At 40.9% G+C, this 72,089-nt stretch overlaps 1 protein-coding gene across 3 annotated transcripts; it reads right to left on the reverse strand.

Annotated features, from left to right (window-relative positions):
- Positions 1-1,666: 1,666 nt before the first annotated feature.
- Positions 1,667-47,863, reverse strand: POC5 (POC5 centriolar protein). 3 transcript variants are annotated; one of them, XM_004613134.2, is made up of 12 exons: positions 47,736-47,844; positions 43,861-43,950; positions 37,739-37,886; positions 34,921-35,004; positions 32,300-32,505; positions 30,924-31,100; positions 28,059-28,163; positions 25,214-25,393; positions 23,402-23,555; positions 16,918-17,192; positions 8,253-8,429; positions 1,667-5,423 (listed from the first exon to the last, which is right to left on the reverse strand). In XM_004613134.2, the coding sequence occupies exons 2-12, from the start codon at positions 43,936-43,938 to the stop codon at positions 5,280-5,282; spliced, it is 1,728 nt and encodes a 575-aa protein (XP_004613191.2). In that variant the 5' UTR covers positions 43,939-43,950; positions 47,736-47,844; the 3' UTR covers positions 1,667-5,279. The 3 variants fall into 3 exon arrangements, with proteins under 3 accessions (XP_004613191.2, XP_054993263.1, XP_054993264.1); XM_055137288.1 differs by having other exon boundaries at positions 34,921-35,007; XM_055137289.1 differs by lacking the exon at positions 43,861-43,950 and having other exon boundaries at positions 34,921-35,007; positions 47,736-47,863.
- Between the last annotated feature and the right edge of the window lie 24,226 nt (positions 47,864-72,089).

Here is a 72,089-nt window from a genome sequence, read left to right on the forward strand (position 1 = left end):
GTTTGCCTTGCACGTGGCTGACTCGGGTTTGATTCCCAGCATCCCATATGGTCCCCCAAGCACTGTGCCAGGAGTAATTCCTGAGTGCATGAGCCAGGAATAACCCCTGTGCATCATCAAGTGTGACCCAAAGAGAAAAAAAAATGATGGCCCACAGAAATCATCATTACCCCAGAGAGCATTAGTTTTCCACTTGTTAGTTGAGGATTTGCACTTTTGTGTGTGTGTGTGTGTGTGTTTGTGTGTGTGACTCCATCAATATTGGACCTATTTTTAGACTGGCTGTTCTCAGGGTCATCTCTCTACTGAGGACTTGCAAAAATGTAGGAGTGTTTGATGTGTCTGTGTATGCAAGTAGGGTATGTGTGTGTGGGTGCAGGGAGTGTGAATGCTAAACCAGCTTGTTGGACAGTCTTCAACTAAGAACTGCCTTGCTCAAAATGTCACTTTGCCTGTTTGGAAACTTCACATTAATGTATTTGAAATGATGGTTTCCAGTTGAGAGAGAAGGACAGATAGGCAGTTATTCCTTTGCTTACTGAGGTTACTGTGAAGATCCACTCTGCTACCACATTGTCAAAGAGGCGGCTTTGAGAACATCAATAGATTAGGCAATGTTATAACTTATTTGCAGTGGAATAGGCATTTGGGCAAAAGGTGACATTATTGCCACCAAATCACTAAACATGAGAACATAAATGCTGTACCAGACACCTGATCCAATATTTACCTTCAAGCAGTGGTGCCAAGTATAGGCAACGGTGCCACGATGGTGCCAGCCTTCCACAACACGACCTTCATAGCACTGAGGTTGCTGCCTCAACATTGAATTCTGTCTTTCCTATAAAAGCATATCCGCAGGAACTCCAGGGAAAACTGAGGCAGTTCACTGCAGTTTTGAAAGACATGTGATTAGGAGCAAGTCTTCATGGGCTCACATTTGAATCCCAACACCAACAGGCAGTGTGATCTTAAGGGAAGCTCCATGACGTCACTGTGCCGGAGTTCCCCTTTATTAGCTAGCAAAGAGAGTGTTCGTGCTGAAGGGCTCCTGTGGGATTTATAGTAATGGCTACATAGCAAGTGCTTAATAAAATGTAGCTCTTATTAATAAATGTGACTCTATTTTTGTTACAGAGAAGATCTGCGGGTCAAAAATGAGAACAACTTTAGGGCTGTTCAGGGGACCATGTGGTGGCGGGAATCAAATCCCGGGCAGGCACAAGTGAGTCAAAGCGTTCTAACCTCTGTACTGTCTTCTGGCCCCACCATTGTTTGAATAACACATAGGCCAGAGACACATGAAAAATGCTCAACATCACTTACTTGGGAAATATAAACAAAACTGCAAAAAGACATCACACCTCATACCTCTAAGAATTGCCTTTATCAAAAAGATTGGAAAATGTTGACGATAATGTGGATAAAAATGAACTTTTTACACTGTTGGTAGGAATATAAATTTTTTTTTTTTTAATTTTTTTTTTTTTTAATTTTATTGAATCACCATGTGGAGGGTTACATAGTTCTCAGGATTATGTCGGTTATACAATTCTCAAACACCCTTCACTTCACCAGTGCCCATCTTCCATCACCAACCCCCCCAGTATACCTGCCGCCCCCTCCCACCTCCCCAGTCCCAACCCTTGCACATGGTATGTTTCACTTCGTTTACGCCTTATTTCGATTACATTCCATGTTTCGACACACAACTCACTACCGTTGTTGGGGTTTCCCCCAAAAAATAAAAGCAGTCCTATTGCCAAGGAGGCATTTGATAGTTCTCCATTGCTAAGAATATAGAGATATTAAGTCCCGCTGTTTGTTACATAGTTTTTCTTTTTCCCCCTTGCCCCGCGCCACCGAGTTCACGCCTGTTTTAGTAATCGCCACGCTGCCTGACAAGGGAAAAAAACCGAAAAGGATGGTTATTTCCCGTCATCAGCAGGCGTGGGGCTCTGGCTTAGTTGATAGACTAGTAGAGTGTCTCCAAGCAGTCTCTGGACCCGAAGGTCTTGCGCTGGTATCGGCTCCGGCTCGAGATTCCACCAGCGTCCCGCTGTTCCTTGTACATAATTTTTCCCCTTATATCCCATTCCCACGCCACCAGGTCTGCTTGCTTAATGGACATCACACTGTAGTTGATGACACACCGCATTTCTTCCCGAGAAAGAAGAAAATTTCTTCTCAACCGGCGTGGGGATATAGCTTAGTTCAGTCTAGTGAGATGGCTACCACTTTGATTGCCTTCAATATTTCAGCAACAGACTTACTAATTAGGATCTCCCACAAAAGTCCGCCCCATTAGAAAGGAACCATTACATATTGCTCATACTAATATGACATTAAGTCGCGCGGCCGCTGCCGCGGCCTCGCGGTTTTGGGTTTCTGTATAAAGTCCAGGGAAAGTACAACCAGAAATAACATCACTACAAACTTTTACCCTTTTATGGTGCTCATAAGATGGAGAAACCTAGAGAGAGGCTCGGCGTCTCCCTTTTGCGCTCAGGAAAACCGCGGCCCCTGCGCTGTGCTCAGGAGGGAGGAGTTGAGAGAGAGACAGGTTAAAAGAATTGGGGGATGCCCGGGTCCCACTGCTTCAGCACGCCGTGGGGTCTCTGGTCCCATGCCGGAATTAGTTCAGTGGGCTGCTTGGGGTCCGAGGGCGCTCCCTCGGGCCCCTCCATCATGCTCGCTCCACAGCCGGGTCCAAAAGCAGGAATATAAATTAATAAAAATGTTTCACCCAACAATACCACTCCAAGACATTTATTCAAAGAAGGTGGAATCACTAATTCATAGTATCTTCACCCCCATGTCATAGCCTTATCACAGTAGTCAAACCATGGAATTAATCTAAGTGTCCAGCCATGGGCAACCAGATAAATTTGCTGTGTGAATATATTTTATTATTTTGGTTTTTGAGCCACACTCGGTGGTGCTCAGGATTTACTCTTAGCTCGGAACTCAGAGATCACTCCTGGCGGGTCTCAGGGACCACAGGCGTTGCTGGTGATTGAACCCAGGTCAGCCACATGCAAAGCAAGTGCCCTACGTGCTGTACTATTTCTCCAGGCCTGTGCTGTATATATATATACTCAGCAGATCCTTTTATGTCATTTCAAGATGAATGTAATGACATTCTTTTAACATAGAATCATTGTGAGATATACAATTACAAAGTTGTTCATGTTTGGGTTTCAGTCATACAATGTTCCAACACTGGATCCTTCTAGACATCCTTCACATTTCCCACCACCAATGGAAATCCTGTCTGCTGGGACAAAATAGATGGAACTTGAGGTGGTTATGCTTAGCAAAATAAGTGAAAGACAATTGGATGGTTTATTACTGTATGATTTCATTCATATGTGGAATATAAATTACTAAAGCTAACAAACTAGCAAGTAGCAACAAAACAAACTCCTAAGATTCAAGTTAAAACTGTGGTGGTAATCACCAGAGGGAAAGTAGAGGGAAGAATGAGTAGAAGGTCTTTTTGGTGGTAAGATGTCATGGGAACTCCAGTTACACACATATCAGTATGAAGCTAACCCCTCTCTGAAATTCCTTCATATTATAAAATAGCAAGTCAACAAAAATTAAAAATGGAAATAAGTTAACACATGTATTACAAAAGACTAAAAATGTATCTATCAAGTGTTTTTCTAACCTCTTGATGGTATAATTACAGATAATTTTAATGTTGTATTTTTCTATACTTTACTATATTTTTCACCCTGAACATTATTTTTGTAATGGGAAACTATGAAATTTGGTATCAATTTATATTCCTTAGTCATTATAATTTAAGGTTTTCCATTCTCAAATCTGAATCAGAGATAAAATCATGAACAATTTCAAATTATTCTATAATCAACATACAATTATACATGTTTTTTATGCTGGATGTAAATGATGACCATTTATTAAAGCTATGGAAATTTAGGCTGAGGACAGATTCTTCTCAATGGACGCGTTTTTATGCAACATGTACTTTTATGCACTTTGTGAAATAGGTAGAGTAGGTAAATCTGTTTCATAAGTAAGGAGCCCGAGAGTCATATATATTACATGTCTGGTCCAAGATATCCCATGCAGCTTGCAGAGCCTGCAAACCATGAGAGGCTGACCTTGTTCTTTGAAGTAGTTTTATTATTTTTACTTTTATTTTTAATTTTTTCAGCACCAGCAACTTTATTGAAAAGGGGGGGCGGGCCCCATTCCCGCCCCTGCTCCGCAGCACTGGTGCCGGCTCTTGGGGTCCAACGGTTTGATGGTCCGAGCTCCCTGCAGCCCGAGAGTTTGATGTAGTTTTATAGCGATGGTTTCTTCCTACTGGCCACCACTGAGGTCTCCATCCAGGCTGAGAAGGTTGAGTCTGTTCAGGCTACCCAATAGTTTGACAATCTTTGGGTGTCTAGAGAGCATAATGCAGGTTTTAATGCTATAGATTTAAAAAAATCTGTTCTTACCTTATTTTTAATGTTTTTGGTTTTTAGGTCACACCTGGCTGTGTTAAGGGCTTACTCCTGGTTGGAGCTCCCATGTAAAGCAAGTGCCTTACTCACTAAAATGTCATTCCAGCCTCTCAAAATCTGCTTTTAATTGTTAAGTCTTAGAAAAATAAAGATGAGTACTCTAAAGTTACAAAAAAACTGTGAGAAGAATTATTAGTACTTTCGGCCTTTATCTTTTCAATATAAAAATAAAATTACCCTAGTTTCTATTAACCTTATTAACTTTTAGTAAATTTGTGGAGATCACAGTCAGAGGCATTCAGGGATCACCACTGCTGGTGGTGCTTGGGGAACTAAATGTGGTGCTATGGTCTGAACCAGGGTTGCCACATGCAAGGCAAATGCCTTACTCTGCCACGCTATTTCTCCAGTCCCTTAGACATCTTTTTTTTTAGGGATCTCTTTTAAGTTTAGTTGACAACACTGGGAATTAGTCTTTTGGAAATAACAGAGAAAAAACAAAGCAGGATTTATATACCTTAATGACATATTGTTACAGGCTGAACATATTAAGAAGAAAAAGAGTCCATGGTATTTTTAATTAAAAAAAACTTTTACTTAATTAGATAAAAATAATATTAAATTTATTCTACATATAATTACAAAGGACGGTATGGTTTTTAAAAGTCTCTTGTAATTTTGGGAAAATGAACATGATATATCCTTAATGTACTAAGAATATGGAAGAACGAAAAATTAAAGACCTCTAATTCTTTATAAACCAGAGGAATGAAAAGACTTCACCATAAACATGTTTGTTTAGTCAACCACTTTTATGGAATGAACGCTTGAGAGAGACTGGGTGTGAGCCGATCTGGTTCCCAGAGATCTGGAAGTTGAGGCGTTCGTTTCAGGATGAATAGTCCGGGGATATTTTGCTGCAGTAGCTTGAGGGATGGTTTGCTAAAAGATAAAGATCAGCTTTAGTTATTCCCTAAAATGACATTCTATGAAACAGCATTTCATCATCTACCATTCAATGGAGAACAGATTTGTTAAGCATCCAGAAGACGCAAGCCGTGACTGGGTCAAGCAGCGGTTACAAAGAGTAAGATTTGGCGTTTCCAGGAGGAGCCCCCTCACACCCAGCTACATGGATGTGCTCCCCACCCCCCAATTTTGACGGGAAAGATGGCCCAGAGGGTTTTCAAAGAACTACGGGAATTACTCCCCAGAAAGGACTCAAGGGGAATGGTGTAATGCTCCCGGAGGCTAAGTATAGGAAGGGGTGCTGGTGTCTGGAAGAGGGGTCAGCCCCAAACCCTTGCTGTCGTCCCACCTCCCCGGAGCTGACATGTAAAATACAGTCCCAGGGAACGTGCAGAATGTCCTGAGGAATTTAGTCTGGTCCCTGATTCCAAGCAAAGTAAAGCTGATCCCTCATATTTCACCTGGTTCATCGGGGCGCTGACTAAACCTTTTATGGGCACTCAAGAGGCCTTCCAGAGGCCTGCTGCCCCATTAAAGTGGACTAGAACTTCCTAAACAGGGAAATATCTAGACACTGAGGACACTTATGAGGGGAGGATAGACACATTACCTCAGAGCCCAGGGGAATAACTAGGGAGGCTTTCTACAAAAGCTCATCTTTTAAGTATTGCCAAGTAGGGGCTAGAGCAATAGCACAGCGAGTAGGGCGTTTGCCTTGTACGCGGCCGACCGGGTTCGATTCCCAGCATCCCATATGGTCCCCTGAGCACCGTCAGGAATGATTGCTGAGTGCAGAGCCAGGAGTAACCCCTGTGCATTGCCAGGTGTGACCCAAAAAAAACAAAAAACAACCCCCCCCAAAAAATATATTACCAAGTAAAATTATACATATTAAAACAGAACATCATGTATTTCTTTTCTGGGATACACCCACAAGTGCTCAGGCCTTACTCCTGGCTCTGTGCTCAAAGATCACATCTGAGCAACTTGGGAAACCATACGGGGTCCAGGGAAGGAACTGGGCTGGCCATGTGCAAGGTAAGCTCTCTGGTCCATCAGAGACTTAAAAAACCTCTATGATACAGGAGGCTGGAGTTAAAAAATGAAGAAATAACCTCCTTTTATATATTTTTTAAGCGTCTTACATAACTTTATCCCTTGTACATAAAATATAACTGCATAACCATTGCAAATAGGGTTCTTATGACAAGTATGACATTTTAGTTGCTAAACACCTAGTCTGACCTTATCAAAAGAGCTATTTCTCCTTGGGTAGGCAAGGGGAAGTGGGTGGGCAGGAACTGTAGGAAAACAGTTCATAGAAAACCTGATATCATGATGTAAAAAAGACGACAGAGAATAAAGTAATGCCAGGAGCAGGCAATTACCCAGCAGATGGGGCTAAAGTGTCAAATCTGATTATTGGTTAATCTGTAATAACTGTTCCTGGTAATTCTAAATCTTGGTTCCTGAGGGGGAAAAAATATAAAAAATAAGCACAGGAGACAGCCATTATGTCTGTTACATAACGCAAATTAGGTAGTAATGGAGGCAGGTCGTGGCTCTCTAATTCACGGCCAATTACTGGGAGAGGCACAGAACATACTGAACAAGCAAAGAGCAGTTTGAAAGGAAACCATCAGAAAGAGCAGAGCAGCTGTAAGCCTCACATTTCTTGATTTTTTTTCTGTGAAATCCTTCCGCCAGGATAAAAACAGAATGCTAAGTTCTGAAGAAAGCATAAACTCTTTATGCTTTCTTTATCTCACAAAAGCAGTCAATTTCCCTCTCTGCACACATGTGCTGATAAAAATAGATCCGACTTCACCTCTTCTCATTTTCAACAGCTGATCTCACATGTTAAAAAAAAAATAGAAAAAGTCATCTAAGGGCTTTCAGACATTGTCCATCTTCTGTATTGAAAAGAGGGGAAGAATTGGGGTTGGAATGACAGTACAGCCGGGTGGGGTGCTTGCCTTGCAGGCAGTGGACCTAGATTTGATCCCTGGTATCCTATATGGTCTCCTGAGCCCACTAGGTGTGATTCCCTGAGCTCAGTCAGAGCCAGGAGGAAGCCATGATCATAGCCAGGTGTGGCCTCAAATAAAAAACAGAAAGGAGGGAAGAAGATAGTATTAAAAAAGAAAAAAGTTATGTTAACAGTAGTAAAGTATTTCTTTTAATTATCTACCATATGAGCAGCTTGCTAACGAGCAAATACCTTGCCTTTATTTAAAATTAATAAATCATTTATATATTTTATCCTTGGGCTGGAATGATAGCGCAGCAGGTAGGGTGTTCACCTTGCACGCGGCCAACCCGTGTTTGATTCCTCCGTCCCTCTTGGAGAGCCCAGCAAGCTGGCAAGAGTATCTCGCCTGCACAGCAGAGCCTGGCAAGCTACCCGTGGCATATTTGATATGCCAAAAATAGTAACAAGTCTCACAATGGAGACATTACTGGTGCCCGCTCGAGCAAAACAATGAGCAACTGTATGAGTGATACACTGACAGTGATTTTATTCTTTGTCCACCAGCATACAGGATTACACTGAGTTGATAAATTTTTTTTATACTTTTGAGAAAAAAAAAAAGAACAATGTTTCTGAAACTGATTTTCTAAAAGAGCTGAAGCAGATACAGACCAGGTTTCATAACTGTAAGCCTGTAAATGCTCCTAAGAGTAAAAGGCGTCACTGTGGCAGGAGTCACGAGTTTTGAGGTCACCCTCAACATCTCAATTAAGTGTATTTATTAACCTTTAAACTCAGGAAAGAGATTTTGTGGCCCAAGGTGAACTTACCACTGTGACAGGATGATGTTTTTCAACAACAACTGAGCTCATGGGTGGAGAAACTCCCATAATTGCCAAACTGCTGTTAATTCTGTTTTTTGAAGCAAAATCACATCTTCCTGTGATTCGGGCTGTAATTGTTCTTCCTGCTTTCTGCTGTGCAGATGTTACAACTCTGGGAACATACTAAGAAAAAAATGGACACTAAGTTGGTTGAAAATCTGTGGCAAAATTCTCTAACTTATGAGGAAAATATTCAAGTTCTTAAGACAAATTTTACACAGAACAAATAAAACAGAATAAAGAGACAAACAGCCAATTTCAAAACCTAGCATCTCCCCCAATATTCCTTTTCCTATCAGCTACTTTATATTACATCAACTTTTAAAATTCTTCCTGTTTTGAAACAACCAGACACGTGGGAAGATACAAGAGGGGCAGAGGGAGGTCCTGAGTGTTACCCGCCCCCCTCCATTTCCTGCAAGTATATTTCACATGGTCATAGTTTAACAACAGTATCAAAACCAGGAAGTTGTCAGTGGCTTAATGCTTGCTCCAGAATTGTCTCTTTATCACAAATGCAGATTCCTGTAACTGGCACTGGGATGGAGAATCAACACTCTTCCATTTCCACAGAGATCTCTTTTGTGCGGAGGTTCCTTGGAGTTACACCAGTCTCCACCCCACCACTCCTTACTCCTGACTTGCATAATTAATATCACAATTAACATATGTGTTTGTGCTCTATCCTTTTTCTTACCACTTTGCTAATGTATTCCCTCCCCTGACATGCATTAACTTTTAATGATGTTTTTTAATACCAATGAAACAGCTTATTTAAATGTTTCAGTTCTGTTATTGCATAAAGCACATTTTTATTGCAAAAAAAAAAAGAAGGGCCTGAGGGGCTGGAGCGAGAGTATAGTGGGTAGGGCTTTTGCTTTGCACGTGGCTGAACTGGGTTTGATCCCTGGCATCCCATATGGTCAAAAAAAAAAAAAAAAGGACTATATCAAAAGGTAAAGTCAGCTTCTTTCTTACTGCTGGTTAATACTTTAGAAAGATTATTTTTGAATTAGGAGAAATGCATACCTATACTCAATGCCCCTTTCTCTATCAATTAATTACATTAAGTGCTCATTTAAGTTTAAAGTAATGCACTATTTAACTTGGTTTTTAAAACTGTCTTACATTTGCCATGTGTGTGTGTGCACATGTGGTGTCAGAGATGGAACCCAGGGCCTCACACATGCAAGGCTTATGTTTTAGTGTTGAGCTGGTGCCAATATTTCATACTTGCATTTGATTTTATCAACTGTCCATATTGTTTAAGTACTTTCCAGGCAAAGAATGACTCTTACCCAAAATAAAGAAACCTCTCCCCCTGCTTATAGTACTAAAAGTTTTAACAGCATTAGATAAATATTAAGCTCACCTTAGTTGTCTAATAGTTTAAACCTGTTTCCTTTTATATATGTATATATATATTTTGTGTTTGGGTCACACCTGGCTGTGCTCAGGGCTTACTCTGAGCTCTGTGCCCAGGGGTCAGTCCTGGCGGTGCTTGGGGCAGGGAGTACAAGGTAAGGGATGGGGCTGGCTGCATGCAAGGCAAATACTCAGCCCCTGTACTAACTCTATGCTACCCTTTAGTTTATGTATTTTAATGCACACAAATTGAAAAACTTACAATTAAACCTATCACAAATTTCTTTTCATAATTAAAAAAGAACTAACTTGATTTGGATAGTTAGATAACTATAGTCTTCCAGAAATCACTTCAGTTGATTTATTGTATTGAAACATCTAACTTTCACTTTGAATTACTCATATAAACTCATTTTTTTCTCCCTGCACATTTTACCATTATTTAGCATTATTAAATATGGATCTTTCCCCTGTGTTAATAGCCCAGCTGAGATCACTAGACTCTTCCTGTCTGCCTCTAGCCACAGACTGCTACAGAGAATATGGGAACAGGCTGACAGTGGCTCCATAAGCAAAGGCTCTGGGAAAATGAAAATGATCTAACATACAGGTGATGAGAGGACCCCATACAAATCACATTTGGTGGAGTTTGTAAGAAGAATTAGTTACGGTATAAGCTTTTAATTACAGAAAGCCAAGAGAAGACCAGTAAGAAGCAATTAATTCCAGGAAAAAGATTTACTAGAAAGGAAATAAAACATAGATTAATGGCTCAGTTATATTTATAGTCTTCAAAAATACTGAGTTGGATATCTATATCTAAATGTTTATAGATAAGGTAGATGGGGAGAGAAGAGAAGATATAAGCATTAGAAGGCTGTTTTGGGGCCAGAGAGACAAGGTAGAGATTAGGGTAGAGAATACAGTGTACAGGCATTGACCTTGCATGAGGCTAGCCTGGGTTCAATCCCCAGCACCCCTAAAAGTTCCCGAGCACCCCTAAAAACTCCCTAGCACTGCCAGGAATAAAATAATGACTTCTAAGTAAAGAACCACAAATAAGTCCTGAACACAGTAGGTTGTGGCCCAAAACAAGTTAAAAAAAAAAAAAGGAAATTTAAAAAGGCCATTGTTTTGGATGTAAAAAGAAATCAACAAATAATGCTTGAAATTAATACTGACATGAGCTTGTTATTAAGAGAAAAGTGGTAGAATCACTGACATGAGCTTGTTATTAAGAGAAAAGTGGTAGACAAAATTAAAAAAAATTAAGAGGAGGGATTTAAAAAACTATTTCTTCCTGTAATCCTTGTGGAAGCTACCTGAATGTTTGAACTTCTATGAATCGTAAGGATTTGAGAAACCAAAATGCAGATTCTAAAATATTTACCAAATTGTGGATAAAATTCATGGAGAGAAACATTATTCAATAAATTATAAAAAAGATTTTATAAATTGCTGAAAGCTATTTTAAAATATGTTTAATTTCTGGAAAGATTCTTGACAAGAAAATTGAAAACCTAGGTCTAACTGAACTCCTAACCTTACACTGCCTATTAGATGGAAGAGGCATAACCATGCTCGTGAGTTAACAGTTAACATTAACATTAACTGTTCTCATTGGGAGGGTGAAGACATGAAAAACCAGAGAAGTTTAGGCAGGAAGTTCCAACCACCTAGTGTGGTTGAAAAATGCTCACAGATCTTAAATCTCAGAATTGCTGTAGAATGCCTTAAATACAAGGAAAATAGGCCTCAATAATATCACAAAGGCTTTAAAAGAAACCTCTGCCCACACATTTGAATGAAACAGTAGTTTTTGATATCTATATTAACTAAGTGAGTTGCTTTCAAATGGCTGTCATTTTTACTTGTTAGTGATTTCTACTCGTTATGCAATTTAATTTAAATTGTATAAACTGATGAAAAGAAATGTGGACAATTTAAAAGGATTTTTATAAAAATACATTATTAGAGGGGGCCAGAGACATAGTATAACAGGTAGGGCACTTGCCTTCCATATGGTAGACCCAGATTCGATCCCTGGCACCCCATATGTCCCTAGAGAATTGCAAGGAGTGATTCCTAAGTGCAGAGCCAGGAGTAAGCCCTGAGCACTTCTAGGTGTGGATCCCAAACAAAACAACAACAACAAAGTTATTAGAAAAAATTACTGCTAAATCAGGTAAAGGAAAACAACTAAAAGAAATGTGAAACTGACTGCTTCTCAAACACTGAGAGGCTTTGCTTTATGAAAGTTAAAACTGGCTCATAATAGATAATATACTCTGGCTCACATAAAAAAGATGACGATTATATGTGGATCCATACTTTGACTCCACAGTGAAAACTGGCAAGTACATAGGTAGATTTTAGGTTAGAAAAAAGATCTACGGATCTAAATTTTTCTATTTGTATTTATATATACATAAATTAGGGGTATGTGCCAGGGCATTATACGTAAGGTCACATATATGCAAAACATTCACTCTGCCACTGAGCTATTTCCCTGGCCTCTATATGTATCATTTGAAAAAAATTCTGTTTCAGCTGACATTTCTAAATGATGATTTACTAATTCCAATCATGTTGGATCTCTTTAAAGTAATCAGCTTAGCTGACTTCAGATACTTACAATTTAAGCCATGTTAACATAATCAATAAAATCAAAAGGAATAAGGAAAAAGAAGGCACTAAAAAAAATTCAATGTCTGTACCTTCATATTTGACCTGGAGACAATACATTGGGTCAGAGAGCTGAACTCAGAAGGTCAAAGTATGAACTTCAGTCCAATTCCTGATTATGTCCACTAGGCAAATGCCTTGCCCTGAGCCTCCACTTCCTCATTTGTAAAAGGGGGAAAACACCACCAACCACCCAGTGATACCTTTTCACTTCCATTCACAGGAAGCAGATGCTTAGAAGAGGTTTATTAAATAGCTTAAAAATTTAACTAAAAACGCATCAATTATTCCAATTAGATTTTGAGAAAAGAGTCAAGTGCCATCTATTGTTCAACATGGTGAACTACAATATAGTTGTTATTTATTTTTATTTTAATTTTTTTTGCTTTTTGGGTCACACCTGGCAATGCACAGGGATCACCCCTGGCAGTGCTCAGAGGATGCTGAGAATCGAACCCGGGTCTGCTGCTTGCAAGGCAAACGCCCTACCTGCTGTGCTATTGCTCCAGCCCCAATACAGTTGTTTTTAACTGCCAAATTTGTTTTGAAAATGCCCATACTATAAAATTTTGGCATTTTATTTAACAAATTAAACCTATCTGCAGAAAGGAAACAATTTTACACATACAGATACTATTTTTTTTTCTGTGTCCTGATTCTCTGCCTCATCTACCCTCACCACTGATTGTATGGTATTATAAGGACCAGTATTGAGCACAGAAAAGAAAATTCAGAGACAAAAGTCCTTAGTGCCAAATCATGCTTGTTCTATTAGATGAAGATAAAAATATGCATGGCCACTGATGTTTCTGAGAGGCGACGGGAAGAGCATCAGTGTTGTTTAAGCACAGGAAAAGCAAGCTAGAATGGATAACTAATTTGACATAGACAAAGCTGATAAATTTACTATTTTTTTCTAGAAAGACAGACCTCTTTTCTCTAGCTGCTTGTGCCCCTATATTTGAAGTTTACTTCCAGTGCACCTCCTTTTACCAACTGGAAATATAAAGTAAGACTGAAACAACTTCAATGTTCAGACAGGAAGTCACTGATTAAAATGAAGAGAAGCCATAGGCTACAAATCTCTTATTTTCCTTTCATGTTTTTCATGTTAGCTAAGTTTTTCAACAAATATATTTTTTTCTACTTTTGTTACTGTGGGTTTTCCCATTTTGTTGTTGTTGTTGATTTTTGGCAGGGGTGGGGTTTGGGTCACACCCAGCTGTGCTCAGAAATTACCTTGCTCTGTGCTCAGGGGTCACTCCTGGCAGTGCTCTGGGAACCATATATAGTGTTGGAGATCAAATCAAGGCCGGATGCATAAAAGCAAGGGCTTCCCCTCCTGTGCTATCTCTCTGGCCCTGTTATCATGGTTCTAAAAAATATATGTATTTTTAATAGAAATCCTTATGGTTCTGGGCCACACTCAGCTGTGCTCAGGGCTAGTACTCCTGACTCTGTGCTCTGAGATCACTTCTGGTGGTGTCTGGGATCTAAGGGGGATCAGCTGTTGCAAGGCAAGTGCCTTGACCCTCAAAGTATCTCTCCTATCCAGAAATTAATCTTTATTGGGATTTTTAAAAAACAAAATAATTTTAAAAACAGAAGCCAATGGGGGGCGGTACATTAGTGGGCAGAGCATGTGCCTAGCATGCAGCTAGGCCAGGTTCGATTTGTGGCATCCTATGTCATCCCCAGAGCCACCAGGAGTGATCTCTGAGAGCAGAGCCAGGAATCAGCCCTGAGCACTGCTAGGTGTGCTGCCCCCTGCCCCCCCTGCAAATAAAAACCCCTAAAACACAAACTCCCAGAAGCCAATACACAGAAACAAGAAAGTAAATACAGACAGATTATGTATATCCAAATGTCAAAATATCTTTCAGGTTAACATTCCATCATCAGAAAAAATGTTTTGACATATCAATTCTGGAAATTCTATTTAATATTAACAATACAGAAACCTAATATTTGAATGTTATAAAATTCTTATGGCTTAGGCTAGAACGACAGTACAGGGGGTTGGTGCTTGCCTTGCATGTGGCTGACCCTGGCACCTCATATTGTCCCTGAGCCCAACCAGGAATGATCCTGAGTGCACAGCCAAGAGCAGCCCAGGTGGGTGTGTCCCCACCCAACCCTTATACCCCTCAAGTTTATGTCACATTAACTACATGGGCTAATATTTTATTCTTTCCATCAGCCCATATGTCACATGCATAATTAAATCGATCACAATTAGGTTATTTCTGGGCCCTCCCTGAGATTTTATGGTGGGATATGCTAGAAGCCACATATTATTCAATATGACCTTTGGAAAGGTTATTAACATATTATAATATTAATATATTAGCCTCTATACTATTACTTCTTCCTTTTCTCTTACTCTCTAAATGTATATTATTAATACAGCAAAACTTTATAGTATTTGCTCCTTTTTTGTGCAGGGGGGTTTGAGGTCACACCAAGTTATGCTCAGGGCTTACTCCTGTCTTGGCATTCAGAGGTCTATCCTGGTGGGCTCAGAGGACCATAGGGGGTGCTGGGGATCTAACCAGGTCAGCCACATGCAAGGCAAGCAACTCAAGCCTTGTACTATCCCTCTGGCTCTTTTATAATTCTTTTTAAAAATAAGACATGTTGAATTGACTCTGAGTATTATAACTGTAAAGCAAGAAAGAACATTAGAATTAAACTCAGATTTACTTGTGATTCTCATTCTCCCGAGTCCTGAACACTATCCTTATGTGGATGAAACTTAACGTGTATCTGGTCTGAGGAGAGGGGGAAGCTAGAGATTTGGGGGAAGAAGAGATGTGTATATAACACTGTGGGTTGAAATGTTAGTAACAGAAAGGGTGAAAAGCACAATCATTGGTATTTTCTATTTAGTTCCAGGGTTAAGTATAAATGTAGATGTACAAATGGTGTGTCCTATTTTAAGGAAATTTAAAAAAAATCTAGCTCTGCGTGTGTTATCTGAATATGCAAGACGAGTGACAAACTCAGTGACGGTTTATTTAAATGAGATCTTCTGTTCAGAATCACACTTCAAAATGTGTAATCCTGAAAAATAAACACAGCTGCACTTATGTCAGGATTGGATTTCTGTCTCTTATTTCTAAGGCGAAACTCCCTCATTCCTCCAAATTTCCTGACCTTTTATTTTTAGACTTCTATGAATCAAACATAATAGCAGATCTTAACATTTCTCCCTTCAAAGCAGCAACTACCCAAAGGCAGAAATCCAAGTCTGCAATTGTCATATTGAGGCTGGCCAACTGTCTGGTTGAAGTCATGTCCCTCTCACCTTCGCAGGGGTTGGTAAGAACAAAAACACTAATGACTCTGGCGATTTCCTTCCTCTCCTGGAAGTGGTAAGGCAAGGGAAGTAGAGATAAGGAAGATGGAGTCATCACGAGTGCTTTAAAAGAAGGTACCAGTATGACTGAAACTCAGTCGAACAACTTTGTGACGGTATCTCATGATGACTCAAAAATTTTTTTAAAAAAATAATAAAAATAAAAGACTTTACCAGCCTTTGTGGCAGAGCCAAGTCAGAGCAGGGAAGAGTGAAAACCCTGTGGAAGCTGAGGATCCAGCGCTTTGATCTGAATGTCACTGCCTCTTGTGACACAGCGAGGGGAGGACGGGCTCACAGCAGGAGGCTGAGAAGTAAGAGCCATGACGTGCTTTGTCTATAACTCTTGGCATATGATAACACGGGTAATCCCACTGTGGAATTTTCACACAAACACCCCATCCCCATTCAATACTCCTCCCCCTTGCCATATCTTTTTCAGTATTGAAAAAGTAACGAAACTGGGGTGGCGGGGAAATCTTTCCGATCTTCCTTCCAATTATAAATTTACAGTTAAAACCTAATTAAATCAAGATGGGATTGCTAGAGAGGAGTGTTAACCACAGCCATCTGTCTCCAGAAGGTAAAGCCAGAGTGAGCAGAAAACAAACTGAAGTGTCCTTGAAAATACCCATCCCGTTCCTTCAAAATTGGAAAGAATTACTATCAAATGGATTTTTTTTCCTTGATTAGTTCTAAAAAATGTAAAATGAGATTTTTTTTTTTTAAAGATGAAAAGAACTAGCAGCTAGAGTGACAGTACAGCAGGTAGGGTGCTTGCCTTACACGTGTTTGACCAGGTTCAATCTGCGAAGTCCCATATGGTCCCCTAAGCACTGCCAAGAGCGATCCCTCCCAGAGTGATCCCTGAGTGCGGAGCCCGAGTAAGCCCTGAGCATTGCTGGATGTGGTTCCAAAACAAAAAGATGAACAAAAATGAAGATGCTCACAGCTCCAACAAAACTCTGAAGTATTATTTTTATTATTCTCTCTCTCCTCTCCCTCCCCTCTCCTCTCTCTTTCTCCACCCCCACCCCCGCACTTACTCCTTAGGCTCTGTATGAAATATTTCATATGGCTTAGCCTAAGTATCACGTAGGTCCTTTTCTTTAGGGGCAAGCATGTTCGGCTCCCAAACACCCAGCAGAGGAGTAAGTGCGGACTCCTCTCCTCAAGGTGGACGCCTGCGTGAACAGTACTAACCATCTCTTCTGGTGCAGCAGCAACTGAAGATCCAGTACCAAGATGAGAAGACACGGGAAAGTGGAAGGACGCAGAAGCAGCGCCGGAGGTGGTGACAGACGCCCCGGAGGGGAAGACTGCGGTGCTGGATGCTCCTGCAGCCGCAGCCGGGGGCGTGGCGGCCCGCGTGCTGCACGACGGTGCAGAAGGAGCGGAAGGATCCAGAGGAACAGGATGCTCTTTTCCTTGAGTACCAGAGCCGTACTCATCCTTCTTAATGTTTGTCACGTCTATCCCTGTAAAACACAAGTTAATTTCATTAAAAATCCTTCCAGGGTAAGGCTACTCTTACTTCATACCAACAAAAATATCTGATTGCTAAAATTTGGTTCAAACTTTAGGTACAGCTTTGTCATAAGCTGAATACTGTATGCAGTTAATACAGTTTATCAGTGTTTGCTGGAAAATGTCAGCATTACTACTAAAGGCTGAAGACCATGTTCACTGACATGTTAAAGCTAATTAAAGATTTTTCCTCATTTATAAAAGAATCATGAAGCCACTGGACCTCCTTGAAGTGGAGGGCTCAGCCTTCACAGACATCAAATAATGTGGCAGCACCTAGCCGAAGGATTTAAGTGCTCTGTCTGTTATTGCACACAACTATTTTTTTTTTTCTTTTTGGGTCACACCCGGCGATGCACAGGGGTTACTCCTGGCTCATGCACTCAGGAATCACTCCTGGCGGTGCTCAGGGGACCATATGGGATGCTGGGAATCAAACCCGGGTCAGCCGCGTGCAAGGCAAACGCCCTAGCTGCTGTGCTATCGCTCCAGCCCCTGCACACAACTATTTTTATAAATCACCCAGTATTTAGGTCTTTAGCTTATTTTCTGATATCATCATGCCCTCTCATTGTGCACTGAATCTATCAAAAACTATATTTTTATTCTTGATATCTAAAACAATGAATCAGTAAGCAATACTGAAATCTTCATTTATGGCCATGTGTGAAAGAAGTAAGCTCTTGCAGGTAATCTTTTTAAAAGATGATCAGAACTAGGGGGCCAGATTGATAGTACAGCAGGTAGGGTGCTGCCTTATACATGTCTGACCCGGGTTCAATCCTCAGAAACTGTTATGGTCCCCCAAGCCCTGCCAAGAACGAACTCTGAATTCAGAGCCAAGAGTAAGCAAGGCAAGTGTCTGAACTCAAATACTCTCTCTCTGGCCCTAGAATATTATTTTGGCAGGGGTGTGGGGGTGGGGGTGTGTAGGTGGATAGGGGGTTCTCAGGAATTCTGACTCTATGCTTAGGAGACCATAAACAGTGTTAGGGAATGAACTGAAAATCAAAACATGCACAGCAAGTGCTCTAACCCCTCTTCTATCTCTCAGGCCTGGAATCTTTTTTTGAAATTCTTTGCTTTGTTTTGGGGCCATAACCAGTGGTGCTCAGGGGCTAAAATCTGCTTCAGTGCTTAGTGGTCACTCTCAGTGGTGCTCAGGGGACCATGTGATGCCAGGGATCAAACCTGGGCTCCTGCATGCAAGCACGTACACTGGCACTTTGAGCCAGCCGGCCCATAAAACTGTAATTTTTTGTTTTGGGGCCACACCTGATAGTGCTCAGAAATCCTCTGAATGGCGCTCGCTGACAATATAGGATGCTGGGCATGAAACCCAAGCCACTTGTATGCAAAGCTTGGGGGCTAGGCCACTGAACTATCTCTTCAGTCCCTCAAAACATAATCTTCACTCTATATTAAAGGAGTAAATGTCAATTTCCATAAACTAGGACAAAGGGTTTCTTTAAATTTCAGATCCCTCCCATTAGAATTCTATTAAAATGTCCACTTAAGAGATCTCAACAGCTGCTCCTCCAAGATGGGAGTATAAAATGAGGTCCCCACAGCCATGCCATGGACTCCGCACCAGGCTATTTCCACTCAGGGTGCCCCAGAGGGGTCGGGTGAGAACCCTTCCTGCCCCAAGGGACCCAGCCCTGGCAGCCAACCTCCACTACCCAACTGCCACCAGGCTCCAGGTCGCTTTCCGGAGACACATTATAAAACACTTAAAACACTTTCTACCATATATATATATATATATATATATATATATATATATATATATATATATATATATATCTTGGAGAGCCTTGCAAGCTACTGAGAGTATTCCACCCGCACAGACAGAGCCTGGAAAGCTACCCATGGCATATTTGATGTGCCAAAAACAGTAACAATAGGTCTCATTCCCCTGACCCTGAAAGAGCCTCCAATCATTGGGAATGATGAGTAAGGAGAGGCTGCTAAAATATCAGGGCTGGGAGGAATAGAGACTGGTGCCCGCTTGAGTAAACTGACAAACAAGGGGATGACAGTGATACAGTGATACAGTGTGATAGAGTCCACTTAAGACTATTGTTGTAGTACCTCACTGAGGACAAGGTTGGCAAAACCCTTCACGATATTGAAGCTAACGGTTTCTTCAAAGATGACACGCAACTGACCAACCAAGAGGAAACAGAAATAAACAAATGGGATTGCATTAAACTAAGAAGCTTCTGCACCACAAAAGATACAGTGACCAGAATACAAAGACAGTCTACAGAATGGGAAAGGATATTCATCCAATACCCATCTGATAAGGGGTTGATATCAAGGGTATATAAGGCACTGGTTGAACTCTACAAGAAGAAAATATCCAACCCCATCAGAAAATGGGGCGAAGAAATGAACAGAAACTTTTCCAAGGAAGAGATACGAATGGCCAAAGTACACATGAAAAAATGCTCTACATCACTAATCATCAGAGAGATGCAGATCAAAACAATTATGAGATACCACCTCACACCACAGAGACTAGCACACATCCAAAAGAACAAAAGCAACCGCTGTTGGAGAGGATGTGGGGAGAAAGGGACCCTTCTACACTGCTGGTGGGAATGCCGACTGGTTCAGCCCTTCTGGAAAACAATACGGACGTGTCTCAGAAAATTAGAAATTGAGCTCCCATTTGACCCAGCAATACCACTACAGGGAATATACCCCGGAGAAGCAAAAAAGTATAGTCGAAATGACATCTGCACTTATATGTTCATCGCAGCACTGTTTACAATAGCCAGAATCTGGAAAAAACCCGAGTGCCCGAGAACAGATGACTGGTTAAAGAAACTCTGTACATGTATACAATGGAATACTATGCAGCCGTTAGGAAAAAAATAAAGTCATGAACTTTGCATATAAGTGGATCAATATGGAAAATATCATGCTAAGTGAAATGAGTCAGAAAGAGAGAGAGACATAGAAAGATTGCACTCATCTGTGGAATATAAAATAAAAGAATAGGAGACTAATATCCAAGAATAGTAGAAATAAGTACCAGTAGCTTGGCTCCATGGCTTGAAAGCTGGTCTCACATGCTGGGGAAAAAGGCAGTTCAGATAAAGAAGGGAACACCAAGTAAAATGTGGTTGGAGATCCCGCCCGGGAAGGGAGATGTGTGCTGAAAGTAGACTAGAGACTGAACACAATGGCCACTCAATACCCCTATTGCAAACCACAACACCTAACTGGAGAGAGAAAAATCAAAAGGGAGTACCCTGCCACAGAGGCAGGGTGGGGTGGGGGGGAGATAGGATGGGGGGGGAGGGATACTGGGTTTATTGGTGATGGAGAACGGGCACTGGTGGAGGGATGTGTTTGTGAACATTGTATGAGGGAAAAACAAGTTCTAACGTGTGAATCTGTATCTGTACCCTCATGATGATTCACTAATTAAAGAATCACTAATAAAATGAAAAAAAAAAAGACTTGTTGTGGTACCAAACACCAGGGTGTGGCTGAGAAACCCAGTCACTGAGATGGTTTAGAATATCTGGATAGCGGGTATTATGTAGCTCTGTGTTTAGATGGTTTTTAGTGCCATTTTTCTACCCAGAAATGTCCTTTTGAATTATAAATCCTTTCATTAGATTATCTTTATATAAGTCAGAGTAACAGTTGCCTCATCAATAAAATTTAATGTGAATTACATAGGCCCTTTGCAATCTTTTGATAAAGGAAATGCAACAGATATTTTAATGTTTTGAAAACAAAGCTAAAGCTAAATACGCACACATCTACAGACTGATAAAAGTGATTCACTTTTTAGATAGGTAGCCAACTTAGAATCAGATACAGAAGCATTACGAACATCAGTCTGGCTAAGGATTTGCTGGAAAATAAGCGAATGTTTAACTCTAATCAATGTGGATTGATTTTTGCAATACCATATTTCACTTCAACTTGAGAATTTTTTTTTAAGTTGTAAAGTACTTTTTCTACTTTTCCTAAAATCGATTTTAAAATAATGGTATTTTAAAGGCCAGTTTTATTGTTAAAATTTGCCTTCCTCATAGCAATTCAAATTTACAATCTGTATGATTAGGGTTCTGTATGAAAAAGATGCCCACAGATTACAAAGAGCAGACATTCTTGGGGCCAGAGGATAGTACAGTGGGTAGGGTGTTTGCCCTACCCACTTGACTGAGCCAGGTTCAATCCCCAGCATCCCATATGGTCCCCCAAGCACTGCCAGGAGTAATTTCTGAGTACAGAGCCAGGAACAACCTCTAAGCACAGCTGGGTGTGACCCAAAAAGTGAAAAACAAAAAAACAAAGAGCAAACATTCAGGACAAATGAAAAAAAAAATCCAATATTCATTTTGCTCTAATAAGACAGGTAGACAGGCAGGTATGTTTAGGAATACTAAAATAAAAATTGCATTATTAGAAAATTGTTTTAAGGGAAGTCAGGGTCAGAAGTAATTTTTTTCTTCTGAGAATTCAAAAAATAAAGAAGAAAAAAAAGGAGAGTTGTTTTGAAATGCCACAAGACCTAAATATCACAGAGCACATCTTACTTTAGATTACATTGAACTTTTGTCCTTGGCAGCCTTGCTAACATTATTGCTGATAGATATCTTATGATTCCTGTCATCTTTATCCACCATTGTTCTGATAAACAAAGTACAAGGCTACTCAAAACAGTGGGGTTCCCAAAATGTGGGATTAACAGCAGATGTCAGCAGACATCAAAGTAACCGGAACAAACCATTTGTGTTGTGTAATTACCTGCACACATTTTCCCCATATCCTGTGATGGATATGTAGGAGACACAGCTGTATTTGCTGTAAGATGGCTAATGTGCTGAGGTTCGAAGCACCGCCCCAATTTAGGAGGGACAAGGTTTCTAATCATTGAAGGCAGGAACTTCTAATGATTATACATTGTCACTTGGGAAATCTACCAGTATCATCTGTTATTTGTTACAAGTATACGATTAAATTCAAATTAGTACACACAATTTCCTGGTAATAATAACTGAAAGTAGACTATTGTATTATCAAAGGTAGTAAGTTTGTTTTCCAGTTTATATCTCAATAAAAAGATCGTTTAATGGACAAATCAAATACTGATTTAGTGGATGGACTTGGAGAGTATCATGCTGAGTGAAATAAGTTAGGAGGACAGGGACAGATATAGAATGACTGCATTTATTTGTGGGATATTAAAAAAATAGTATGAAACTAATATCGAAGGCCAGGGAAAACAGGCCAGGAGGACTGGTCAATGGCTGGGAATTACCACAAGGGTGTGTGGGTAGAGGGTAGTTAAGATAGAGGAGGGTCCGTTATAACAACATTAGTTGGAAATGATCACTCTGGACAAGAACTGAGTGTTGAAAGCAGGTAAAGGGATATACATAACCTTTCAGCATCTGTAATGCAAAACTTAATGCCTGAAATGAGAGAGGAAGAGAAAAAGAGAGAAGAGAGGTGCCTGCCACAGAAGCAGGAAGGGGTCTGGTGTGGTTTAGAGGGGTGGGAGGGAAACAGGACATGGATGGTGGTATGGGCGTTGGAACATTGTAAAACTGGAATGCAATCATGAGCAGCTTTGTAATGCTCTATCTTGAGGTGATTCAATAAAAAATAAATTAAAATTAAAAATTAAAAAAAAATACTCATCTAGGTACCAGTCTTGAGGGTCTATGATCTTAAGTCTCAAAGGAACCATACACCACTACTGCCTCAGAGAGCAAACGGTTTGCCTTAAAACTCATCATCATCATCCACGACAGGTATAATGGGCCGCCCCCCCAAAAATCAATGTTTGCTGAGGCTCTTAGAGCGTGCTGAGAGTTAAGGAGCTAGTTTGGCATGCTGTTGACCCTGACTCAATCCCGGCATATGCCACTCACCCCCAGCACTCTGACAGTAGTCCCTGAGCACTGCTGGGTGTGGCACCACAGTCCCCCAAGAATCACAGGGTTTCCTCAGGCCCTTCCACTGAACAGTCCAAGAGGCTGGCCGAGAATTACCAGAGGGGGTTCCTGTGTCTCACGGGAAGGGCCCCTCCCCCCGTTAGGTCCACCACAGAATTTCAGTAGAGCAGAACACACTGAGCTTAAATCCTTTCTGAAAACAGGAGGAGAATGTCGAATGGAATACTGACCCGTTTCATTTCTGTTCTGAAACATAGTCATGGCTTCAAGGTTTAATGCGCATACACCTCTCATGAATGCTTTCTTCATGGAATCTTCAAAGTGCTCTTTTTCGTGCTGCATTCTCTGGATCTCAGCTTTTGCATTTTCCAAAGCTCCAGACAACTGAGGTACATAAAAACAAAACAAAGCAAACAAAAACCAAAAACAAAGACAAAAAGGGAAGAGAAAAGCTTGAGAAAAGGAAGGAAGCTATTGTTACAGGACTTGGGGGCACGGGTGGGGATTTTGGCATTTTGGTGGTGTTGTAACTGTACATTAAGATCATGAATGTCAACATCATTGAAGACACATAAGCTATAAATAATACTTATACTATTAAGATATTTTATGTGAAATATTAAAAAAGTGTCTCGATTTATTTTAAAAGGCATATCCTGCTTCTGCTGTTGTCATCAGCAAACCATTTTAATTCCCAGTCATAACTCAAGGCCCAAACAAGCTTTATTGTGCCAGTCCCACTCGAGTGCTCATGTGTTTTAAGAACACTTTCACAGAGAATATTAAACAAAATATGTATAGACAGTCCAAATCCATTCAGGAAGAAAATAACTAAAAACTACAATACTGTAAGTTTTTCAAACAAATCTATAGAATTTAAAGTACAATAATATTATCTGTAACACACTTTCCTAGTAGACCAAACTGTCTTCCGTATTATTTTGAATTGCAGAAAATTACTTATACAAGCTCTTTGTTTTTTTTTTGTTTTTGGGCTGTGCCTTGGCTTACTCTTGGCTCTGTGCTCAGGGGTCACTCCTGGAGGGGCTTGAGGAACCATATGCGGGTGCCAGACTTCAAACGGGGTTGAGTCGCTTGTAAAGCAACACTGTACTATCTCTCTGGCCCAACAAACAATTTTTTTAAACATTAGGAACTTTGTAGTACTATAAAGTATAATTTTCCTTTTAATATTTGATTTCAAGAGACCTACTGCTTTCTTCAATACATCTTTATCTGGATCTAAAATGTTTTCCTATGACAACATAATAATTTTATTATTAAAAGGCAATAGAAAAATACTACCCATTTATTTACAATGCTTTATATTTAATGAAGCTGCATTAGCAGAGATATAAGGAGCTCTGGGTGATTTATAGTTCCCAGAGAAAAGATCCAACACAAGTATGGAGTTTTAAACTATTTAAAAGGATTAAGTCTGATTTGCGTGTCACCTTCTCCCAACAGTGTCCTTTCAACCTATATGGCAGGAGAGAGAAGTGGAGAAATGTGTTACACTGCTTATCACCAACTAACAGTGAATGATGCTACTCACTTATATTTTTGTTAAAGACAAAGCATAAATGGGGGCTGATGGGGCCATGGAGATGATATAGTGGGCAGGGCGCTTGCTTTGTACACAGTTCACTTGGGTTCTTTATGGTTCCTTGAGTAACACCAAGAGTGATCCCTGAGCACAGAACCAGGAGTAAGCCCTGAGCACTGTCAGGTGTGGCCTGAAAAACCATAGAAAACTAAGTAACTTGCCCCTAATCCTACCCCAATCAAACAAGGCAGAAAAATGAAGGTTGAAGAGACAATACAGAGACCACGCTGTCTCTTGCCTGGCGTGTGGCAGACCCTGGTTTGCTCCCTGGCACCACATATTGTCCTCTGAGTACCACCAAGGGGCAATCCTGACTATAGACCAGGAACACCTCCTGAGCACTACCAGATGTGGCAGCTTCTTTCCCCTGCTGGGGCCCCCCTGCTCACGCCCCGCCACTCAAATCTACAACAACAAACAAAATTTGAAAACTTACCATCGCAACTTTGGCTTCATAGTCATTAGAAATATGGACACAGACTTCCTCAGCTCTTGCCTGGCAAGCACGCTCCACAACTTCTTTCCACTGCCGCTGCACTATGGAGCGCCAGCCTTTCCAGGCCTTCTTCAGCAGAGTCCTCTGGAAATACTGGTCAGCTAGTTTACCTTCATAAACCTAAATCCAAGCAATACAGAGCTCAAAAACCGACTGGGCTGAAAAATGTACGGCAGTAATAATATAGCACTTTGGTAAGCAGAATCTGTACGTTACTATTTAATCCCGTGTAAGCATCTCTCTCTCTCCTTACCGATAGGAGAGCAGGCTCAGAGAGGGTGAGTAACCCACCCTGGTCACTTGAGTAGGAAGGGGACAGCCAGTTTTTGCTCACTTTTCTGGAGAGAAGCTCTTACTCATTATGGCACTAAAACTCATCAATTTAGTGAAATCAACCCGAAAACAAATGGGAGGAAATGAACTCATCACTTGCCATCTGAGGGATGAATGTGTGTGACCTTTTAGCTGACAGCAGGATTGAGGCCAACAGAGTGGCTAGGTGGCAGAAAGAGAGGCGGCATCTGTGGCGTCAGAGGGCACTACCTTCTCTCTGGGTTGGTGGCCAGCACCAGACAGGACGGATTTACACACTCTGTCTCCACAGACAGCCAAACTAACCCAAATGGGAACAAATGCGATCCTCAAAACAAATCTGAATTCCTTTTAAGCCGTTCTTCCAATTTCTAATTTTCTTAAATTAAAAAGGCTTTTTAAAAAAGTGATATAGAAGGGACCAGAGTGATAGTACAGCGGTAGGTAACTTGCCTTGCATGGGGCCAACCTGAGTTCAATCCCCGGCATTCCACATGGTCCCCTGAGACTGCCAGGGGTAATTCCTGAGTGCAGAACCAGGAGTAAACCCTCAGCACTGCTGGGTGGGGGCCCCCAAACAAAAATAAAACCCTAAAACCAAACCAAACCCAAAAAAACCCCAAATCAAAAATAATGGTAGCTTCAATCATTTTGTATAAAATGATCTATGGTATATAAAAATTCAATAATTTTTATACACCATAGATTTTTCTTATTAATAATTTTTCAAATTACTGTCACTGTCATCCCATTGTTCATCAATTTGCTCAAGCGGGCACCAGTAATGCCTCCATTGTGAGACTTGTTGTTACTGTTTTTGGCATATCGAATATGCCATGGGGAGCTTGCCAGGCTCTGCTATTCAGGTGGGATACTCTTGGTAGCTTGCCGGGCTCTTTGAGAGGGGCAGAGGAATCAAACCTGGGTCGGCCGCATGCAAGGCAAACGCCCTACACGCTGTGCTATGGCTCCAGCCTTTGTATACCATTAACCATTAACATAGATGTCATCATTGGGATTCAGCACCAGGAAATATTTGTGTGTGTGTGTGTGTGTGTGTATGTGTGTGATGCATATGTGTGTGCTTGTTTGTGTGTGTGTATGGGGAGGGAGGGAGGAAGGTGTTGGGACATACCCTATGGTGCTCCAGGGTTTTCTCCTGGCTCTGTCACTCCTGATGGTGCTCAGGGCACACATATGGTGCTAGGGATAGAAACTGGATTGACTTGCAAGGCAAGCAACCCAAACCCCATTAGGAAATATTCTGAAAGGAGAAATCCTATTCCATGATGGAAACAGTCTTTTCCTTTCCCTTAGATACTAATCTTCTGGAACTAAATGCAGATTTACTTTATGGCCCACATGACTACATGTGCATGCACACACACACACACACACACACACACACACACAAATGTACGCATGCACGCGCGCACATACAACTTTCCATCTCTTCTGTTCTGATTCTTATGGGACATATACTCCATACTTCTCCACTTTTATATAATTATTATACTTAGTTTACATCTTCTCTGATATACTGATTCAGCTGTCATTTGATTAAAATATATTCAAGTTTAGATATCTACAAAATAAAGATAATTTGATGGACCCCTTGCCCCTGCCCTTGACAGTGACACTTGGGCCACTCCAATGGTTTGGGGCTGATGGTTTCAAGAGAGTCCCAGCTAGCACAGGCCCACTTGGGGGCTACCAAGGTTATACATGATTGTGCGTAAGGGGCTATGTTGTACCAGGGATCAAACTCAATTTTGTGCTCGACTTTGATGGATCTCTCCAGTCTCCAAACTAAATAAGTTTTTAGTAAGCTATGGAGAAATGGGTTTGTTTGATTTTTAATCAAGACAAGTATGAACAAATACTTACATAATTTATAATGCATAGGTATAGCACTGAATCTTTATGGAAAAGTTACCTATTCAGGCATCTTTATGGAAGAAACAATATATGTACTAATCTATTAAAGATTACAAATTCTTTCCCCTTTGAGACTGAATCTGTTAAAGACATTCCATTACAAGGGCATTTGCAATTGAAGCACATTCCTTATTAAGCTAGTATGTTGTGCTAGGTCTATAAAATTTATACGGGGCCTGGAGAGATAGTACAGTAGGTAGGATGCTTGTCTTGCATGAGACGGACACAGATTTAATTCCTGGCATCCCATATAGTCCCTTGAACACTGCCAGGAATTATTCCTGAGTTTAGTGTAGAGCAAAGAGTAGCTCCGAGCACTGCCGGGTGTGGCCCTAAAACAAACAAATATCTATACCATATTCTTCTGAGCTATACCCAAATTGAATTACTCTGAAGCAACAGTAACATAAAATTGTGAATTAATTTTGACTAAAGACACACTTTCTTTGATGTTCACAAGAATTCTAATAGGAGATCATAAACTCATTGGTTCAGAAATCTAGTGCCTGTCAGTCATTGTTCCCGGTTTACTTACGTCCTGTCTGCATCTGACATGATTAATTCGCCAGTGGAAGAAAGTTCTCATCAACTCTATTCTTTCCTTTTGCTTGCCTATGGCATGAGACAAGCTAGAAATCACCTGTGAAAAGCAATTAATCCAATTATTGTGATGTTACAATAACAGCAATTTTTTAATGGAAACAATGCAAACATAATACCTGTGGATCATTATTATATTCATCTAGTTATTCTCATTATTTTTAAGACTAAAAACTTCTTCACACTATGTATCAATGAATAAAGAGGAAGAAAAGAGAACATTCCAAGATACCACGTATTGGTAAATACCAATAAAAAGTTTAGGCATATGAAAATTAATATGGTTGCTGACATTAGATTCAGGAAAAACAATTACACATCTGAAATTTTTGTTATATATACAAGACATCTTCATCAGAACTGAAGGTAGGACCAGATTTTCAGACATCATTCCCATCCTTCCTACTAACCTTAGAAGTTTCTCAATAGCTACTTAAAAAGAAAATAATCGCTTTATCAAAAAACCTATAAAAGCAAGTAATAGTTATACTTTGATGGACTTTTTAAGTGATGCAATTTTTGTGCTTAACAGGAATATTTATGAAGGCTTTTGAAACCTAAGAATGTATTTCTCTTATAAAGAGTAGAATAACTAAAATGTGTATCTGAAAATTGCCATATTAAAGAGATTCAGTAAATTGGACACACTCACTGAGAGACATTTATTCTGGTTGTTTACATAATTTTTAAAACTGAGAAAGGGACCTGGAGAGATGGCACTTCCTTTGCATATGGCTGTTCCAGGTTTGAATTTCCCGAGCTCTGCCAGGGGTCACTTCTGAGCACAAAGCCAAGAATAGACCCTGGACAGAAATTTTATTTCTTAAAACTGAACATGTAGATTATGTTTCCTCTCTTTTTAAAAAAGTTTTTGCTTCTTGTAAGAATGTAAAGATTTTATTATATATGTGTGTATATATAAATGTATATGTATAATTGGTTCTAACTTCATTTGTTTTACCTTTTTTAATTTAATTTTTATAGTCATTCACAATAATTTATTACACTCAATATTCTATCACCAATCCCACCACCATTACACCTTTTTACCACTATTATTTCGAATTTTCCCAAACACCACCCAATAGCAGGTTCTAAATATTTTATTTTGTATTGCTTGTTATGAGTAATTCACTAAAAATGATCAAATAAACTTTTCTTAGATGGAAAAAAAAAACTGAACATGTAGAGTCTTTTTGTGTGAAGTTTCAAAATAATAAAACTAAACTGAAAATACTTTACCTCAGAGGCTTTTGAGGGTAGCAGTGAATATGAATGACATTAGTATCTATTGTTTCAAATGAATAAACCATATAAAGTGTTCAGTTTTACTGACTCAGGAGGTTTATTTTAGGGGGGTGGGAGGGCTTGTGCCATACCTGGTGGTGCTCTTGGCTTACTACTATGAGGGACTATGTGGGATCCCAGGGATTGAACCCAGGTCAGCTGTGTGCAAGGCAAGAGCCCTGCCTGCTGTACTATCTCACCAGCCCCTGAACCATGGTTTTATATAAGGCCATGCTCAGAGATGCTCGGGAGTAGGACCACTCCTAGAGATGCTCAGGCCAGCGTGTGAACTCTGCGCCATCAGGGATCAAACCCAGGGCCTTGCACATGCTATCAATCAGCCTCTGATATTTGATTATTCCATTTGATATTATATCCCGAGCCAGCATTCTTTAACCTTTTTATAAACTACGGACCAGCACTTGTCATGCACGCCAAGGCAGTAGCCATGGACCAATGGTTGAAGACCATCGTTCCACAGCACCAAAAGACATGTGTACGAGGAAAAAACAAAACCCAAATCTTTGGTCCATGAAGCCGCCTGAGTGCACCTGCAGCTCTGCAGCGGAGGAGGTGTCTGCTGTGAGTCCCTCTCTGAGGCCACCATCCTCGGGGGAGCCCCAGATTTGCTGTATCTGCATTTCTCAAAGTCTCTCTAGGAGACCAAACAAAACAAAACAAAACAAAACAAAACAAAAAAAACCCCAGAACTCTATCTACTTTCATGTAGTTTTTCTTTGGGGATGAGGGGCGGTGTGTGCCCATATGCAGCAATGCTCAGGGGTTACTCCTGGCTCTGGACTCAGGAATCACTCCCGGTGGTCCTGCTGGAGGGTGGGGTGGGGTATCCATATGGGGTGTTGGGGATCTAATGGGTTAGCCGCATGCAAGGCAAGTGCTCTATTGGCTGTACTGTGGCTCCACTGTGGCTCCAGCCTCACTTTCATGTCAAGAGGTTAACAAAAAACGTGAAGTAAAAGGTGATGTCCAGGTTTATTAGGAAATGAATGCTTCCATAAGACAAGAAAGGCATGTTACAGATGACAAATGAGATACTTAAACCGGCTCCTAAAAGATTTAAATGCAGTTAATTCTGGTTCCCTGACATTTTCTTAGGGGTAGTGAGAAAATATTAGGAAGAAAATATCTAGAATAGCACATTCAGGACTCTTAAAACTTCACTAAAATTGATGGCAAAGATAAAATGATGTCTTTGGTATGTTTATAATAGGAAGGATAAATCTTACTTTTGTGATCTTTTCCTCCTCGTTTCTGAAGTGATCTTCTCTTTGTATTTTTTTTTAAGGGGGGGGACGACATACCTTGCACTGCTCAGGGTTCACCCTGGCAGTGCTCTGAGGACTATGCAAGGCTGGGGACCAAACCCAGCTTCCGGCACACAGAGCTAGCACTCCAGCCAATGAGCAATCTCTCTGGCCCGGTTCCTGACACTTTTCTAACCTAGTAAGATATTTCCTGGATCTCAGTTAAAAAGGAATATAAGAAAGAATACCTCATCTTTTCTCCCAATGGAGACCTCATAAGCCTTTTGTAGCTCCTTCAAGCTATTGATCTGGCTGTGCAGCTGCTTCAAATCTGCTGCGTGCCGATCTTTCTCTTTTTTCATTTCCATCCGATGCCAGTCAATAAAGTTAAGTCTCCACTTCGTTAATTCTGATAAGATGTTTGTCTGAAAAAGAAAGCATGCTGACTGTTAAGTAGTTTGTTTCTTGATACTATTTCTTAAAATTATACTGAAATTAAGAAATATGACAAAAAAAACCCAAAACCCAGAATCAGCTTACATGCTATTTTAAGAAATCAGATCACCTCTCTTGAACATCTTTCTCCATGCCCACATTTCTCTAAATTTCAATACAAACTATTTTGCTTCACCAAAAACATTTTTTATTTAATTTAAAAATTAAAAAATCAGATCACACTAATGAAAATGTGTGCCAGGCCGGTAGTCCTAGCTCTTCTAAATTCATATTCACTGTCCTAAGGAATTTAAGTTTTTTGGGGGGTAGTGTTTCTGGGCCACAACTGTTAGTGCTCAGAGTTTACTCCTGGCTCTGCACTCGGGGATCACTCCTGGTGACCATATTGGGCACTGAACCCCGGAAGACTATGTGCAAGGCAAGCTTCTGTACCTTCTATACTAACTCGCCCCAGAAACTTAATTTTAATGTACTTTGTATGAAATATTGTTGTCATTTAAAAGACAGTTTCAAATCACATTCACTAAAAAAACAAAGCTTCTCTGCTTTTTCCAAAGATTGAAGAAATGTCCATTATAAGATTATACAGGGAAGGGGCTGGAACGATAGCACAGCAGGTAGGGCATTTGCCTTGTATGCAGCCGACCCAGGCTTGATTCCCAGCATCCCATATGGTCCTCCCATCACTGACAGGAGTAATTCCTGAGTGCAGAGCTAGAAGTAATCCCTGTGCAATGCTGGGTATGACCCAAAAAGCAAAAAAAAAAAAAAAAAAAAAAAAGATTAAACAGGGGAAAAAAAAAGGATGAGGCTGAGGCACAGGATCATGAGTTACTCAGATAACTGCTACTCAGGAAAAAGCAGCAACTTCCCTGGTTTCCACAATCAAGATCGAGACACACAGATCTGAGCTCTGCACTGATGTTTGGGGGAAACTATTTTAAGAAATCTTCTGATTTAATAAAAGAATTATCAGTAGGTAGGGCATTTGCCTTGCATACTGCCACCCCAGATTCAATCCCTGGTCCCAAAGGGTCCCCCAAGTCCTGCCAGGAATAACCCTTGGGCATCACTGAATGTGGCCCCCAAACCAAACATAAATATGAAAAGAATTCCTAGTCGCATCAAAAGCAAAACTCAAACACAACATGGCGTTCACCAGCCATACCTTAATCCCTGAGCTCCAAAGATCAAGGATGTTTTCCACTTTCTGGAGGCTTTCAGGAGAAACCACAAAATCACCCATGTTGGCTTCCTGGACATCTGGACGGGTAGAATTAGACCCCGGGGAGGAAGAGTCACCTAAAATATTTGAGCTGAAAAAATCCATGACTGGATGAGAAGGTTTCCTTGGTGAAGACAGTGGCGATGGCCCTAAAAGTAAGGAAAAGTGGTGGTGGTCAGGCCAAATAGAAAAGAAGCCAGCTGCGCAGAAGGTGAGCTGAGGGCTGAGTGTGGGCCAGCGGGGGGTCTGAGGGGCAGAGCACAGTGCCCACCAGTGCACCGAATGTAGCGATTTGTCCTTTCACTCCTGCCTTTGATTTGGGACAGAGCAGCTGTGATGCCTCCTTCACAGGCTCTCCCTGCGCCCAAGAACCTGTGTCTGAAGACGGGTATTCTGGATATCTCGGTTTAGCTGGAGGTAAAAGTAGTATTGCTACCCCACAGTATTAATATTTACTATGTTCTACGTTCCAATAATAAAAATGTTTGGATTAGCTCTCATACTACATGCCAAACTAAGACATAATTTTGTCTCAAATTTTGCTGATGAGGAAACTAAGGTTCAGGGCTAGAAAAGAGAACTGGTTATCATTGTTAAAAAGCACAAAATAGGGGCCGGAGTGACAGAAGAGCAGGTAGGGCACTTGCCTTGCATGCAGTGTTCAACCTGGGTTTTATCTCTGGCACCCCACATGATTCCCTGAGCCCCACCAGGAATGGTCCCTGAGCACAAAGTGAGGGGTAAGCCCTGACCACCACTGGGTTTGGCCCAGAAACCAAAAATAAATGAATAAAAATAAAAGGCACAAAATGAAACTAATCATGTGTACTGGAATTACACACAATTTATCTCCATTTCTATGCTTCTCATTTTCTTTGGGGGTTCTAATAATAGAGACTGAAAGGCTCTTCAATTTTTACAGAATAAAATAAAGTTTAAATTTGATTTTTTAAATTGAGGTATTTAGCTTAAGACCCACAACTGCCCCCGGCGCCGTGTAATCTCATCAGTGGCCTAGATGCAGAGACTATAAAACAAAGCTCCCAGAAGAGAGAATCTCGAACAGCAGAGCCTGGCAAGTGACCCGTGGCATATTTGATATGCCAAAAGCAGTAACAATAATGGGCCTCATTCCCCTGACCCTTGAACGCGAAAGGGATGAATGGAGACATTACTGGCGCCCACTTGAGCAAATCGATGAGCAATGGATGACAGTGATACAGGGATACAGTGATTTAGCTAAAGACAGTAATGAAGACACTACTTTATAGTTGCAGAACCCTACATCAATCCCTTCAGTATTTCAAGATCCTTTTACTATTTCCCATGTGTTCCCTCCCCACAACTAAGATGATTCTTACTCATGATCATATTACTGAACTGTAATTCTTTCCATGTTAATCAAAAGGTACAAAGTGTCAGTTAAGGAAAATGACTAAATTTTGGAGATCTAGTGTACAATAATGACTACAGTCAACAATATTGCAATGTAAACTTGAAATTCCTTAGAAGAGTTAATCTCAAGTCCATGTAGCATATGACACACACATAAAATTGCTAACTAGATTATAATGAGCATGTTAATCAGTGTGACTGTGGTGATCATTTTGCAATGGTATGTAATAGTAAGATACCTGATTGTACATCTTAGATGTAAGAACTTTATCAAAATACTTAATAAAGTTATTTTTTAAAAAGAAAAACTTTCAATAATTCTTGGCAAGGAAAAAAAATCACTAACTGTATGTTTTTCATAAAAATATATCAACCAGGGCCAGAGAGATAATATTATGGGTAAAGTGTTTGCCTTGCACACAGCTGACCTGGGCTCACTCTCCAGAACCATACATAAATGGTCCTCCAAACAGAAATGATGCCTGAGCACCACTGGCTATGGTCCCAACTTCCACCCCCTCACCCCACCACATGCACATAATTTAAGTCAGAAAAACTTTAAGATTTCCCATTAAATTTTAAAAACTATTTTGCTTTTAATCTAGAAGTTGTTTGTTTTTTTAATTAAAAAAATATGCACTGTAGCGCTGTGATCCCGTTGTTCATCGATTTGCTCGAGCAGGCACCGGTAATGTCTCCATTATTAAAAAAAATACTTAAAATATTTAAAAATATTAAAAAATATATACATTTTAAATTTTTTATGTGTGTTTGGGTCACACCCGGCAATGTTCAGGGGTTACTCCTGGCTCTGCACTCAGGAATTACTCTTGGCAGTTCTGAGGGACCATATGGGATGTAAGGGATTGAACCCAGGTCAGCCGTGTGCAAGGCAAATGCCCTACTTTCTGAACTATTGCTCTAGCCCTGAATAATCTAGCAGTTTTAAAGAACAATGATAGAAAAGTCTAATAAATTACGTATTTAGGAATCTTAGGAAGTTATTTTTAATAATATTACTTAATAAATTAACAACTGTCATTGTCACCAGCATTTAAAAATTCTGCCCATAAATAATTACTCCTAAAAATCATGTCTCCTGATAAATGAATACTCATGAAACCACAAAATGTCATTTAATAATAAAAACATGTTGTGAAAAGTCATACCATCTGCCTTTGAAAGAATTGAGGTATTTAAATCATATCCTTTTCCAACTTCCGATCTTGGTTCTCTTGCTGCAGGGCCACTTCCTGCTGAAACGGAGTTTTTAAATTGTTGAAACAAATGATTAATAAAATGCCTAACTATACAGACTAAATTTAAGAAGATCAGGACACAATAGTTTAGAACAAGCAGACTACAACATGCTGGGAAAACAATCATTAGAAAAGAATGTGAGACTAGAAAAGATTAAAAATATCATTATAAAATTAATTTGACCCACCAATTATGGAGGAAAGGAAAATCAATCATAGAAAAGAATTCAATTCACCCTCAAGAGAAGTAGACAGATGATATTAGAACCTAAAGAAAAATCTAGGCTAGCTTGCCACTTTGGACATTTCTAGGACCTGTTGCTCCTACTAGCCTCCTCCTCATCATAATTATCCTGTTGATTGTCAAAGTTCTTGAGCAGTCTCAGTAACATCTTCATTCGTCCTAGCCCTGAGATTTTAGAAGCCTCAGTTTCTTCGTCCTTTCCAAGTGCCGCATTGGAGGCTCTTTCAGGATCAGGGGAATGAGACCCATCATTGTTACTGGTTTGGGCATATAAACACACCATGGGGAGTTTGCGAGGCTCTCACATGTGGGCAGGAAACTCTCGGTAGCTTGCCAGGTTCTCCAAGAGGGAGAACTAGGCTATCAGATGTCTTCCGGGAGCTTGGTTTTATAGTTTCTGTATGTTGGCCGTTGGTGGGATTACACGGTGCCAGGGGCAATCCCTGGGTATGACTGCCTAGCTACTGGAAAATGGGAAATCTGGGCGGAGGAGGCCCAGTCCTGATCCGAGCAGGCTTGGAGGTCTCAGCCCTACTAGCCTCAGTCAAATTAAATTATTACCAGTCTGGTTCTCCCCAGAGACATCCTTTCTCTAACCTCAGACTTTTTAGTCAATACATAAGGAAAACTTGGGGAAACTTCACATGAATGGATATATCAGAAGCTTCCATAAGAGTCTTTGTCAACTTCAACACATCCTACTTCTACCAAACGGCAATAGCACAAATGAAGAGTTATGAAGATGCTGCAGAGTAAAGTTAGTTAAGAGAGGGACAGACACCGGCCTCACATGCCGGGGGGGGGGGGGGTGGGGGGCGGGAGGGGAGAAACACAGCTCAGATAGAGAAGGGAACACCAAGTAAAATGTGGTTGGAGGACCCGCTCGGGAAGGGAGATGCGTGCTGACAGTAGACTACAGATTGAACACGATAGCCACTCAATATTTGTATTACAAATCACAACACCCAAAAGGAGAGAAAGAACAAAAGGGAATGCCCTGCCACAGAGGCGGGGTGGGAGGGATACTGGGTTCATCAGTGCTGGAGAATGGGCACTGGTGGAGGGATGGGTTCTCGAACATTGTATGACAGAAGCACAAGCATGAAAATGTGTAAATCTGTAACTGTACCCTCAGGGTGATTCACTAATTAAAAAAAAATTAAACAAACAAAAAAATCAAGAGTGAGTGGAAAAAGATGCAAAAGATGTGATTTACCAAGAGCTTAGGAGGTTCTGGCCTCTGTGTTGGCCATGTCATGTGTCTGCTAGGAGGCATCATTGAGGTTATGCCTAACAGTGAGAACAGGTAATTCTTTCTACTGCCAGCAGTGTTTCAGGGTTTTTTATTTTGCATCCCTTGAAAGAACACTTAGAGTAAGTTGTTTGGGACTGTGTACTTTACAGAATTAGGTAAGGGCAGATATAAGGAGTTTTATAAGGAGATGTTTTATAAGGCAGATATAAGGAGATGAAGAATTTACTTTTCTTCATCTTTCACTTATTTATCATCATATAACCTGGTTTGTATGGGCCTTCATCTGTCACTTAACATAGTTTAAAAATGGGCCCATTTCTTTGGTGATTTTCCTAATATTTTCATTGCTCATATAAGTATTGGTGAAAAAAACCTAATATTGGCTCATAAACCTACTAGGTTCTGGGAGTTCCTGTCAACCAATTATAATTAAGTATTTAATTTTTAAGACAATCCTGGCATACAAGTATTAGAATAAGTAAAGAGATGTAACTTACTCTAAGAAAGGTATATTGCTAGATTTTTGTTTCATTAATTTTATAAAAATAAAGGTCAGATAAAAAAAAAATCTAGGTGTCAACACTAGAACCATGAATTTCATATTGAGATGTCAAATGTTCCTCCAAGGGCCTCGGGTACTGCTCAGTGGTAGAGTGTGGGCCTTATATTTGTAAGACTCTGTGTCTGATCCCCCAGGCACAGCACTAATTAAAGAGTCACTGGAAAAGCATTTGATCGTCATGTTATCGTGAATAAACTCAATATGCGTGAATAAAAAAACTTGTGGCATGTGCATAATGGAATCATATTCAATTATCACAAAGAATAAAATCTTGTAGCTGCTGCAAGGTGGATGGGACTGGAGGGTGCTGGGCTACGTAAAGTGCATCAGAAGGAAACAGACATAGACCAGATGATCTTGCTCGTATGCAACATATAAAGAAACAAAGCAGAGGGAACAGGTAATCCCCAGGGGAAAGCAGCCTGAGACCCTGCAGAGAAAACAGTGGACTGAGGCTGCAGAGAGCTCACGTCAGGGGAAAGAGCAGGGACCTGGGGACAGTGGTGGTCACTGACACTCTAGAGGTGAGCCTGGTGCAGTAGCACTGCAAGTATAAAATCATCACATGGAAATGGCTGTCAACCATGACATCTCAGTAAAAATCGCTGATGATACAAAAGATAAACTTGGCAACAAATTAAGACAGATATTGGGAGATATACATAACCTTGATTATGAAGAACATCATCGATTAGGATAGGAATTCGAACATCTGGCATAGCATCTCCCTTAGCATAAGATGGTACTTGATGTGAAGCATTTGATTCAATATTTTGAGTCACTATAGCGTAGCGAAGCAACTCTTCATATTCTTCCTAGGAAAGGTCAATAATCAATAATGCATTAAAATCTTGTCAATATGAACATTCAGGCAAAAGAACAATAAAAGCACAGTCAGAGCTGTTCTTTGCTCCAGTTTTCATAACATAATCCCACCAATGGCCAACATCCAGAGACTATAAAACCAAGCTCCCGAAAGACATCTGATAGCCTAGTTCTCCCTCTTGGAGAACCTGGCAAGCTACCGAGAGTTTACTGCCCACACGGGGAAGAGCCTGGCAAGCTCTCCGTGGCGTATTCATATGGCAAAACCAGCAACAACGACGGGTCCCATTCCCCTGACCCTGAAGAGCCTCTAATGCGGCACTGTTGTGAAGGACGAGTAAAGAGAGGCTGCTAAAATCTCAGGGTCAGGATGAATGGAGACGTTACTGGGCCCGCTTCTGAAAATTGATGATCAATGGAATGACAATGATACAGTGATTTCTTTAAAATCTGACACCCCATCCCCACCCCAACGTGATATAGGGATTAAACCCCATGTTCTTGCAAGTTGAGTACTCTACCCACTGAGCTATACTGCTGACCCTTCTTTCTTTGATACTTACCTCTTAAAATAAATCATAATAAAAGAAAATGGAATTCACAGATGCATGATATATGTTCAATTTTAACAATCTACAATTTAAAACTTAATTTTTTAATTCTTTAAAAAAAAATCCTTCTTTTAGCCATGCTCGGGACTGAACCTCAACTTGCATATGCAAGGCCAGTGCTCTACCAGAGCCACATCCCTGCCTGGTCCACTTAAGGTTCTCTGGTTGGAATAAAGCTGCTCCTTCTCTTAATGGACACATGTCAAATTCTATAAGTCAGAATTGGAAAGGGAGTAGCTCGCAGTTTTCACTTTTGAAGTCTATACCTTATACGTCTACTCACATAAATTAATCCATGTGAGCATACAACACTTTATGTGAGCATATAACTAATGCAAGTGATCCATATCAATCCCAAATCATCCACATTCAAGCACATCGATTGGGAACAGTCCTCTATATCATGAGAATAATCTGTGTAGCAAATGACTTCAGATTATGTCACAGGCTTAACAGACAGAGGATTTAGCACTTAGTTACTCTAAGTTTATAACGAGTACTTGTACTTACGATAGAAATTTTAAGCAGCAGTGGAGTTTGCTAGTGACTCAATACCAAATCAAAAGTTTTCTATAATTTCTTACTTATGCTTCAGATTACTGAATAAATTGAAAACCTATTTTTCAACTAATTGCATTGAGAATCATAATGTTCTTCATATTATATAACCTGAACAAAATATAGACACAATTTGGATCCTAAGTCTTCTATTATCTTCTATTTCAAACGTAGATTTATGGAGGAAGCTTTATTGCTTTTGCTACCAAGTGAAATGCTACATATTTGAATTATAAATCTACAGTACTGTCACTCTGCTCTAATCTTTTTATATTAAGATTTTAAATAAAATCACTTGAACAAAGTGTCTATGCTGGCAGATGTTTGAAAAGTGCTAGACTTTAGGATGACTATTTCAACTTTCACATTTCACAAGCTTATATGCTTTGAATTGTACTGTCACACTGTTGTCCAGTTGTTCATCAATTTGCTCAAGTGGGCACCAGTAACGTCTCCGTTTTGAGACTTATTGTTACTGGCTTTGGCATATCGAATACGCCACAGGTAGCATGCCGGGCTCTTTGAGAGGCTTTCAGCTGTAATGATAGCAAATATATATTTTTACATATATGAAAGGCTAACTGAAAAGAGAAATAGAGATGCCCCAAAGAAAGAACTGGAAGAAAGCTCAAGCACCTTCATAACACTTTATATCACTCTAAGTCAACTCCATTTGTTAGTGATGGTCCTGTCATAACAACAAACCTGTCTGGATGTTCAATGGCAAAGCAGGATAGAAAATAAAACTCAGGATTTCAATAACCTTGAAAATCTAGGTTTTAACCAGTAACCAAATAATCTAGACAAGTGAATACCAGAAGATAATTATCTCAACATTTTACCAGTCATTGCCTTTATTTTAATTTAATTTTATTTTTTGCAGAGCTGTGGCATTTTATTTATTTTTAAACTTTATTTTCATAAAGTTGTTCGCTCTATAAAGGAGGGCCAGAGCGATAGCACAGTAATTAGGGCATTTGCATTGCATGAGGCCAACCCCAGCTCAGTTCCTTGGAACCCCATATGGTCCCGAGCCCACCAGAAATGATCCCTGCATGCAGAGATCTTTCCCCTCAAACCCCCCCCCCCAAACAACCAAAACAAACAAACCCTCCAAAACAAAAAAAACAACTCAATAAAGAAATGCTCGCTCACTCCCCTTTCATTAAAAGGTATAAAGGGGGAAAGGTTTCTCCCTTTCTTTCTCCAAGAGACCCCTCTCACTACTTGGGAGCTTTCCTGCACTCTTTTCCCTTCCTTTTCCTTCTCTGAAGTAAAATCTTTTCTAAATTCAGCCATTTGTTCTCCAGTCTCTTGCTTCCCATCTTGAAATCTTAAGGACAAGAACCCGAGGGTCTGCACATACTCTTAACACTAAGCCAGCATAAACAGTGCAAAAAATGTCAACACTTTGGGTGTGGGACAGGAACTTCTTTTGAGAAGAGCCTGGTCCTTATCTGATATCAGTACTATACATAGTTCAGATTTTATGAGAGAATCAAAGTATAAGTCTTTATAAGTTTTTCACTTTCTGCACCGCCCCTCATTAATTTGGTTCATATTAAAGCATTCAAACATTCAAAACAACAGCTTATTAAATTTCCCCAACAGCCATATGCTGAAATCCTAACCCCCAGTGCAGTTCAATTTGGAGATGGGGCCCCTAAGGAAAAGCAGGAAGGTTAAGTGAAGTCACAGGGTCAGGTAGGATCAGAGCAGAGTAGTGTCCCTAGCTGGGGGGTACTCTCTTTCCCCAGCATTCCCTTGCCCCAGGAAAGCCATGTAAGAAGGCAGCATCTCATAGCCAGAAAGGGAGACCTCACCACAAACTAACCTGGCTGGGCTGGAGAGATCATACAGTGGGTAGGGCACTTGCCTTACACGCACCCAGTTCGATCCTGGCACCCCATATGGTGAATCTGCCAGGTGAGGTTCCAAAGACTGGCTGACCTCTGGTTGGAGTTTTGCCCAGAGGAAGATAATTGTGACAAGGAGTTCTAGAAGTTCCTGTCTCCTGGCATTTGTAGCAGTTTGATGAAGCACTCATGTAACTGACACTCCCTAAAAGAGAAAAATCCCTGAGCTCTGAAGAGCCAGGCCTTGAATATAGGTGGGTGTGTCCCCAAAACAAAAACAAGTATGAAACCAACCCAGTCAGACCTGGATTTGATAGTAACAGCATACAGAATGAAAAATAATTATTTTCTGATGCTTCAAGACTCTATGTTTATGGTATTTTGCTATAGAGCATAAGCATGTAAACATTGGCTAATACACACACACACACACACACACACACACACACACACACACACAGAGACATCAGCTATCAGCTAACTTTTCAGAATCTCTTTTCTGGTGCAGCACAAATCAGATCCAGCCAAGTCAGTATTGCTCACTGCTAAATACCACCCTCCTATAGGAAGGATGGGAGATGGAAGCCCGTAGGTTTAACTCGCCAATAGATTCAAACATGTATTTAAAAATTCCCTAAATCATGACTCAAAGGCGGTGGGAAGTTGGTATAACAACAGTTTTTCAGTGCATATAATTTTAACTTATTTTAAGGGTGGGCTTTGAGAACCAGTGAGGCCAGAAGTTCAGAACTGCTAATGAAAAGCATCTCAGTTAGGTAATCAATAATACAAAATAATTTCTGGCATGCCTAGGAGTTTCTTTGCCTTCCTTTTCTTAAATTCTACTCAATTTATTCTTTTGTTTCAAAGCTATTTTTACTGACAAAAGGACAATCTGAGACTTTACAAGATGCGCATACACCCCCCCCACACACACACACAAAGAATCTGTGAGGCACAGACATGTTGCTCCATCTGTAGTGGCTGGCTGCATGAATGGGTAGCACCATGATCCCTGCACACTGTTCCAGTGCACAGGTGTTTACACTTTAGTAAAAATGAGTTCATCATAATTAATTCTCTTCAAAAGGAAACTGGGTAAAGCTGAGATGAAGGATGCCAAAAGAGCAGCATCACCTAACAAAAGCATGTGGGGAGATACGGCACCATCTGAAGGGAAGGCAAAAGTGGAAATCTATGTCACAGCTCCAGCACGCTTTTATCCTAGATCAACAGACCCTTTTCCAATACCTTCCCAATTTATCATCTGTACTTCAATGAAAAGAATATATTTCAAAAAATATTTTCCTTATGACATAGCTGTTAGGAAAAATGAGGTCATAAAATTTGTCTATAAATGGATGGACATGGAGAGTATCATGTCCTATCATGTCCTATCATGTCCTATGAGAGTATCATGACCTATCATTCCATAGGTCAGGAGAGGGTCATAGAAACAAACAAACAAACAAAAAAAAAAACCCAGTATGAAACTAATATCCAAGGTCAGGGAAAATGGGTCAGGAGGACTGGTCAATGATTGGAAATTACCACAAGGGTGCCCGGGATGGCGGTTACTTAAAGACAGAGGAGGGTCCATTATGACAACATTAGATGGAGATGATCACTCTAGACAAGAACTGAGTGTTAAAAGTAGGTAAAGAGATATACATGACAACCTTTCAGCATCTGTACTGAAAACCATAATGCCTAAAATGAGAAAGAAGAGAGAGAGAGAGAGAGAGAGAGAGAGAGAGAGAGAGAGAGAGAGAGAGAGAGAGAGAGAGAGAGACGCCTGCCACAAAGGCAGGTGGGGGTGGAGGGTTTGGAGGGGGTGGGAGAAAACTGGGGACACTGATGCTGGGAAATGACACTGGTGAAGGGATAGGTATTGGAACATTGCATGACTGAAACTCAATCATGAACAGCTTTGTTAAAAAAAAAGAAAATTAGAAAAATTAAAATTAGAAAGGAAATAAAATATAAACAAAAAATGAAGATAACAAATTTAATTTTTTTTCCCTAAAGCACATCATCTATTTGTGCCAATAATAATCCTCCTGACTTAGGAATCAATGTCAGGTCCAGATTTCCTCTCTGTGGGTGACAGAACTATAAAACTTAAGATAAATCATGTTTGGCCTAGAGAGACAAGACAGAGGTTAGGGCACTTGCCTTGCATATGGCTGAGCTGGTTTGATCCCTGACACTACCTGGTGCCCTAACCATGGCCAGACGTAGCCCTGAGAGCCCTTGTGTACCACCGGGTGTGGCCCCAGTAATCTTTAGCTCTAAAAGGGCCGAGTGGTAGCCCTGGGCTCCAGCATTAAGTGGCTGGCCCAGCTGGTTGAGAATCAATCTCAGGGAGGATTCACAAAAAAGGGAAAAGATACCATGTTAGTATTCCCCCATTTAAAATCTACTCTAGAATGCTAAGTCTCTATTTTTGATGAAATATGATTTAAAAGTCAAAACCTGTCCTACCCAAAATCACATCTTAGTCACTGTCCAGGTCTGGGGCAGAAGAATATACTGCAAGTCGTGACAACAAGACCTAGAACAGACACTATGGAAGTAAGGGCACAGAACTTTGGATGACTTGATGTTGCTTTAATTTGCATTAAAAGTGAAAGCAGCACTCATGAAACATACAACAGATAGAAATACAGATAGAACATTTCAAGGGATAAAATGTGTTTTGAGGTATCATGTTGCTGAAAGACTTTGTACAAAGACTATTTCAAGAACTAAACTGTTTTTCTGAAAGGCTAAAACAATGGAAGGTATTCAAAGTTTGTGAAATAATTCCCAAAGTTTGATATCATACTTTGAACAACTCCTCTGGAAATGATACGAGCAAATGAAAATTGTCTTCCTATTTTTGACTCATCTTATCACAGGTTTGAAATAAAACAGTAGCAAATTTAGACTTATCCTACCTGAAGATCTGAAGAGACGGAACTGTCAGAGCTGCTTTGCATAACTGGAAATGAGCATTTCTCCTCATCTGATGACATTTTGTGCAAATGCTACGAAACAGAAGCTAACTTTAGTTTCCCACCCCTCATATGTATATGAATCTTGTTCTAGATATTAAGTGCAGTGACATCCTAGCCTGAAATTATCTTTGTGTGATATGCAGAAATCTTTCAACATCTGGTGCATTCCATAGACAAAATCTTTGGGGCCAGCAAAACAATGGACTCCAATTCTTATAATGCACCAAGGTGATGAGAAATGTACATGAAAGGTTAGTGAGAAAATGGAAGATCCTCAGACAAGTCTACAATGGTGCTTGCTGAGAATAATATCAATGTGACACTGTCTTGTGAACAAGATGTGACAGCTGGGAGGTCTGGAAGATTCTGAACCACAAGAGAATTACCAATTAGAACATGCTTGGGAAACTTACCTTTGGGAATATTGTGTTAAGAAAAGCAAACCTGTACAGAACAGAGGCTAGTACATGCAGAGAAAACTTGGTGAAAATCTTGATAGAAAAGTAAAATAAAAATAACAAAAGTGGAGGTCAGAGTGATAGTACAGAGGGTAAGGCGCTTGCCTTGTAAGCAGCTGACCTGCATTCAATCTCCCCAGCACTCCATACAGTGCCCCAAGCCCTGCCAGGATTGATCCTTGGGCAGAGCCAGGAGTAAGCCCTGAGTACAGAGGGATGTGGCCTCTATTGTAATAATAGTCATAGAAATAATAACAATAATAATAGCAAAAGTACAGTTAGTAACAAATTACTTAAAAGGCCAATAGTGGCTATTCTAATGACTGGAACCCTGGTTATATGGAATACATTGGTCAGTGGTGATGAATAAAAAAATGAAAAAACCCTCACACTCAAGGACTTTGTCGGTGGAGAGGCTGAGACATGTATAAAACTGACTGATAGGGGAAAAAATGTCTAAGAATTTAAAACACATAAGTAGAAAGCAGAGATGGGAGTCACCATTTTTTGGTGGTGGTGGGGGGTGGGCAATTGTGAGGCTAAAATGGGGCACCCAGAGAAAGTTCCGAATAGTGAAGGTGAGGGTGACCCAGGAGTTGAAATGTGATGCTAAATAAAAAAAATTAATATATGCAAGGCAGCAAAAGCATAAAGCATAAAGCAAAGATCGAGAGGTTGGACATATAGACCAGAAAAAGCAATTAATTTTTAAGGCTGAAGCAAAGGGGTAGAAGGCTGAGGATGAAACAGGCATGATAGGGAAAGCCAGTTCATGGAAGATCATGATTGCATCATGTCAAAAAGTCTGATCTTTACTATAAAATTGTAAAGTTTGCAAAGTAATATTTGAAATAAGTGATCACACAATTAGGGCTATCTCTTAGAAAGATCTTCTAGTAGCTTTTAAGGTAGATGGGGAAGGACAGTGAGATAGTACAGTGTATGGTGCTTGCTCTAAATGCAGGCCCAGACTCAATCCCCAGCCATCACACAAGTGCTCTCAGCAACACCAGGAGTGATCCCTGAGTATAGACCCAGGGGTAAACTCTGAGCACTGCTGGAGGTAGCTCCAAACAACAATAACAGAAAGATAAACTGGGGGAGGTGGGATTCAACTGAGAACAGACTGCCCTGGTCTAAAGGAAATGTCCCTGTGGGCATTACCCAAGAGACAGAGGGGAGCTTGGATCTAGGATACAGCAATGGAAGTGGACAGAGCCTATGACTATGAGATGAGTTTGTCAAGGCAGAGGAAAATAAGAGACCAGGGTCAACAACTGGGTAAAGGGGGGAACCTGGATGGTCTTCTGAGTTCTAGCTTGGGTAAAAAGATGCATCAGTGCCACTCACCAAGGTGGAGACTATAGGAATATGAGCAAGTTGGGAGGAAGGACAATAAAAGCTACAGCAATAAAGCTGCAGTGTGTAGTGTTAGGTCACAACTGTTAAGCAGCACACAACTCCAATTGCCACTCACAATATTGTCACTGTACATGGTGCTCCCTGAAGTTAAGCAATGTGGGAGCTCTGCACTGGAAGTACAGATTGGAGATGCAGTTTGAGGAAGCATCAGTGTTATGGGAACTGCTAAAAAGGAGGAAGAGGATCACATCATCCATAAACTGGTGTGTGAGAAAGAGCTCCTACTGTGAAGGACACACACCCAAAACAGTAGACAGTACCTTAGTACACCCGATCATGTTTCTAGGAAGAGACCCTTAGCTTCCAATACTAAGAAGGGGATATTACACCAACAAAATAGAGGACTTCTGTAGTGAGAAAGTTAAAATTAGTACCACTACCATTTAACAGGGAAGAGAAGAGTCAGCAAAGAAAAGGAAGTCAGGATAGCAGAATGGGAACATGACTGAAACTTCTAGAATGGGGTAGTCAGATGCCAAAGAAAGATATGCATTCAATTAAAATGCCTGGAATCGAAGGATCAGGACACTGGTTGCATTGTTTGCTCAAGAACTTCAATGGGAAGGGAAACAGGTCTGAATCATGGTAGGTTGAAAAGATGAGAAAACTGAAGTGGAAGAGGCTAGGGAAAGGTGAGTTTTATGAATGAACACTGGAGCTAAACTATAAGTTGAAAGTATATTTCAACTTGCCTTAGCAAGACTGTGTAGCACACTGTTCGTATGCTATATCTTAGACTATCTTCAGTTAAGCCACTTAGTGGGGGATAAAATAAACACAGACCTCACTGGGAAGGGACAATTCCTTCAGGGACTTCAAATTCAACCCTGGGCACCTTGGTCCACTTCTGTTTTCATTCGTTTTCCTTTTTTAGGAAGTGTCAGGAGAAGGCACCATTGGGAAGAGGAGGGTGGGGTGATGCTACCAAGTAAAACAAATGGGCTGGGAAAAGTCTCCTCACACCTCAAAAAGAGTTTCTGATGCAACTATTGTACTTTGGGAAAAAGAACAATTATCGTATTTTTGGAAAATATAAATATGTTCTAAATCTTCCATCTGTCCTGCTCTGATACCGACAAGGTACGACAGTTTAAAAATACTTGCAGTGGCACTGTTTCCCACTGTCTCTAGGTGGGAAACAGGAGAACGCAGCTTGCTTTAATGGCAGGGAGATGTACTTCAGCTCGCTATGTTTTTAGTGTTTTCTAACCCCAAAAATCAGAAACCACAAGACAAACAGTTCCCCACCCCTCCTACCCCCGCTATTGCCAGAGGAAGCAAATCACTTCTTGGTAGACAATTGGCTGGCAGGGTAAGAGGAGTTTGGAAATTCAAGCCTCCCCCTATAGACAGAGCAATAATGATTTCACTAGTGAGCTGGCATCAGGGTAGACGGGCACTGAGTCCTTTGCCCAATCCTGGCTGCAGACCGGAAAAGGGATGCTGGAGCCCTCAGCCTCCCACATCGAGGCCTAGAAGCAGAGGCTGGGGTAAGGGGTGGGAGAGCAGTTGTGCCTAAGCAGAGACCTACAGGTCCTCTCTCATCACCGCCCGACCCAAGCCTTTTCATCGAAGTCTTACTTTTTTTTTCTTTTTGGGTCACACCCGGCGATGCACAGGGTTACTCCTGGCTATACACTCAGGAATCACTCCTGGCGGTGCGAAGTCTTACTTTTAAAATAATAAACCGTTAGGCCCTTGGACTCCCCCCAGCCCCCTTACATTTCAAATGACCAGAACCTGCGACAATTACCGCTGTACTCCGTCCTCCCATCCGGGAGAACTGGGGAAGGGAAACCATCAGGGTCAGGCAGGCCCACTGCACGGTTGCACGGCCCGTGTCTGCGAGAAAGACACCCCCAAGCCGGTGGACACGAGCCCGGGTACTGGCCACCCCTGCCCGGGCACTGCCTCCGCCAGGGCGCTCCTACCCACCGTCCAAGCTCCCCGCAAACCAGGACTACGCTCTCTGCTTCTCTTCGCCGTGACGCCGAGGAGACAACAGCCAGAGCCGCGGCTTCCTTAGCAGCAACCTGACAGTTTCAAACTGCAGAGAGAAATTAAGGACCGCCCCGTGCATTGGCCTCGAGCCCCAGCAATCTTCCTTCTGATTGGTCCGAGAGCCGGCGCTCTCGACCAACACGGGGAGAGGCCGGAATTAGGTTCTAATTAGGAAAGCACCGCCCCCAGGGGCGGAGCCTTGGGGATCCCCGCCCAGTGGGCTGGACTACTGTACTGCGCACGCTCTGTTTAATCTTGTGGCTGCGGACCCCTGAGCTAGCTGCTCCACAGTCAGATTTGGTTTGCGTTTGAATGAACGGGACTGGAGTTACCTAGGGCTCTGTTCTCTTTGAGCAAAGTTTAGGCTTTGGGTCATTGTGCATAAAAACCATTTGTGTCCTCACGTCCGTTGCAACAGATTCATTTGGAGGTTTTTTTAAAGTACAGATTTCTGATTCCCCTCTGCTGAATCCTTCTGTTTTGGGCAGAGTTAGGGAATCTGAATTTTTAGTAGCCCCCAGTGATTCTGGGTGCTGTGCTCTTGCAATGCATGAAACAAGCTGGATTAGGTTTTGCTAATTAACGTCAGATGTTTCCAGATTGCAAATTGGGCCCTTATGGTAAAGATAAACTTGATCTTAGAATCAGGTCATTATTATATGATGACATTTTCGTCTTCTCGCCGACACCTTGGAGAATGCTACAATACGGGAGTGCTGTAGGAGAATAAGTCAGTTATTGGTTTATTTCTAAAATACTCTTTTGTATCTAAAATTCCTGACACAAACATTTAAAATTAGTGTTTCAAATTACACAGATATTCTTTTATTGCATTTTAAAAGCTTGAATGTTTGTCAAAACCCTGCAATGATGAAATCTCTGGCATTATTTCTCAATAGCATGTGCTCACTTTGTATCTATCACATACAAAAATTATTATCAATATCATAATCATCAATATTATATCTGTTGTGCTGATCTTTGACATTGTCAAGCACAAATGTCAAATGTCAATGAATTAGAACCCCTGGGATTAGACTGGAAGCCATAAATTTTAACACTCCATGACTTTAAAGCTAAGGGTATGGTCAAGAATGCAACACTAGAGGCCTGAGTGATAGTACAGTGGGTAGGGAGTTTGCTTTGCATGCAACCAATCTGGGATTGATCCCTGTCATCCCATATGGTCCCCCAAACACCACCAGGATTAATCCCTAAGCATCATTGAGTGTGTCCAACCCGCTCCCCCCAAATTTAAAAAACCGAAAGAACTTTTTAGGCGCATATGCTGCCTGAGCCCATGTGCAGCTTGTGCCCACATGGGCAAATGCCTGTGGCTGCCTTCATCCCCTCTTGAGATTTGTACTTTCCTATATAATGCTCTCTGTGTGTTTATGTGTGTGTGTATGTGTGTGCGTGAGAGCTCTCTCTGTCCTTGGAGAAGCCTGAGTTCTCTCTTGAGCACAATAATCTCTCTCCCTTTCTCTCTCATTTCCCTCCCTCCTCTCCTTCAAAAACCTCTAAATAAAGTCTGTTTTACTTAAAAAAGAGAGAGAGAGAAAATAAAAAAGAATGCAACAGTATTGGTCAAGCAAATGAAAGCAAAGGTAAACAATTTGGACTACATCCAACTGAGAAGCTTCTGCACTGCAAAATAAATGAGACCAGAATAAAAAGATACTTCACATACTGGGGGAAAGTATTTGCCCACCCTCACTTGATAAAGAGTTATCCAAGATATATAAAGAACCGGTGGAATTTTGCAAGAAAAAAATCAACCCAGTTAAAAAAAAATGGAAGAGTCAAACAGAAACGTTCTCAAAGAAGACAGGTTTGTGACTTGAGCAAAGGGGTAGATTTAGCATCTTTATTCAAAAGAGAATGAATACTGGAAGAGGAAATGTTTTGAAACAAGATCAGAGATTTAGTTTTTGTATAGGCTGTTTGTGTAAGGACTAGAGCAATAGGGCGTTTGCTTTGCACACGGCTGACCTGGGTTCAATTCCTCTGTCTTTCTCAGAGAGCCCGGCAAGCTACTGAGGGTATTCTGCTCGCATGGCAGAGCCTGGCAAGCTACCCATGGCGTATTCAATATGCTAAAAACAGTAACAACAAGTCTCACAATAGAGATGTTACTAGTGCTCGCTCGATCAAATTGATGAACAACGGGATGACAGTGCTACAGTGCTGTTTGTGTAAACTTTTGACGGTCATTAAGCAATGTGACATACACATCTATAGCTTTAAAAATTTATGTCCCACATACATAAACCAGGAAACTGTGTCAGTGTCTTATAGGTCTTAACAAACATGATAGAGACAAGGTGCCTCTCTGATAGACTTCGCTCTCTTGATTCCCATGATCACTGTAAGAACATGCCTGCATTATTGTGCTGGAAGATGAAAGACATTTTATAGAACTTGAATTGCCAAGTCATCCCAGCTGAGGTCGTTCTATATCCATCTATATTCAGTTTATCCCCAGCCACGCATGTCAGCTCAACCATCCAACGAACCCATACGTTCATAATCTTAATAAATATTGACTGTTTAAAGTCATTGTGTTTTGTGGTGATTTCTTTATAGATTATTATGGTAAAATGTGCTTGATAAGATGCAATTTAAAACTAAAGAACTAGGTTTAACCTGACTAGAAAAAATAGAGTAGAAAAAGTTCAGAACAGAACCCTGGAGTCTTCCAAGATTTAAGAGCTGGGAAGCAGCAGGGCTGACAAAGAAGACAAAGTGCTGCCAAAGTAGAAAGAAAACTAGGTCAAGGTCAGTAAAGATACATTTGCTAAAGCTGTAAAACTCTATGAAGTGATAGTGTGCAGGTATGCCTATAAGCCCTAGATTCTGAATCTCTGTTGCAATCTTGTTATTTATTTTGGTTTTGGGGGTCACACTCAGTGGTGCTCAGGGCTTATTCCTGGCTCAGGGATCACTCCTGGTGTGCTCAGGGAATGAACTATTTGAGGGTGTTAGGAATTGAACCCAGACCAGCCTTGTGCAAAATTAGTATAACCCTACCTGCTGTACTATCACTCCAGCCCAGTATTCATCTTTAATCTACTGTTTTGGGTTAAGGCATTGTTAAATTTTATGTGAATCGCTTGTCCAGTTGCCTGTCTTCAGTTCTTCCTATAATTCATAAATTATCTCCTTAATGTAGCAGAGCAGTGTCACTTCCATGTGGAGAGTTATTGACACTGGTGGTGTGAGGGGTGTAATTGCACTGAAATAAAACAATAACATGGAAACTTCTGTAAACCATGTTACCCCCATAAAAGTAAGTGGGGAAGAAATCTAAAACAAAAATAACAACTTCCATGACCTTAATGGTGCTCAAAGCTCTACTATGCTCACAGCTATGTACTTAGGATTAAATTGTGTTATTTTCTTTCTAAATCAGAAAAATCAACAGCCAAGGTCATCAATGGCCAAGATCCAGAGACTATAAAACAAAGCTCCTGGAAGAGAGGGATGCAGAATCTCCTGCCCCTCCTCATGCCAGGCTGTCTTCACTGGGGGTCTCCTTGGAGAGGGGCAGGTTGAGTTTCCCTCCCTACCCCAAGCAGAGCCCCGGCAGCCGAAAACCTTCAGAACCCAGCCACAGCCATGCTCAAGGCCACTCTCTACATGCTCGGGACTGGGCCTTCTCCACCCAGATCCCCAATTTTCCAGTAGCTTGGCAGTCACACCCACAAACTGTCCCCTGCCATGTAATCTCATCAACAGCCAAGATATCCCACCTCCCACGGCAGAGCCTGGCAAGCTACCTGTGATGTATTTGATATGCCAAAAACAGTAACAGTACGAACAAAGTGCTCTTCGTGTTCCTGGAGCAAGCAGACGCCATTGGGCTACACTAGCATGCGACAGGGATGAATGAAGACATTACTGGTTCCTGCTCAAGCAATCCATGAACAACGGTATGGCAGTGACAGTGACAGTGAAATCAGAAAAATGACTTTAGTGACATCTGATTCCTGAAGGAAGGTGATCAAAGAACCTGATAAACTATGTTTGGGTAAGTGCCTCATGCTGCAAGTTCTTCATAGAACTTCTGTAATTAAAAAATGCTCTCTTTAAAGTCTCTCCACACAAACACACACACACACAACCAACAAGATGGATGCATTGGATGTGGCCAACTAAGGCGAAGCAGAGGGAGAAGACTATCTTTCAGGATGGTGCCTGGCATCATGGGCACAGCAGTCTGGAGATGAGGCAGCTTGTTAGTGCTGTGCAGGGACAGGGATTTGCAGGAGAGTGAGAGAGATCTTGTTCAGACTATCTTGAATTTCTTGATTCTACAATTGCATACGATTATACAGTACAGGGAGTTCATTTGTTAGCCCTCATCATCACCTCTAGTTCTATTAAATCAGACTCATGCTTGAACCTCTTTGAAACGTCTTTATCCTTAACACCTCTTTCTACATATGCAACAACCTGGGACTAGCTGTGAGAGACAGGATGAGGTAGTGATTCTGGGAATAAAGTTTCTGAGTCCCACTATTCTGAATACTATAAAGATTCTGTATCTTGGGGTTTTGAAGGCTTCTGAGGTGGGTTTTTGACAGAGTAATTCAGCTTGGTGATATTATCTATGCAATTATTTTCTTTCTTAGCCTCTACCCTTTTGTCTTTCGAGCCCCTCCCTTTTTTATTGTTGTTGTTATTTTGTAGTCTGGAGTTTGCATCCAGGGTTTCATACTCCCATGACCTGTGTTCTACCACTTAAGCCACACCCCTTCCTCCCCCTTTAAAAGGAGGACAGGAAAAAGAAGCTCCATTTAGCATTTCAAATCAGATTTGGACAGTTGTGTAGAATTTGTTAAATCTCTTTGAGAGTAGCATTTAGACAGACTGTTTTTCTGTTCCAGTTTGAGTATTGAATGGATATGCCACTCAAGCTATCTCTTATCTGTGAACATATCCCAAAGTTCAATAGTAAATTTATTGTTTGTAAGTTGTGATGCATTTTCCTCTAGTAACTTGGAGCGATAGCACAGTGGGTAGGGCGTTTGCCTTGCACGTGGCCAACCTGAGTTCGATTCCTCCATCCCTCATGGAGAGCCCAGCAAACTACCAAGAGTATCCCACCCTCATGGCAGAGCCTGGCAAGCTACCTGTGGTGTATTTGATATGCCAAAAACAGTAACAACAAGTCTTACAATGGAGACGTTACTTACAATGGAGACGAGTGGTGCCCACTCGAGCAAATCAGTGGGTAATGGGATGACAGTGATACAGTTAACGCCATGGTCACTACCTTGATGAGGCCACATTAGGACTGAAAACTTGTTTATAAGCATTATAAAAGTAGAAAATAAGACTTCTATAAGACTTCTGCAACGTTAATAGATGTAATAAAAAAGAAGAAATAATATCAAATAAGAAAGATTTTATTGTGTGTTTATCTTGAATGTTGTTGAAAAGAGAGTGATATATATATATATATATATATATATATATGCTGTTTACTCAGAGGCGGTTAGTGAAGCAGATTTAGCTCCTACTTTTAGATAGTTTTGGGGTTTGCCTGGATCCCAGCCCCTTGGAAGCATCTGCAGTGGTCAACCTCATGCAACTTATGGGAGTCATGTGAAAATTATTTTTCCTTTCTTTTTGTTTTTTGGGCCACACTTGTTGATGCTCAGGAGTTACACCTGGCTTTGCACTCAGGAATTACTCCTAGTGGTGCTCAGGGGACCATATGAGATGCCAGGGATTGAACCTGGTTCGGTTATGTGTGAGGCCAACACCCTACCTGCTATACTATTGCTTTAGCCCCTAAAATTATTTTATGAAGCTTATGAAGACTTCATGGTATTGATATGTTTCTTATTAACATACATGTTCCTATTATAGATAATCATATATATCAAATTTATCATTTTAGGTGTTAGAAAATGCATTTCTTGCTTCTAGGCTAGTCCAAGGTGGGTGTCCTGGTTCTTTCTGTCTTGTATTCTGGCCTTACCTGAAGTCTTTACAATTTTTGACTGCAATTATATAACAGCAAATAATGAGTGTCCCACTGTGAGAGTCACTCAATGTCTACCCATTAGCCACTTCCCTACTTCTTTTCCTGCCTGGAGAACTTGCCTCTCAGGGAGTAGCCAATCTTTGCCTTTTCAACTTCCACTGAAGTTAAGTCATAAGCAAACCATAACACCCTTCAATGACAAGTTCTTCTGGTGTGTGTGTGTGGTGTGTGTGTGTGTGTGTGTGTGTGTGTGTAATAAGAGGGGAAACTTCAAAGCTCTTCCCGCTAGTGTTGAAGTGTGGTGTTTCGATAGCCAACATATGGAAACAACCCAAGTGCCCTAAAACAGATGACTGGTTAAAGAAACTTTGGTACATCTACACAGTGGAATACTATGCAGCTGTTAGGAGAGATGAAGTCATGAAATTCGCTTATAAATGGATAGATATGGAGAGTATCATGCTGAGTGAAATGAGTCAGAAAGAGAGGGACAGACATAGAAGGACTGCACTCATTTGTGGAGTATAGAAGAACATCACATGAGGCTGACACCCAAGGACAGTAGATACAAGGGCCAGGGGGATTGCCCCATAGCTGGAAGATTGCTTCATGAGTGGAGGGGAGAAGGCAGATGGAATAGAGAAGGGATCACTAAGAAAATGATGGCTGGAGGAATCAGTCATAATGGAGATGTGTGCCGAAAGTGGATAATGGACCAAACATGATGACCTCTCAGTGTCTGTGTTGCAAGCCATAATGCCCAAAAGTAGAGAAAGAGTATGGGGAATATTGTCTGCCACAGAGGCAGGAGAAGGGTGAGAAAGGGGCAGTATACCCGGGATATTGGTGGTGGGAAATGTGCACTGGTGGAGGGATGGGTGTTTGATTATTGTGAGATTGTAACCCAAACATGAAATCTTGTAAATATCTCACGGTGATTCAATAAAATTTTTTAAAAAATTAAAAAAAATAAAGTGTGGTGGTTGTGCAGGGCCAGCCATTGCATTGAACATGAGCAACTAAATTTGAAGTTATTTCACATGGTAATGGTAGACCAGACCAGACTAATAGGAAGACTAGAGTTCAAGTCTCCAGATAAATGGGAAGACTACAGTCTAAGAGGAATATCCCAGCCCTACCTTCCGATTTCTTAAAAAAGTGGATTGATTGAGGATTCAGTTCTAGTAGAGAATTATACTTCCTGTTTGATTTTCCCTCCTCAGATACTCACATTTTGGCACGTGTGCTGGAAGCATTTCTCAAGTTATTTAAAGCCTTGTTTCCTGGACTCAAGTCATTTTCATGTAAAAGTAGGATGCAGTTTTATTTTTTATTTTGTTAGATTTTGTTGCTTTCAGTATTGATGGGAATAGAAAATTGTGGAGACCGTATCTGGCCATGTTGAGGTTTCATGTGCCTTGATGGTCACACCATATGTGTGTGTGTGTGTGTGTGTGTGTGTGTGTGTGTGTGTGTGTGTGTGCGCGCGTGCTCATCATATATGTGTGTGTGGGGGGGGTCTGTGGGAGAGATTCAAGTGGTGTCGGGGACAAAACTCAGGACTTTGCAAAGCATGTGCTCTATCACTTATAACATGTCCCTGGCCCAGTGGAGGCATATTAATATGAAAAACTAAATTCAAGATTGCAAAATGTGATGACAACCCTGTCTAGACTGTAATTCAAATGATTGAAATTTCAGTTGAAGATGTTGACAGAAACATGTACAGTATAAAAGCATTAATATCCTCATAAGAATAAGTGGACAATAAAGCTGATTTGTTGAATTTTTAAAGATCAAGTAACATAGATTATATAAGCATCTTTAAAAAGAAAAGAATTTCAAAGTAAACAGTGATTAATTCAATAACTATTTGTTAATATATAATTTGAATACATAATCTAAATTATCTTAAATTAGAAATGATCTTAGCTACTAGAAAAGAGCTTTATGATATAAGGAATATGAAGAGATGTGAAGAATATGAAGGAATATGAAGAGAACTTAATGAAAGTATTGCTATCAACCTCTATTATTTAGGAATTAATTTTTAGACAAAGAAAAATTCAATTGTCAGTATTGTGAATTAGATACCTCTTACCCTTCAAATCATAAAGTTCTTATTATAAGGGACTGTGAAAACTGTAAATTTTATTTTATACACTTTGCGGCTGATAAAATAAGATTAAAATAAGAAACAATTTTAAAAACCAGAGATTTAAATTCATTGTTTGGTCCTTTTTGATATACAGTTCCCCCTTCTTCTTCTCCTTTCTCTAATTCTGCCAACAAAACCCCAAATATCCTTCAGGACCTCCTTAAGAAATCTGCTTTTGCTTTATCTTATTTATATATGATTTCTTGTGATCTTTTCCCTTCCTTAGTGCACTTTGCAGCTTTGCTAATAGTGTTTTCTGTCACCAATGGCTACTCAGAGCAGGGATTGTGTCTTCCTAAGTGTTGTGTCACCTGTGGGAACACAGACTTCATGTGGACACTATAAAGCAGCTGAATACTGTGGCTCTACCTCTCCTTTCTGTACGAGGTTTTGTTTACTGTTAATCTAAACCTCTCCTCCTTTCTGCAGGCCTTTGGAAGGCAGTTCAGCCTGCGACATGAGTCAGCAATGCAGGGGCTGTGTGTCTTGCTCTGGTAGCTTCCACTGAATGGAAGGAAGTTTGTCTCAGCCACACCAGGTGGCAGTGTGACCCACGTCTGTAAGGCCATCACTGCAGGTCTAAGAGGAAAAACAATGTAATGATTCTATGGGGGAAAAAATCCTTGAGAATGTAATTTAACACAGAGGGATAAATAAAATCAATTTTCTATATCTAATCAGGGATTCTAAAAGCTCTGTGATTTTTTGCAACCACATTAGTTGGTGAGTGACAATAGGCTTGTTTGCACTGTTAACAGGTGCACAGAGAGAAAGTGGTGGACCAAAGTGAATCTCTGCATTTATACAAAGGAATAGACATGAGCCTGTTAGGAAAAAATAGACATGAAAATTCCTGTTATGCTGTTTATGACAAGAGAATACTGTAAAAGGCACAATTGTGCTTCAGAATGCAAATAATTGGATTATTCTACCTGTCAAAAATTAAATTAATCCAATGCTCTGTGAATGCACCAAATGTTATACTATTGAATTTTTAATAATACAATGTTTTAGGGGCTGGAGTGACAGCACAGCGGGTAGGGCATTTGCCTTGCATGCAGCCAACCCAGGTTTGATTCCCAGCATTCCACATGGTCCCCCAAGCACTTCGAGGAGTGATTCCTGAGTACAGAGCCAGGAGTAACCCCTGTGCATCGCTGGGTATGATGCCAAAAACAAATGTTTTATACTATTGGAGTATTGATACTTAGTTATAGAGTGACTGAGTTTTGGTACAAGTTAATTCTTTGTGCAAAATGTTTTTATTTTCTTTTTTTGCTTTTTGGGTCACGCCCAGTGATGCTCAGGGGTCACTCCTGGCTCTGCACTCAGCAATTATCCCTGGCTGTGCTCAGGGGAACATATGGGATGCTGGGAATCGAACCCGGGTCAGCCGTGTGCAAGGCAAACGCCCTACCTCCTGTGCTATCACTCCAGCCCCCCAAATGTTTTTCTTATATAGAAATACCATTCTTATTTTGAAGATGACATCCCAGCTGGAATCTCACCAAGTCTGAGATATGTTGAACTAACTGGAGGACAGTTGCATTATTCTTGTATCAGCAACATATTCCTCCAGAGAGTCATAAACTCTGCTGTACTTGGAAATAAAGTCACTTCCACATCTGGGTTGGTCTACTTTGCATTTGTTGGAACTGTCAAATAGAGGAAGTACTGACAGAGAAACCTCTCCTTCAGGACTATTTTGGTGGACAGTTGTGGGCCTTTCTGTTTGCTAAATATGCCTTCAACACTCTTATAGTATTCAGAAAATGCCCTGTCAGTGAGACTCAGTGACACCCACAACTCCCACGTTGAACAGATAACTTGCTTTCCCCAGTTTCCCTGAAGCCAGGACCAAGGAGTTGTCTGATTTCAACATTCACATGCACTCACAAGTGACTTTGATTGAGACATAAGCAATGGAAGAGAGAGGTGTGATCTGGCAAGCACAGCAGCAATAATGTTCAGGTTCATTAAAGGCTTCAGTGCCAAAGTTTCTGGCATCTACTTCCAAACATCACCTGTGTGAGCTGGACAGCATTTTTGTGCAAATCGTGTTGGAGGTGACCACTGGTGGCTGCAGGAGTGTTCGAGCTTATGTGGCTCCCACAGAGTAAATGCAAATAGTTCCTGATTGCTCAGCATCTGAGCCAGATCTCAAGTCCTCTTAGAAGTGTCCTCAGCAACCTACTAGCCTTTAAGAATTCTCTCCTCACTAAGACAGTCAAGGGTTTGCACTTAAAACTCTATTATAAGCAGAAATAAGAGAAGATTCCCCCACCCCCACCCCAATATACATTTTGGATAACTTGTAAAGATTTTATCATGTTAAAAGAGTAGGGAAATTTTTACATAAGAGTAAGAAAGGCAAAAGAATACAGAATAATACCTGTTTTCTGGAATTGACTAAAAATCTAACAAATGAGATAAAGTAACCACAACTAAGTAAAAGGAAAGTCATTGTAATATTAACATCTATAAGTCTCAAGCTTTTTATAAATAAGGAAGAAACCATTTTATGTTCAAAGTTAGGGGTTTTAGTACTAATATCAGGAAACAGGTAAAGTTGATACAAACATTTGTTTGATATTGTTGCAGGTGACTTGGGGGAAGTGGGGAGTGAGGGAGGGAACCTCAAGGAAACAGTGCTTCTGTCTCTCTGCTCAGCTCACATCAGCCCCCAGGGAAATGCCTGCATGGGTTAGGATTCTATACAATGTGGGAACTGATCTCCACTACCCGAGTTCTCACATGATACCTCCAGTGCTTCTTGCAGAGATGATTCAATCACCATTGACTTTTTAGCTGTTTCTTGCCCATGAAGTTTTGTGCCAGAGAGTTTGTTTGTATAGGGATGTTTATTTCATCCAACTTGTTAATGTCCAACTATTCTCTTCTGGCCTATAGACTTCCATTTTATAGATGTGCTGCAAATCTTATGTAGGATTCTTTATAAGTCAGTTTCTTCAGTGACCTTTTCGTTACCAGAATCTTAGCTCTATCTTTGGCTTTTGTCAATTTAACAACTATATTATTTGAACAAATATTTAAAACTGCATGTAGAATAACATGGGGTTTGTCCTTTTAGCCTTGCTGCAGGGAACTTAGTTCACCTTAGAGCAATGGCCTTTCTGTATGGGCACAGGAAGACAGTTAATATTATGCTTTGTAACTTGGGAGCTGATTGACTCCAATAATATTTACTCCCGAACATCTGCTTTCTCAACTCAGTTGCCCTTAGTTCTTAACACCCCAAAAGCAGGGTCCTGATGAGGGACACAATGAATCCAGGGCAAGCTGTGAGCTACCCTGGCATCGAAATGGGCCAGGCCAAAGCACCACAATACTCAACTATAAGTTGAGAGCATGGTCATAGACAAATGCTGTCATGATCCAAAAGTAAGGACGAGACTAGGACCCTGCTGGGGTTAGGAAGACTAACCTGGCCTGAGGACTGTGGTCTAGAATATATAGTGAATGTCCTCAGGAAGAACCAAACTTTAAGTCTGATATATCTCTTACTGTGCTCATACAGAATGACATTGCTAGAAATATTAGAAGTAAATTTACTATAACTATTTAAGCAGATTACTAGCTCACACCCTGACACACCCTTGTTTGGACCCCACCCTTGACTGGATCTCCTTAGATGAGATTTTGTTAATCTCCTCAAGAAATGGTCTTACCCTTCTTTGTTGATTTGTTAATGTTAAACCCACCTCTGTGCTACTGCCCTATGTAATTTGCTATATAAACTAAGACAGTGGGGGCACTAGGAGAGACAGATGAAGAAGACAGGGCAGACAGAAAAAGACAGAAGACACAGAGAAAGAGACACACGAGAGGATACAGGAGAAGAACAGAGAAGGGCTAGATCCAGAGATCCAGAGAGAGATCCAGAACCGGGAGAGAAGCAGAGAGAGAGAATAAAATAAACTGATCGAGCAACCAGTTTGACCTTCTTCCTTCCATCAGCCACACACAGTGGTTCCAGAGCACAGAACACAGGTGGTGAGAGAGAGCCACCCAGAGAGCCCTCGGGTGTGCACGCCCATCGGCGTGCTTTAGTTTTTTACACTGCAAAGTTTTATTTGTTCAGTTTTGAGTCCTATGAACTTCTTGCATCTGAGTAACTCAATCCTCAGACTAGGGAAGTTGTCAGCGATAATTTCTTCAGAGAATTAGTGGTAATGAATTGACAGTGCAACCAGTCATCCTACACATCCACATACCCCGGTGTGGTTTTCTCCAGCCATTCTTGGCTGATAGGCACAAGAATGGAGAACACAGGGGTGGAGAACATAGGAGTTGTAGAATCTGTGATGCCATTTAGACAATTGAAGTGCAGGGAAGAAAGTGATGGATGAAAGGGAGGGGTTTCAGAAAAGGACCACGGAACAGTGGGATAAAAAAATTTGATGAGGGGAAAAGAAGGGATAAGGAGGGGTGCGTGTGTGTGTGTGTGTGTGTGTGTGTGTGTGTGTGTGTTGGAGATACAGAGAAGAGATCAATTTATGGAGCACAGGAAAAGCTTATAGCAGGTTCTGAATTTGAGCATCATAATCCTCAGACCCACATCCTCTACATATCCTTGCCCACCTGGTATATTGCCCCCTACTTAACTAACTCCCTCTCCCAGACTCTAATGCCAGGTTGAGCACCGAACTCTCAGGACTGTGTTGCTGCTGAAAATCCCTGGGAACAGTCTTTTATTCACCTCTCACCCCATGGTTTTTCTGGGTTTAGCACCTATATATGTGAAAAAAAAAAAGGGTATAAGGTCAGTATGGGAAAGTAAAAAATACGAGCTGCCTACTGAGGTCAAATAAATGTTACAATAGTAATATACAGAATAAGTGGGAGAGGTGATGAGAAAATCACTTGTATCACTTGTCATCCCGTTGATCTTCGATTTGCTCGACCGGGCGCCAGTAACACCTTCATTCGTCCTTGTGGCGTGCTAGTGTAGCCCAGTGATATCTGCTCTCTCCAGGAACAGGAAGAGCCTCAAATCGTTCATTCAGGGTTTTGACAAAGAAGTCTGACCATCTCGTTAGTGGGCAACCACGAAGTCTTTTGACATCCTGTGGAACTTAATCGGTAACAGCTCTAGTCCAGCGGTTGTCTCTGAATTGCATTACATGTCTGGCCCATCTGATTTTTGATGCCTTGGCAAACAAGACAGGGTCCCTGATTCTTGATCATCAATGGAGGTAGGAACTGCGGGTTCCTTCACTTGAGTTAAACCTGATGCTCCTAGCATAGTTCTTTCAATTCCTCTTTGGGATACCCAAATAACATTATTGTCCTGTTTGTGTAGGGCCCAGGTCTCTGAGGCATATGTTAGTGCAGGAAGAACCGTGGAGTCAAAATATGTGCCTGGAGCTAGAGGTTCTTCATCCTCTTAACAACTTCGGAACCCAGCTTGCTCACATGGTTTCCTTCATCTAGAGTTCTGCTAATCCTATTCAGGATGACTCGAGTGAACAATTTGTAGACAACAGGCAGATTGGGCGATAGTTGTCAATGTTGAGGATGTCTCCCTTCTTGTACAACAGAACGGTCCTGCTGGTTTTCCATTGGGATGGAACCTTGCATTCGGACAGGTAGTGTGTGAAGAGCCAAGCCAGTGTATTGATGAGTACTGGCAGCAGATTCTTCAGGTGTTCAGGTCTGACCTTGCCTGGACTGGGTGCTGACCTTGCCTGGACTGGGTGAGTCTTTACTTATGAAATGGCGTGTTGAATTTCGGAAGGGAGGACATTGGGAACGACATATCCATCCTGTGGAATTTGGTATATGGGCAGGTGGACGTAGCTGCTGAAGAGATCCGAGTAGAAGTCATGAATAATCCTCTCCATCGCCCTTCTGGAAGATGTGATAGATCCATCAGGAGGTTGGAGGGCAGTCATCTTGGTCTTGTAGTTGGCAAAGGTCAGATGAGCGTTGCGAATACTTTTCCTGGCTTCTGCTGCATTGGCCAACACTGCTGCTCTTCTCTCTTTGAGGTCTTCCTTTATCGCTTCTCTGCACAGCTTTGCGAGCTCAGACATCAGCTTGTGGTTGCCTGAGGCTCGTGCCAAACCATGTTGGCGAATGAGCTTGAGAGTTTCCGAAGACAGGTGTCTGTTTGTGGCTTTCCCACTCTCGGCATTTTTGCGCAATCATGGAGGTCCTGAACCAGTCCACCGTATTCCTCATCGATGTTGTCAAGCATCTTCCCATGTTGCTGCAATAGTGCGAAAGAGTTCTCAGTTGGTGGTCATTCTGGGAGTTCTCTTCTTAAACTTAAACTTTGCAGTTCTTTCTCCCTGCTCTGTGAAGTAGAATTTTGCACGAATTAGATGGTGGTCCTATCCCATTTGGAATTTTGGAACAACAGCGACATCATCAGGCAAAACCTTCGATTGACTATGATGTGCTCAATTTTGTTGTGGAACTGTCCACCGGGAGACTCCCAGGTCCACCGTTTCGATTCGGCCTTCTGAAACTGTGAGTTACCATGCATGGTCTTGGTCGACATGATGAACTCAGACAGTCTCTCACCCTGTTCGTTCCATTCTAGGCCATGGGACCCAATGTGGAGTTCTTCGGGCGACCTTCTCGGTCCTATCTTGGCAATAAAATCACCAACAATGATCTTGTACAAGACGTGATCTTCTTTATAAAACTTTTCCAGCTCCATGTAGAACTCTCAATTTCTTTTTCTTTTTTTTTGATTTAATTATCTTTATTTTTTTTATAATTTATTTATTTTTAATTAGAGAATCACTGTGAGGGTACAGTTACATATTTATACACTTTTGTGCTTATACTTCCCTCATACAAAGTTCGGGAACCCATCCCTTCACCAGTGCCCATTCTCCACCACCCGTAAACCCAGCGTCCCTCCCACCCTCCCCAATCCCATCTCCCCCCCACCCCACCCTGCCACTGTGGCAGGGCATTCCCTTCTGTTCTCTCTCTCTAATTAGCTGTTGTGGTTTGCAATAAAGGTGTTGAGTGGCCGCTGTGCTCAGTCTCTAGCCCTCATTCAGCCCGCAACTCCCTTCCCCCACATGGCCTTCGACTACAATGTAGTTGGTGATCGCTTCTCTGAGTTGCCCTTTCCCCGGAACGTGAGGCCAGCCTCGAAGCCATGGGGTCAACCTCCTGGTACTTATTTCTACAGTTCTTGGGTATTAGTCTCCCACTCTGATATTCTATATACCATAGATGAGAACTCTCAATTTCTTCTTCATCGTAGTTGGATGTTGGTGCATAGACAACGAAGATAGAAACTGCTGGCAGGGAGCCACATCTATTCAAGCATAATCATCCAATTCAGGTTATTTGGCATTTGAATGAATCAATGCTCATGGCCAAGTTCGTGTTGACAAGGGCACTGACGCAACCGATGCCTCTGTTGTCACATTTTCTGAGGAACAGTTCTTCTCCAGATGAGAGAATAAAATGATAAAATTGGGAGTTTTTTCTGTTGTGGATAGATGTTTTAGCTGTTTTCAGCTTTGGCTGTTATTATTGTTTATATTCTTGTCTTTAAGGGCATGTGTTTTCACTCTTTGGGAAATATAGTTAAGATTGTAGCTACTGCTAGATACTATCTATTTTTTAAGTAGACTTGATTTTTATTTGCTAATGTTTTACTTCAAATTTTTACATATATATACCCAGAGGGCCAAGGGAAATTATCACAGCTATCATTGAAAGAGGGAAATATTTAATATTTCTTTGGAGTTTGAGGCAAAACTAGCTCTGGCACTTTACTTATATTAGAGTCTCATAGCAATGGTACTTGGTTCTAAACAATAATAAACACAAGTAGAATACATATAAAGCAGATAGAATAATCCACCATTAAAGGAAGAAAGGTAAAGGAATGAAACACAGAGCCACAGCAGTGAGAAATAATGCAGAAATTCAGAGACTACAACCCATCCTCATTATCCTGACCTCCACTCCTTTCAATCTGGGTTATTGATATTGTTGTTATTATTTTGAAGGTTCCATCTATGTATATCCTTAGCCAACCAATCCTTGAATTGGTGATATTCTGATAGAAATACATCCATAGTGGCCAGAGCAAGATTATAGCATCACTGGGTGTGGTCCAAAAAATAATAACCAGATAAAAAAGAAGGTAAAACCATCCCACAGCCAGAGATTTCCTGAAGGGACAATGTACGTACTTTTGACAGTTTCCAGTTGCTGCTGTGAAACCTCTAAACCACTATATCTGAAGGTGGGTTCAGAGCAGAGCTGTCACCTTAGATCCACTGAGTGATAGCTATGGACACTAAGTCAAAACCTTCTTTCTTAAGGCTTTCTTGGTGTTATTGTAGAAACCATCGAGTTCTTAAAATAATAAGTTATTTATTCTGTAGTAAAAAAATAAGTTTGCAAGTTAAGATTTGTATCAAATTTGCAGGAAATTCTCTTTCTTGCTAACCTCTCAAAATATCTCCTACGACCTGGAGCATATGTAGAAGCAATAATAGAATTTTAAAAAATCAAGTAGAATTTTAAGAAATTAAGAAATATCCCACAATGTCTTGTCACAAAATTAGTAATTATGTAAAGATAATGTAAGTAAAAGATAGCAAACACATTTTCTCAACTCATTTCAATTCTTCCCTGACAATGAATTTTTGGACTGCTTGGACTGTTAAAGTAATTTGATATATATAGATCTGTGATTACTTATGACAGGAGTGTAGTATTAGTAGACTTTTATTTGTGTATTTTTATTTATAATGAGTATCTCCAAGCAACTGTGAATAACAAACCTTCGTTTTGTTTTTTTTTTTTTTTTTAAATTTTTATTAAATCACCATGTGGAAAGTTACAAAGTTCTCAGGTTTATATGTCAGTTATACAATATTCAAACACCCATCCCTTCACCAGTGCCCATATTCCACCACGAGAAACCCCAGTATACCCCCCGCCCCCACCCCCTACCCCCTACTGTATAACTAATGAATTTCACTTCATTTTTTCTTTACCTTGATTACATTCCATAATTCAACACAAAACTCACTATAGTTGACATAACTCTCTCTCTCTCTCTTTTTTTTTTCTCTTTTTCCTTTTCCCTTTTTTTTTTTTCTTTTTCCCCCTCATCCCCCTTCCTGCGCCTCATAGTATGGTTCCTGCGCCTCACGTCGGCCAGTGTGGGGCTTTTGCTTAGTTCACAGTCCAGAGGTGGCTGCTACATTAAAAACCTTCAATATTTTCAACAAAAACTTACTGTTATTATTTGGAGTTTCCCCCCCAAGTCAGACCTGTTCAAATGGAACCAATTCCCGCGCGGTTTTGGATTTCTGTATAAAGTCCAGGGAGAATTCTGCCAGAAATTACATAGCCCAGCTCACAGTCCCAGTGCATTGCTGTAAGAAGTCTCTGAATTCAAAGTCTTTAGGCGCAGAGGGTCCGATTCGCGCTCAGCGGCTCCGGGTTTATCTGGGTCGAGGGCGTGCCGGTTACGCCCCCTTCCCATGAGTTCCTGGGAGCCCCCAAAGTAAAATCCGAATACCTGTGGGTCTGGAGTCACAGAAGATGGCGCCTGCCACATGGTGCCGCCAGCCCGCCGCTTTCCATGCAGGAAGACAGGGTGGGGAGGAAAAAAAAATCCACCCCCAGCAGCACCGAGTTGTAGCCCAGTTTGGTGTCCCAATGCATTGCTCTCGGGTGCTGCGCTGGATGCCCGAATGTGTTACATCTTTGGAGTCAAAGTCTTTAAGCGCCGCAGAGGGTCCGAAACCTTCGTTTTTAAATTACTCATTTAGTGTAATACTTGCGAAATATCGTTTAAATAAATACTTATATGTGAAACTGTATTTTATTACTCACTTTTATTGTATTTAATTAAGGTACCAGAGAAAGAGCACAGTAGATAAAACTCTTCCCTTACAGGACCTCGACCTGGGTTCAATCCCCAGCACTGCATATGGTCCCCTGAGTATCATCAATAGTGACCCATGAGCAAAGCCAGGAGTAAGTCCTAGACAACTGCTAGATATGACCCCCAAACAAACAAAAACAAGTAAGATAAAATATTTAAGAAATGGAAAAGAAAATATCTTTGAGCACAATATAAATAGCTCTTATACCTTTGGGGGAAGGCTCAGTTAGAGTAGGTTTTGTTAACACCTAGAGCTTGCACCTTCAAGAACTGCCTTTTTTCTTTTAATTAATTAAATCACATTCTTTTAAAATGTGTTGATTGATTTCCTTCTATAGTGAGCGTAGCATATAGAATGAAACCTGTGAATTCTATAGGTGATAATTATGTAAGCCAGCTCCTCAAGGGGTACTATTTGTGTTTCATAAGGTGTATAGACAGGAAGGAGAAGTTCAGGCAGAAGAAGCTGCACTGCCACTTGGAGCCCTGTATTAATGAGGTTTCTACCTCTGCTTTCCCACAGCAGATCCCACCCTCACCCATTTGCTCCTAATCTGAACTCAGAAGTCTGGAGGTTGAGAGGAGAAACCAAATATTCTTGGTTACTGCTTTACCCGGCTGGAGCAATAGCACAGGGTTGGAGCGATAGCACAGCAGGTAGGGCGTTTGCCTTGCACATGGCCAACCTGGGGTTTGATTCCTCAGTCCCTCTGGGAGAGCTTGGCAAGCTACTGTGAGTATAACGCCTGCACAGTAGAGCCTGGCAAGCTACCCATGGTGTATTCGATATGCCCAAAACAGTAATAACAAGTCCCTCAATGGAGACATTACTGGTGCCCGCTCGAGCAAATCAATGAACAACGGGATGACAGTGCTACAGTGCAGTGCTATTGCTTTACCAATTTCACTTTATATTTGTTTACATTTTTGGCTTTCAGGGGAGCCTAACGGGGTCTCTAGGTGCTTTCATGGGGCAATCATAGTCCTAGGCCCCTTTTCTCTCATTTTTTGTTCCATAAAGTCTTCAAGTTTATTCAGAGCAGCCAAAGGGTGACATGGAGCAGTACTAGGTTAGGGTCTGTATAGTTTACAGATTTTCAGTTATATGATGAATAAGTTCTGGGAATAAAATTAATGCGCAGTATATGCTGTTTATTGCTAATACTGTATAGTAGTACATATGCTTACTCTTTTCTCTGCGCTCACAGATCACTCCTGGCAGAGCTTGGGGGATCTGATGTGATGCTGGTGTTGGGAGTGGAGGAAACCAAGGTCCTTGGTTTTGAATTGGTAACCTTGAGGCTCCCTGTGTGGTGACTCCGAGAGGCTGCACACAGCACAGAAGCAGGAACAGTGAGGCAACATGGGCAAGGAGACAACAGTGTCACTGTCATTGCAACTTGATGCAAGAATGGCCCATACTTTCAGCCCTATGATTGTAGAATCACAGTTTTAAAAGAAATTAAGAGACATTTATGTCTTTTTTTTCTTTACTCCAGAACAGGGTTATGATTGTCAACTATGCTTTCAATTGTTTCAAACTCCCAGATGTAACGTCAGTGTCATCCTATTCTTTGAGTGCTTGAATGGAACCAAAAAAGATAGGCTCCATCTTCTTTTAGCCTACCTGCTTGAGCCATATGAGCCTTGATTATCACAGGTTCCTTTGGTTCTTAGGGGACTTAGTCTGGAATTAACAGCCTACATATGGAAGATCCTGGTACTGCTCAGTTTGCATAATTACGACTTGGTGAACAAATATCTCTGATAAAAAAGGAAATAACCTGAAAGGATGAATTGTTACAATGGGTCTGATTAATATGCATTCTTGTGGACAGCGTGGAAAATGAGCACATTGACCACCATATTTCTTCAATGTTCCAGTTCTTTATTTTACAGCGGATATAGAGATATTTCTGCTGGCTGACTCTGATGTCATTTGCAGCAGCTTCAGGATCAGCAACCTCTGCCTCAGAGATAGTGATCCTAAACACCATACCTCCCTCTTCTTCTCTCGCTTATTCTTCCTTTTCCTCTCTCCCTATGGAGTGACCTGAGTTTACATATGCTACATATTCCTGCCCCTTAACTGTTTCTGCGATCTCAGTGGTTATGCACCAAATAGGTCACAAATATTGTATGAACAATTTGATCTGTACATATGGCAGACTAAGAAGACATCAATAGCCCATAACTATAACCATCCAATAGGGTGACCTAAGATACTGCCCTTTAGCTGTCTCAATTATCCGACTAGCTAGGCACCACTCAGGTCATTTATGATGGGACAAATTAATTGGATCATCCTGTAAGTGAAAAAGGAATGAATCAGAGATTTTTTATTATAAGCCCTCTCTTCTCATTTTCTCCTTATCTGATCTTCTCTATTTCCTCAGCAACAATGTTATATTATGTTATATTATATTATAGTGTGGGGGTCTGGTGCCACCAGCAGGTCAACCTGTACCTTTGGGGCGAGTGCATCAGCAGCCTGGTGGTGCCTTCAGACTTCCAGATACCTCAAAATTGCTGCTGCGCCTTTGTCCAGATCCCAACAACTTGGGTCCAAGTTTGCCAAGAAATTAAACAGCCAAATGTTAGGTATGTGGGAGACACCCCCACAAACCACCTCCGGCTCTGCCATATAAGCTCAAAGCCTCCGCCCCTCTCAGAGAGTCTGGCAAACTACCGAGGATATCCCGCCCATATGGCAGAGCCTGGCAAGCTACCCGTGATGTATTCAATATGCCAAAAACAGTAACAATAACATGCTCTTCATGTTCCTGGAGCAAGCAGATGCCATTAGGCTACACTAGCATGCGACAGGGATGAATGGAGAAATTATTGGTGCCCGCTCAAGAAACGATAAGCCATGGGATGACAGTGACAGTGACAGTGATATTATAGTGTATAGGTCCTATTTGGATAACTAACTGGAATAGCATAGTGATCAGAAGTGAAACAGTCTTAGCACACCACTTGGTTAAGCAAACAGAAATAGAAACATAATTCATCCATAACCAAACTCTGTCTCTTTCTTTGTCAGCCATAGGAGGATGAGGTTCTCCGCCTCATTTGCTAGCCTGGTATATTATTAGACTTGGAGAGACTGAATGTAGAATGCAAACAGATATACACAAATAGTGTGGTCACAAAAACAACCCCCCAAAACCCTGGGAGCTTTGGTCTTGAATATACCTGTACATGGCTTCAACATCAGAGATATCTGAGCCTATTTTTCTGTGAGCTTAGTGTTATCTAAATTAAATTTATATCACTTGCAAGTCAAGGAGTTTTGACTAACACATATCCCCAGACAGGCAAAAGACTGAAGATAGAAATTTAAAAACTCAGAAAAAAGGCATTGAAAATTATTATAGTTTCTACACACAATAAAGACCTATGAAATACCAATTAACAAGATATATCTTGAAACAGAATATGCATGAGATTATGACAAAGGTTTTCAATGACTCTTGCCTTACAACACCCCTGAGAGAAAAAAATGGTTAGTGTTTACTTGCAGAAGGAAAATTACTCCTGGATATTTTTGCCGCCAGTCCTCCAATTCCAAAAAAGTTTTAAAAAGTTAGCTAGTGAGTATATTCTCTTTTGTAATTTAAATTCCCTTATGCAACTTTACTTCCAGGGATCTGGGGAATTGGCATATGAAGTGAATCCCAAATGTAAAAAGCACTTATTAAAGTGCAATGTGAAGGAAAACATACTCTGTAGGTAATCAAATGCTACTGGAAATCCCTTTGAGAATTCATCGGAAAACCATGAGTTATCAATTGACGTCTGGCCTTGGAAACCTTGAAGTTCCATTATGTGCAATTTGGTTCCTTTTGCAGCAACCCCCCCCCCCTAAATCACCTATACTTCTACTTCACTACACAATGATCTCAGGTACAGGCCCCCAACTTAAAAATGTCCTTTAGTCACACACCAAAAATGAACCATCAATGTTGGAACCTGCACTCTGTAGGAAAGCAGAAACATGTGTGTTCATCTGTATAACACAAGCATGCAAACAGTGAAACTTGTAAAGAATAAGGTGGGTGCTATACTTGATACCTGAGACAAATCCTATGCTCTCAGACTAACTATTCATGAATGCCTTGCATTCTTTTTTTAAATTAAATTATTTATTTTATTGAATCACCATGTGGAAAGTTACAAGGTTCTCAGGCTTATGTCTCAGTTATACAATGCTCGAACACCCGTCCCTTTACCAGTGCCCATATTCCACCACAAAAAACCCCAGTATACCTCCCACCCCCCAACCCCCACCCCCGCCTGCGTAACTGATAAATTTCACTTCATTTTCTCTTTACCTTGATTAAATTCCATATTTCAACACAAAACTCACTATTGTTGTTGGAGTTTCCCCCCCCAAAAAATGGCCCTACTGACAAGGAAGCATTTTTTTATTATTATTTTTTTAATTTATTTATTTTTAATTAGAGAATCACCGTGAGGGTACAGTTACAGATTTATACACTTTTGTGCTTATACTTTCCTCATACAAAGTTTGGGAACCCATCCCTTCACCAGTGCCCATTCTCCACCACCCCACCCGTAAACCCAGTGTCCCTCCCACCCTCCCCAATCCCATCTCCCCCCCACCCCACCCTGCCACTGTGGCAAGGCATTCCCTTCTGTTTTCTCTCTCTAATTAGCTGTTGTGGTTTGCAATAAAGGTGTTGAGTGGCCGCTGTGCTCAGTCTCTAGCCCTCATTCAGCCCGCAACTCCCTTCCCCCACATGGCCTTCGACTACAATGTAGTTGGTGATCGCTTGACAAGGAAGCATTTGATAATTAGTTTTTCATTAATGAGAATGGCGAGATATGAAGTGGAGCGGCAGAACAAAAGGTTGAATTCTGTGCTTTGCATTTGGAAGCCCTGGGTTTGAGCATACATCAAGACGTCCAGTGGCCTCCAAACATTGCTGTGTGTGGTTCATGATCCCAAATGATTAAAGAACTTAAAGAGTGTTTTCTCATATAGGTGATATTTAATTTTATATTTGCCACATTAGACATTTAATCAGAAAAATCTGTATGTATTGAGAAACTTCAAGCTTCTGTTAGAGACTACAAGTTCCTTACATTCTACTTTAGTTACAAAGATTAGTTTGTAATTGGCAACAAATCCTGTTTTTTTCTTTATGAAGACACCATGATTTACAAAGTTGTTCAACTAGAGTTGTTTCAGGCATACCATATTGCAACACCAATCCCACCAGTAGTGTCCCCAGGGTTCCTGCCAGCCCCTAGCCTGCCCCCTTGACAGGCATATAACATATTTATTTTATATTCCTTGCTCCAACAAAACTTAAAGAAATGGCAAATAGAATTATTAGAAAATAAATCAACAAAAGTCAATTTGTAGTGATTAATTGCTATATGATTTTAACCTATGTAAATAAAGAAACTCAAATCAGTTAGTACAATATATTTTATACTACATATTTTTATTTACTCTGGCATCTAAAACATACTACATTAAATTTTATTTTGTACTTGAACATTGGACTAGAGCAATAGCACAGTGGGTAGGGCGTTTGACTTGCACGTGGCTGACCCGGGTTCAATTCCTCTGTCCCTCTCAGAGAGCCTGGCAAGCTACCGAGAGTATCCCGTCCGCACAGCAGAGCCTGGCAAGCTACCTGTGGTGTATTCGATGTGGCAAAAATAGTAACAAGTCTCACAATGGAGACATTACTGGTGCCCGCTTGAGCAAATTGATGAACAATGGGACAACAGTGCTATAGTCCGGTATTACTTGAACCTTATTGTAGTAATTATTGTATCTTTTGAGACTGAAGCGGTCATCGAAGCCCTAGCCAAACAGGGCATTCAAGTCTAATACATAGGGATCCTCCACGAGCTGTATTACAGATTCACCACCAGGATCTTGCCATTCTACAAAGAAGTGATCATCAACTTATAGAGAGGGGTTCAGCAGGGTGAAACTCTTCAGTGCCACCCTCAAGAATATCATGCGATGACTGGAATGGAAAGTAATGGGAGTGAAGATAGATGGTCGGCAACTACGCTACCTCCACTTCGCTGATGACATCATTCTAATAACACCAAATATCAGTTAAGCGGTACGAGTGCTGGCCGACTTCGACCGTGAGTGTGGAAAGATCAGACTGTAGCTGAATCTCACGAAGACAATGTTGATGAGAAATGGACTAGTTCTTGATGTTCCATTTGCCCTCA

This window comes from Sorex araneus, chromosome 1 (assembly GCF_027595985.1).
Source record: "Sorex araneus isolate mSorAra2 chromosome 1, mSorAra2.pri, whole genome shotgun sequence".
Lineage (NCBI taxonomy): Eukaryota > Metazoa > Chordata > Mammalia > Eulipotyphla > Soricidae > Sorex > Sorex araneus.

Excerpts from the sequence above, each read along its gene's own strand:
- POC5 (XM_055137288.1), bottom strand. The coding sequence starts at position 43,938 with ATGTCATCAGATGAGGAGAAATGCTCATTTCCAGTTATGCAAAGCAGC. Across the intron at positions 17,193-23,401 it reads TCAGAACAGAAATGAAACGG|GGATAGACGTGACAAACATT; the intron begins GTCAGTATTCCA and ends TGTGTTTTACAG. Across the intron at positions 5,424-8,252 it reads AACATCATCCTGTCACAGTG|CAAACCATCCCTCAAGCTAC; the intron begins GTAAGTTCACCT and ends TTTATCTTTTAG.